The sequence below is a fragment of the Tachypleus tridentatus genome, chromosome 6 (assembly GCF_004210375.1).
Source record: "Tachypleus tridentatus isolate NWPU-2018 chromosome 6, ASM421037v1, whole genome shotgun sequence".
In the NCBI taxonomy this organism is placed as follows: Eukaryota; Metazoa; Arthropoda; class Merostomata; order Xiphosura; family Limulidae; genus Tachypleus; species Tachypleus tridentatus.
This window is the reverse complement of record NC_134830.1, coordinates 56,755,305-56,827,393: the sequence shown is the minus strand read 5'-3', so window position 1 is coordinate 56,827,393 and position 72,089 is coordinate 56,755,305. Positions and strand designations below refer to the sequence as shown.

The 72,089-nt window shown below is 35.6% G+C and overlaps 2 protein-coding genes across 5 annotated transcripts; both read right to left on the bottom strand.

Moving 5' to 3' along the window:
- Positions 1 to 13,037: 13,037 nt before the first annotated feature.
- On the bottom strand, positions 13,038 to 39,144 carry LOC143252577 (zinc finger protein 800-like). Of its 3 annotated transcripts, XR_013029049.1 has the most exons (3): positions 38,532 to 38,989; positions 23,719 to 25,522; positions 13,038 to 13,980 (listed from the first exon to the last, which is right to left on the bottom strand). XR_013029049.1 is itself a non-coding variant. In XM_076504919.1 (2 exons), the coding sequence occupies exon 2, from the start codon at positions 25,504 to 25,506 to the stop codon at positions 23,803 to 23,805; it is 1,704 nt and encodes a 567-aa protein (XP_076361034.1). In that variant the 5' UTR covers positions 25,507 to 25,522; positions 38,532 to 39,144; the 3' UTR covers positions 23,179 to 23,802. The 3 variants fall into 3 exon arrangements, 2 of the variants coding, with proteins under 2 accessions (XP_076361034.1, XP_076361035.1); XM_076504919.1 differs by lacking the exon at positions 13,038 to 13,980 and having other exon boundaries at positions 23,179 to 25,522; positions 38,532 to 39,144; XM_076504920.1 differs by lacking the exons at positions 13,038 to 13,980; positions 38,532 to 38,989 and adding an exon at positions 39,014 to 39,135 and having other exon boundaries at positions 23,179 to 25,522.
- Positions 39,145 to 47,142: 7,998 nt separating this feature from the next.
- Positions 47,143 to 69,575, bottom strand: LOC143252578 (uncharacterized). 2 transcript variants are annotated; one of them, XM_076504922.1, is made up of 2 exons: positions 69,472 to 69,575; positions 47,143 to 54,410 (listed from the first exon to the last, which is right to left on the bottom strand). In XM_076504922.1, exon 2 carries the CDS (start codon positions 54,255 to 54,257, stop codon positions 50,718 to 50,720), a length of 3,540 nt encoding a protein of 1,179 aa, XP_076361037.1. In that variant the 5' UTR covers positions 54,258 to 54,410; positions 69,472 to 69,575; the 3' UTR covers positions 47,143 to 50,717. The 2 variants fall into 2 exon arrangements, with proteins under 2 accessions (XP_076361037.1, XP_076361036.1); XM_076504921.1 differs by having other exon boundaries at positions 69,265 to 69,569.
- Between the last annotated feature and the right edge of the window lie 2,514 nt (positions 69,576 to 72,089).

Here is a 72,089-nt window from a genome sequence, read left to right as displayed (position 1 = left end):
CTTCCCATTCTGAATTGTCTACCAATCAGATATATTAATACATTTGATTGGATAATACCTCAGATCAATAACTGTATCTGTAGCCTTATGCTGTTTTTCTTCTGGCAAATGTATTAGTTGATAGGTTATAAATTTAGACTCAAGTGAAACTCGCAGGCATTCAATATAATATTTTTTACATTGCACATCTGCATGAGTAAACAGTTGCTCTTTCAAGCAAGTTACATCATTGTACATCTATAATAATTACAACAGTGTTTTGAAACAATTATTTTTATGTTACAAATAAGACATGATTTCAACAACAAATATTGCATCAGAACTTGAGGAAAATGCCTTAAGAGAAATGAGTGGCTTAGCAAAAGCAGAATTTATGAAACATTGCTAGAAGCCTTCCTCACATTACAAACTTAACAGTGAAATCTCCAAAACAGGACAAAAACTCAATACGATTGCTTTTCAACTGACATGATTTCATGACTATAAGTGGTTAACTTACAGCACTCACCCTACTTACGAAGGTGGATGGTATCTCCTCTGTGTTCTCTTTTCACAAAAAAATGGAAAAGAAAAACTGAAGTATTTTCATGAAGACACCATTTAAAAAGTTACTGAGCAGTCATGAATGAAAGACCTACCACCAAGAAAGTATTCAACTTACATCCTAAAATACATCTTAAGTGTGTGATCTTGGGCTTCAAATCAATTATTAATTCAGTTATTTCTGACAATGTAAAAATAGTTGTCCAGATGACAAGATTAAGTATACAGAAGTCTTTGATCATAATGAAGGTAATTTTATTGGACTAATTTATCTTATGTCGAAGTAGAACCTAATTTTCAAAAAGTGCCTTCTTTCAGGCCCAAACAGTGCTGTGTAAACCAGTAAGACAATACAAAATAAAACAATACAAATAGCTGCAGATACAGTTCATGACCATTTTTGAATGTGCCTCTTCCAATGGGCTGAAATGCTTTTTTGTCTGGAAAATTTGGATTTAATTGGACAGCAGCCTAAGACAAATATAGTGCTTCACGACTGTAAATGACCTTTAGTAAAAACCAGGATAAAGTATTGCATCAACAGTTTGTGATATTCTACAGAAACAATATGTTAAAACCTAAGACTGAAAAGGCCAAACTTATGACACAACTGCTTCCATGAGTTATGATAAAAAAGGGATGTTCAAGCATATATTAACAACTTTGCATCAATTGCTGATCACCAAGGATGTATGCTTCACTCTCTAAACCTAGTATTATGTTGTGGTTGTGATATACCTTCTATATGGAATATAATGGATTCTTGTTGACAGTTATTTTCGTTCATTGACACTTAATCCAAATGCTAGAAGTTCTTTCAATATGTCATTGTTTTGTTTGCTACTGATATTAAGAAAAAATAGCTTTGAAAAACTTCTACAAAATGTGATGAATAGAGTGGCATACCACTTTTGATACAGTTGAAGAACTTTGACTATTGTCAGAATACTCAATTTGTCAACCCTCTGGAGATCCAAATATTTACACTGAAGTAGAAACAATGTGCCATGTTTTCAAGGAAAACTAACTTGTTTATTTGGTTTTTCTAAATGTAGATCAGATTATTTCATTTTATGCATCTGCTGGTTGTGGTTTTTCCACTGTTGATGCCAAAGCCAAAGAATTAGCATGATCCAGAATTATATGTGGATGTCAGCTACATTACTTCAATAGCCCTGTAACAAGCAACTCCAATTACTACAAACGCAACATGGCAAATCCTTTCCTAGATATGATATCTGGAGAATTGAGGTCACGCTTTGAAGAAGACATATGAATGCAATTTGAGCTATGCTCATTGATGTCAGACGTCTTCATAAAAAGAGACTATGACACATTTAAATCATTGACAGCTCTATTGCTCAAAAATGGCAGTTTGTTTGTTATTCCACGGCCAACTGCCTTCAGCAATGGATCACTTAGGTGGCAGCAGCATGTAAAGACAGTAAAAAATCAATGAATCTGTGGTGAAACTCATTTGGCAATCTGTTGAAGAATTATTCTTCCCAAACGTCAGAGACGTATTTTGTATGTTGGCAATCTTACCAGCTGATAGTTGTGAGAATGAATGTTCATTTTCTTGTGGTTGTCGCATTCGTACATTGCTTCACATCATCATGTCTTCTGAGAGGCTATATGATCTGCATGATATTAATGCACTGTAATACTGTTACTTTGTTAAGAAATAAAATATTACACTTTATTTCACTACATCCTCGTCTAATTCATGCGCAGCCCATTTTTTTTTTTTTAACTGTTAGAATATATACTTCTTTGTTTAGACCTACACACTGGTTTGTTTTGAATTTCGCGCAAAGCTACTCGAGGGCTATCTGAGCTAGCCGTCCCTAATTTAGCAGTGTTAGACTAGAGGGAAGGCAGCTAGTCATCATCACCCATCGCTAACTCTTGGGCTACTTTTTTACCAACGAATAATGAGATTGACTGACACATTATAATGCCCCCACGGCTAAAAGAGCGAGCATGTTTAGTGTGACGGAGATTCGAACCCGCGACTATCACATTACGAGTCAAGTGCCTTAACCACCTAGCCATGTCAGGCCTCCAACGTACTGTCATAAACTATCAGTTATATTTTAATTTCTATTAATGTACTTACTATTACTTGTACATATTGAATAGATTCATATGTATTTATCCAATATTTAATTGCAATGCTTGAATATGTTCAATTTTTATGTATTTTGAATAATTCATTTTCCATATTACTTTAGAATATATATGCTTTATGCAGGTCATATTAATAAAAGTTAAACAATGCGTTGTACATATATTGTCAGAATTCAAAAATATAATTATTCACAACTTGTCAAAATAAAAGGCTTTTACTTATACTTCTTAACAGGATAAATATATACTTTGTTGTTGTTGGATTCTCATACAGCAGGTGTCTGTAACTTGCTGGCAATAAATTGAACGATAAATGGACAGCATGCGCTTGTTTTCAAAATAATATACAACATTCAGAACAAGTTAAACGTATCTACAACAAATTATTGACACTATAGAGATTAGAGGTATATCATAAATACAATATATATACAAATGTATATATAGATAACGTAAATCCAGTAGCATATGTTTTATTGTTGCTTGAAAAAAGGACAAATTTTAAGATATATTAATTTGCTTGAAACTTCGTAAACATTTTCAAATGAAATAGTTGGTCATGAAGTAATTAAACATGTGTAGCTTAAGTGTTATCTTGATGCTTTTGTTGCAAAATCGTTTTAAAATAGGTTTCTAGCTCTAAATTCAAAATGATTTGTTAGTAGGCAAAAATAAAATTTAAAAACGTTTGTGTGTTATAAATTGCTTAGTATTGCAGTTATAACTTTACTTTACTGAGAATGTATTTCTCATAGGTATTTCCCTCCACTCACAAGCTTAGCTATTCTCGTTCAGTGCTGTCCCCTATCTGTGAAGTTTGTTTATGCATGCTACAAGCCTTCCATTCCCCTTATTGGAACTACATGATTCCAACATGTCTCTCATGTAAATTTTATGCATCATATCTCCACCAATAGGAGTGTGACTTACGTGATGCATCCGAGTCCTTATATCTCTCTCTCTACCGGACTAGGTTTGGCAGAAGACTTAGTACCGAAGGAAAGTGGAGAGGAGGGAAGTATCTATCAGAAATACATTTTCAGTACAGGGAATTGTAATTTTCAATAGTGCACTTCCTTCTTTTCACAAACCTAGCTAGAATCTCACATTGAGTAGGTGGTGGGACCAGAATGAGAGAATAATGGAAGTACCCCACAAACGTGTTCACAGGATATCCCTGGAAATAAGAGAGTCTGCTCCAAATATCTGATAAAGGGAATTTCACCACTTCTGGACCAGGTATACTCTTTGCCTGCCTGACCGTGAAATGTGCGAAAGATAGGGCAGAATAATAGAGAAGCACATCCAAGTTGGAAAGAACTGTGGTAGGATGGTGATTCTAACCATAACATAATACGTAATTCAATCCCACAAAGTATAAAAGTGGGTAAAGCAATGGATGTGCTTCTAGGTATAGAATGACTAGGGTACAACGTACTGTACTGGGTGTGTCAACTACATCCAAAACCTATGCTGCTGGGAACTGGTACTCACGTGGGAGTAGGATGAGGATCATATTGTCATTATCTCAAGTTCAAGAGATGGAAAGATCAAGAACCCTCTGATTCCTGAGCATATGTGTTAGCTTTGATCAGTCGATTCGGTGACCCGACGTATAAATTAACTCCCACAACAGCAAAACTGACTGGATCCATTTGAAAAGCAATACCATCCTTGGGATAATATACAATTATGGAGAACAAAGAGGACAAACCAGACCAATCTTTCTCACCTCCACTGTGATTCACAATGCAGAAGTATGATTGAGGAAGAAATATAGACAACTAGAAACATATATGAAGACTCATATTGATTGGTTCTACTTTAAACCAAAATCCAAGAGTAGGATAGTGACTCCAATCCAAAGGGGTGAACTGCATTTTGACATCTCCCTCCTTAGTGAGGGTGTTTAGTATATTGGAGGATAGCACATCATTTACATCCATAAAACACCATTGCCTTACTCTGCACTGAATGGTTAGAGCTATTTTGTGGAAGCCTATTCAGAATGGTGTCTCCATGGTCAATCACCCAAGCAGCTTGAAACTGGAAAGTGGTGAAGACTCCTATCTCCACAAGAAGAACATGCTGAAGAGTCTGAAGGAATGTCATCCCCTGAGCCAGTAGAATGGATGACTTAAAAATCCAATTTTCAAAAGCAGACTACAGATTTAATCAATACAATGCATGCCAGGGGTGGACAGCTACCTCTTTTCCTGCTTTACTCATACAGTCCATGTGCGATACAGTCTGCAATGGACAAGTTTATAAAGGAATTTCATCGTGAGGCTATTCAGTAAAAGGGATTTTGTAGAACATTATCTCAGCAATGAGTACTGTGAAGCCATGGACGATAAAGCACAAGTCAATATGGCTGTACAGTGTGGATTTCAAGTTGAAGAATACTTGGGTTAGACACCACTTGCCACACAGCAGAGTCTATATAATGAGTAAATTGTGCAAGAGGCCCTGAAAGGACAGAATAAATATAAACTTACCCAGTGAAAAACCTAAATAATGGCCACAGATGGAAAACAAAAACTAATGATTAAAAATTGCAATATGTTGTAAATAATGGGAGACGAATATATGAGGTGTAGTCCACATGTCTGTAGGATTTCCTCTAGCGGCTGAAGACATCAACAACCAGAGACCGAGGATGAGGTATAAGGGACTAAAGTAGGAGTAACTTGTGATTGAAGTATGTGGCAGAAGCATCTACGTTGTTAAAATCCTACTGATTGCAAAACCACAAGAAAACAGGTATCTAAAGACCACTCCATTGGATATATTTGGTTGATGCAGGAAATACGATCCACTACTAGATTTAAAGTGCTCAGAATTTGACACACAATGCGATGAATGTGGTGTATCTGCACCCAATATAATAGAACTAATGCTCAAAAACATAAATCTCGACTAAGTGCCCCTTTAGTGCCATGACTGTAGAATTGATGGAATGAATCATCACCAAACAATTTCTAGCAAGAGGAAGCCTGATACACTGTGAAAAGCTCAAGGAAGTTGATGTGCAAGGACCTTGCATCTATACACCAGTGACCGAAAGCCTCCTAAAGGGATGCATTCATGAAAATAGCAAAATGTGGATGACGAGGAAGAAGTGAGACATCTGTCAATGTACAGGCCTTGTTAAACTACCAGTGCAGATTGTCCATCAGTATAGAAGAAAGGGTAATGGAAGCAGACAAGGGATCCTGAAATCGTGAAAAACTCACTGAAGGATTGCATATGTGTTCAATTGAAAGGGACCAGTTGTGTTATTGAAGACCAATCCCAAAAAACAATAGAGTGTCTTGAGAAAAAGTGGGGGACTGAAATGGTGTGGTGGACTAAAAGTCATACAGAAGAATGTTTAGCTCAATCAAGATTAATACAAAAAAGACATCTAAATGAACGAGGTACAGAATAAGCCAGAGGAAAATTTCTTCAATTTTATGAACCAACCCACACAATTAGCCACTAGAAGGAGCTGACAAATATGGCTGGCTTACTACAGTTTGGAATGACCCAGTTACTTATGTAATAATATAATTGCAATCCCAGAGCATGAAGATGGCGAGCAAAAGCTTTGACCATTGACAGAAAAGCCATAAAGGTAGGGCACAAAATTGATGAAGTACCTTCTGCTGATCGAACCAAAGATACAGATGAAACCTTGGTGACATAGGGACATGAAGATAAGCAATGGTGACATCCATCTTAGTCATCCATAAGCCCAGAGAAAATGCCCACCATAGGGCAAGAAATAATTCCAATGTAAAATGGGCCAGTTGAACAAAGAGCTTGAGGTGGGACCAATCTAAAACAGACTCACAGTCTCCAGTGTTCTTGACAACAACAAAGAGTTTGGAATAAACTCCTAGTAAGGATGAAGAACAGGTTCAATGGCCTATTGAGATAGGCGTTGGCTGGTTATGGGATCCTGAGCAAGAGTATATTGAAGGAATAGGAAACATGAGAGGTGGAGAAAAACGGGATCACGAATCTTTCCTATAAAACTTAAAGAAAATTGGAAACCAAGCTCCCACTGGGTAGTCATCAATACTGTTGGTGACATGGCATGCTTTGTTGAAGAAAACAAGATGAGGCACCCTACATAAAAGGGACAGGTAAGGCTTGAGAATGGAGGGACAGGAAATAAGAACAGGTGCCATATTGGGCTCCAACTGAGAAAAAGGGCAATAATGTTGGAAAGAATAAACTATTGTCGTACTAATGTAGCTCGCGATTACGAAGACTCTGAGATCGTGTCAAAGACATATCACTATAGAAATGGGGCCATATGAAATATCAAAAATATGATGACGGTAAACGTATGCGAGTTCAGGTCGCATCACGACAAAGAAGATCCCAACACCAGAGAAACCACGTATGTAAAACCAGAGCTGAAGACCACAAACAAGCCAATGTAAAGGCAAAAGGGGAGAGAATGCCCCCAAACCCCTCAGGATTTTGGTGGAGAACCTCAGAAAGGTTAATGACAGAGATGTACCATAGGGGTGTTAGAATAAGAAAACCGGGCACGAGTCAGACTTACAGGAGATTTGAGGACTGCAAAGCAAATGGGTAAATTGGAGCCCAACAACTGTTTGTTCAGAAAATGAAATATTTACAAGAGCAAATTGATCCAAAGCTCATGAAGGGCGAGGCATGCTAATATCACCACTTAATTATGAGGGAAGCTGGTCAACATTTTCCTGAATATCTACGAAGGATGGGGACAAATAGGGATGGAAAGATTGTTCGTGTAGTAACCAAGAATGCAGTTCATAAAAAAATGTAAGGAAAAGATAAAATATTACATAGCAAGACACAAAATCCAGAAAGACCATATCAGACCTAGTTCGGTGACATCCATATACAAAGGTTAGCCCATGTAACGTCCAATCTTCTGACAAATAAACGTAGATAAATCTTCCGCCTGGTCATTCGCACCCAAGGCCAAAGACATGGTGCTAGTTGTATGTATGACTCCTGAAGTGGCAACATAGGCTTCAGAATTCATGATAAGGAAAGGCCAACCAATAATCGAAAATATGAATAAAAAAGCTACTGTAATAAACTGGGAGTAAAGTTAAGAAACTATTAATAGAAAATAAACGTGGAATAAATAACCATTTCTGGAATATACTAAAGACGAACGTGAAACTTCAAACAAACAAAAGGGAACAAGTCTGAGCATAAATGCTACCAAATAAAAGTGGTAGTTTGATAGAGGTTTATAGGAGTCACACTACTATTGTGGATAAGTTACACATGAAGGTTTATATGAGAGACGCGTCGGAACCATTCGATTCCAGTAGGGAATAGCGGAAGGCTTGTGGCATTTATAAAGAAAAAGTACGCATAGAGGGCAGCACTAAAAGAGAATAACTAACTTTGTGTGAAGAGGCAAATATCGCGTCTGAATATCCAATTTAGTATATTTCTTTATAAATTTATCTTTTATACAGCTGCGTAGTTTTTTACACCTGATGGGTGGATGATTTTTGCAACCATTTATGTGGACTGTTCAATTTGCAAATTGGTGATCTCTTATTATGTGAACCTGAAAGCTGTAAACATACAGTCACAGAGTAATCTTGTTGCCACGATACTTCAAGGTTCCATGTAGGTTTGTATAAGTAAGGTGTTGTGAACAGTTTTCAAAATGTTAATAGAATAAAGACAAATGTGTCACAAATTAACTGCCACATGAATTTATTCCTGCACACTGCACAGTATAAAAGATGACCATTACACTTGACAAGGTTACTAATAACTTTCATTGCATGAATTACGTTTTCAAATGTTAATAAAATTAGTAATTACCCTTGATAAGTTAATATCTACTGAAAAACTATTCATGTTGTTTGATAAAAATTAAAATGTCTTTGTGAACTCTTGAAAATTACACGTTAATACAATGTAGCACAAAATTATTCATACTTTTCATTGAAGTAAGATTCATTTAGTCCTCTAGTCTACATATTCCCAAACGTAGACCTACTTTGTGATGATCTGTTTATGAATTCTTTCACAAGCTCTTCTATATTTATCTTGTCGACCTCATCTTTGTGAGTGTGACAAACAGCCACATGGTTGAGGCGGCACTGAGACATAGTTGACCTTAACCACGTCTTCAACCGTCTTAATGCAGAAAAGCTGTGTTCACATTCACAGCTGGATACTGGACATACAAGCAAAATTTTCATGAAAAGAAACACTTCACTAAACATCTGCTGGCTTGTTTCTTGCATTTTACAGTAAGCATCCTTTGCACCTTTCAGAGATACTGCTTTTGTCGTTCCTTTGAACATGGGCAACTGAAACTCGAGCCGTTGTGCAGAGATTTCTGGATAGAAGTTTATAATCGAGTTGTCAATCTAGCCATACGTGATCATGTTCTCAAGTGCCAGATATTGTCTCAAGTCATTGTTGTCTGTATTGAATCTAGTGGTCAGGTGTTCTATGACTGTGTCCACAAATTCAAAATATTGGCTTCTGTAGTAATCTCTAGCAGTTGCAGAATGGTGTGCTGAGCCATCACCTGTGATCCTTCTGGGGGGTTTGCGAATGCGTGGTAGTTCAATAGGCACCAGATCTAGGGAAGTTACCTTTTTCTCACCTTCATCAAATATCTTGTTGTAATTTTTCTCTGTTCGCAATACCCGCAATTGCTCAACTGTCATTGCAGATGCTTCAATCATGCCAGATACTGTCGTTGATTTTGCTTGGAATGCATGGCTTAGTTCCTCTAATGCAGCTAATGGATGCTGAGCCATCAACAATCCTAAAACTGTCTTTCCTTTGTCAGATCTGTCCAGCAGAACTTGTGCTTTCACTGCTACATCTGATTTTTCATATGCCAATTAAGACAAAGAATCACTGTCGTGATCATTAGCACATATAATTGCAGATAGGCGGCACAACCAGCATGTTAGACACAGTGGGCAGATGTATTTAACTGGACCTTTGTGGCTGTCTGACGATACAATATTTTCAAAGATTGTCTTGTATTTGCCTGACCTCTGAAGCAAGACACCAAGTTTATGTACCCACTGGATAGAATCTGGAACACATTCACAAGCTTCAACTGCATGTTGGCCCAGCATGGCCAAGTGTGTTAAGGCGTGCGACTCGTAATCTGAGGGTCGCGGGTTCGCATCCCTATCGCGCCAAACATGCTCGCCCTTTCAGCCGTGGGGGCGTTATAATGTGCGGTCAATCCCACTATTCGTTGGTAAAAGAGTTGCCCAAGGGTTTGTGGTGATGCCTAGTTGCCTTCCCTCTTGTCTTACACTCCTAAATTAGGGATGGCTAGCACAGATAGCCCTCGAGTAGCTTTCTGCGAAATTGAAAAACAAAACAAATCAACTGCATGTTGCATTATTAAATTAGCCTTGTGTGCTCTGCAGTGAAAAAACAAAGCTGATGGTTGCTTCTCTTTTATTTTTGCCTGGCATCCACTGTATGCACCACTCATGTTAGTGACTCCATCATAAGTTTGTGCTCTTAATCCTGACAGTGGTAAATTGAGTCTAGTCAGTACATCAAGTATAGTCGAGGATATTGTTTCACCAGTTGTATTGGAAACACTGTACAAACCAAGAAATGTGTCATGGACGTCAAGGTTCTCATCTACGTATCGTACATATATTGCTTCCTGTTTGGCACCTGTAACATCTTGAGTGCCATCAACCATTACTGCAAAGATTTTACTTTGCTGCACTTTGTGTGCTGTGTTCCTCAGTATTTGATGGCTGAACATCTCCATTATTTCATTCTGAGCCTGGGGTGATGTGAATGTGCTTTTCTTTAACATATTGGCTGTCAACTCAGGAAGAGGACTTCCAGGAGCTTCATTAACTGCAGGAAGTTTCCCTCCGTATCAGTATGTCCATGTAATGCTAAACCTTGATGCAGTAAGAAACGTAAACTTCTGAATATTTTGGCTAGACTTCTTCTGCATTCTTCCTGCTGATTCTTTTTACCATCATATAGCTGGACAGTCACTGGAGTTGCATTAAGTGAATCTTTTGGAGATATAGCGAATCTGTGCAGAGAAGAGGATTGGTGTTCGTTGAATTTCTGTTTTACCTTTTTCCAGATGCAAAAACCGGTGGATATGAAGGTATACTCCACTGGACTCTCTAATTTCCCTGTAAAAGGTCTCTATTTTCTGCCTTGATACAATGAAAGCATATGACTTTTTGAGTCTGATTGTCGAAGTGCAGCCATGGGAACTCATCAAACCACTTGCTCTGAAAGTTGATATTTTGTTTTCTGTCGTGGTATTAGTTGTGCGTCTGGATGATATGGCTTTCCACACTGTATCTGTGGAGTGTCAGATTTTTCATTACTGCACAAACTTGTTTCACAACTATTTGGTGGTTCATGATGTGCAATAGTTGCACAAGCATTTTCAGACTCATCCTCTGATGAACATGGTATTTCCTCTGTATGGCAAGTTTCTATTCCTTTGCTTGAGGTTGTTGGATTATCTGCATTGTCACTTGTAGTACTAGTAACTGGCTTGCAGAACTGTCTAATATCGGAAAGTTTCAGACGCTTGCTTGTCATAATTGGAATCTGTTTCCCAGATGACTCAAGAGGCTAAAATACAGTCTTTATTGAAAAACTTTAACGTACAACGAACGAAGATAGAACAGAATGGAAGTAGGACTGAATTGTACAATGTATTTAAGTCGAACGCGCGAACCTCACAGTGACTACCGAGCCGACTGACCGCCTGGGCATCGCTGGGACAATAATGTGCACTAGTTTCAACACAAGTAAATGTAAGTTTCTCAAAAAATACTTAAACAATTACAAATATATTATATTCCTGTTAAAGCTCATCAAAAGGCAAACACGTTGTGATATAATGTCTATAAGCACGTCTATTAAATAAAAACAACTAAACAAAAACTAGCAATACAATTCAAGTAGAGGTTTCAGGCCGTTGAAATCGCTCCTCTTGTGTTCTAATAATACAAGAAAATACAATATTTTTACTATCTATGACAAGAGAATATATTGTTCTTTTACCATAAAGCACCAGCTGATAATCTGAAATTTCATGGATTAATGAGGGCCACAAACACAGGTCTAATGAGCCCTGTTGTAAAATCGAGGCTCAGACTAAAAGGAGCGGAGGGGGGGGGGTATTGTAGGACGCCTCTGGATCCGAGCGGCCCGAATCTGTTGTTAACTGTACACTATGGTCAATGTCTTCGGCAGCTGAGGAGAGTAACGCGTTCGACAATAAAACTGGCTAGACATGCATAAGATTAAATGGCGTAGGAAAACCGCACAATATACACATAAGATTGATGCTGCTACAAGCTATAAATGGCCTGCCAGATCTAGATCACAGGAGTTTACGCCTGGGAGTAATATTTTCGAATTTCATGCTCTGCTCAATCTGTTGTGATGAACATTTTACTTAATCTTACACTACGTACAAGACGTAGGTAGATTCTGTGATAGTGCTTGCACGCCTTGCATGTATACTAAGGCCTACTGACTGATACGAACTATCGCTTAGTTCGAAAAGCTTAGAAGCACGTCTATATTAAAAATGTACATTTCGGCTACTGAAAAAGCCTACATCTAGGCCTAATTATGTAATTCGATTGGTAAGAACACGAGATCACAAGAACAAACACACAATTTGTTGGCCTGTGATGCAATAAAACAATTCAACAGACCAAACTATAGGGGGGGGATGATTGTATGAACCATACCCCCCCCTAAAATGAAGGGGGTGTATCTCCCGCAGGATCTACGCCCCTGCTTTTATATATGTGTGTGTGTGATCATTGTTTTCAAAGAAAAACAATAAATAAACAAAAACAAAACATAAGTTCTTTTTTCGCTGCTCCATATTTGAAGAGAAATTAATATATTTAACTTATATTGTAATAAATGTGGTTTTTGTTATGCAAGTGTACCTTGGTGTTTTATTATATAAAATTTGTCGTGTTGTATTCTGTAGTTTAATAACTGATGAGGTATGTTAAGTAAATGTATTATTTAAACCAACTATATTAAAGGTTATACATTGATACTATGCTTGAGTGATCAAGATTATAAATTATAATCCTCCCTAATTTCTTCTGTCTAATACTGTCACATTTAATATTCCATAACAGCATCATTTCTTGGCATCTTAGAATTGAGTATTAGAAGCTAAGAAGCATCTATATATAGTAATCTGATTGTCATAGGTTATTACTTTTTCAATTTGTTTACGTTGGAAACTGCTGTCTTTATTAATGTGATATATCACTAAAACTTAGTTGTAACTGAAATATCATGTTTTGGAATTTTACTGCCATTCCTGTTGTAAAATTTTAGTATGATTATTATTACTAAAAAATATACAAAGTATATATTTAAATGTTAAATTTAACTGTACCTGTAAGTTTATACCTATGCTTATGAAATAAAACCTTTAGTTACATAAAAACAAACTATGACATGCAACCTTTCACAGGCTGACATTTTAGTCTTTTCTCAGCTTTTAATTAGGTTCATGTGCCACTTGTCACATCCAAGTCCTCAGTACAGATGTTATAACACTGGGAGTCACTATACTCACTCCAGGTAGATACAGTATGCACACACAAGAATATGATTTAATGCCATTAGTAGTTGTGCCAAAACTATATTTAAAAACAGTCAGATACCTCAGGAATATAATTTGTGTTATTTCATTTAGTTATCTACAACATTTTGGATTCAACTTAAAATCTTAATTTATAATGACTACATTCATGGGTTACTTTTTGTCAATTAAAGCCATGATAATTTTAATTGTCAGGCAGTACAGTAGAAAGATGAACAAACTAATGTCATCAAGTACTCATGTATAAAAGTAATTAGATATTAAAACTTACAACTTTTTATATTTTAAAAAAATCTTTGAGATGCTGCTAATCTGCCCTCAGATGTTTTAAAAGATATTTTCTTTTTCATTGTACTTAGCTGGTGTGAAAATTTAACATGTCTCTCAGGAGCCAAAGGTGTTTTTACACTACAGTTTGTTTAATATTAAAATTAAAGCATGATATTGTACCTATCTTCCTGCACAATATCTACCAAGGTGGTCTTTAACAGTTCCTGAATACCTCTGGATGTCATTTGAAGACACCCATGTTTCATGTGCTTGGCCATCAAGCACATGGTGCACTGATGGATTTCAGTCACCTTACCCCTACAAATCACTTTTCACAGCCTCGATGCTAGAAAAGTGCAGGAAATGCCTTCTTCTTAGCCAACAAATATATCTAGAAATTTCAACTGAAATTAAGAAAAACCAGATTAGGTAGTTTGTTTTTGTTTTTTTGTCAACAAAATGTGTCTCACTGGGTTGAGAAAGACCTGTTAAAATTATTTTTTACTTACACATTTTCTGTTCAAAGTATGCACAAGTATTTCATGTCACTGTAAAGTTTCCAAAATATATTGCTTGCAATCGAAAAATTAAACTAGATGTATGTTCCAATAAACAAAATTCATAATGTTAATGGTATAAAACATAATGATCATATTTTTTATCATAATTTATCTTTCAAAACTGAAGTGCAGTTTATACAAGTAAGAATAAATAAAGCCTATTATGTAATGTAACACAAAGAAAATGTGTAATAATTAATGTAAATTAACTGCAACTCACTGGAGGATCAGGCTTTATTTAGTAATTAGCATCGCTGGCCTGTGAATGCATGGATTTGTGCTGTGCTTTGTGCTGCTGCAAAGATGCACTTAGTAGTTTTGGCTGTGGATACATTGTAAGTGTGATTGTCAAATCCTTGTATTTAATCAGACAAAAGGTGGTAGTAGTTGCTGTTGAGTAGCTGCTTTTTCTTTATCATTTCAAAATTAGGGATGGTTATGTGCAGGTAGCCCTTTGTGTAACTTTACATGAAAATAGTAATCCAAAATGAAAAGGTTGTTTTTTTTTTTCATCAGTTCATTGCAAGTTTTCCTAGAAAAACAAGTTTAACTTTGGAAAAATGTCCTCTGCAATGATTTTTATAGGAAGTCTGAATTGTATACATTTATATCTACTTGATTTTTCAGCTCTTTCCACAATTACTGACAAGACTTGAAATTTGAGATGTGGGCTACTGACTCTTAAAGAATACAAACAAAAAAATACTCATTACCAGCTCCAAACATGGAGATCCTCAAGTCTGACTGAATGTATCTACTTGAAAATTTGTATTGACAAAAAACACACAACTGAAATTCAGAATTTGGATTTGGTTGGTTGATTTAGTGTTTTATGGCTCAAAGCAGCTAGGCTATCTGTGCCAAACATCCGGTTAAAAGGTAAAAGTAAATGCAATAAAATTCATAAAAGGAAATGAAGGTAAAACAAAACAGCACTGAAAAACATAAATAGCATGAAACCAATGTTTACATCTTATCTACAACGTTAAGAGAGAAACCAGAGTAAAAGTAGTTGTAAAAGACTTTCCGTAGCATAATGGTAATGATCATAACCCGCCAGGAAGACTAACAGGTAAGTACAAGAACCACCGTCAGTCAGCTGAAGTTGGCCTTTCCAGTCCAGGTTCTGGGTTATGTGTCATTACGGCCATTATCAAAAGGTAAAGTAATAAAAGTTCAGAGACATGTAGCAAAATTGTAATAATAACTTGCCAAGCATCCAGTAAAAAAGTAAAAGTAAAGTAAATGTAGTAAAATTCATAAAAGGAAATGAAGGTAAAACAAAACAGCAATTGAAAACATAAATGGCATAAAACCAATGTTGACATCCAGTCCATAATGTTAAGAGAGAAATTACAGAAAGAGAAGTTATAAAGGACTTTCTGTAGCATCATGGTAATTATCTCAACCTGCCAGAAAGACTAACAGGTAAATACAAGAACCACTGTCAGACACCTGAAGTTAGCCTTTCTAGTCCTGGTTCCAGGTTATGTGTCATTATAGCCATTATCAAAGGGTATAGTAATAAAAGTGTTAAAAGACATGCAGTAAAATTGTAATAATAACTCACCAGGACAACTAATGGGTAGTTCAAACAGCAGCATTAGTCACCTAAAGTTGGCCTTTCCGATCCTGGTGTCAAGTTATTTAATGTTACGGCCATTTTCTAATTCAAATTGAACTAAAGAGATTGTGACTCTTAAAAGGGAACCACAATAAAAAAGGTTTAATGAAGAAATATAAAACACTTAAATGACATTGAAAAGATTAATGGCCATTAAAAAACTAAAAACCTTATCAAAGTGGACAGTGTTACCATCACCAATAACACTGTCTAATGTTATGGTCAAACCATGGGACAGAGCATGTTTAAAATAGTGCCGTCATTGAGAGTCATAAGGATGACAAGAAAGTAAAATGTGGCTTATAGTGATCTGAGTATTATACAAACTACACATTGGTGCATCAGTTCCAGATAAAAGAAAATGATGAGTTAAAAAACTGACCAATGCATAGTCTAGTCAGAACAACTTCCTCCTTCAGATCCTCACGGAAGCAAGACAGCCAAAGTCCAATATAAGGTTTTATTTGGAAAAGCTTGTTTTCACGTTCCTCACTCCAAGTTGACTGCCAGCTGGCACAGAGCCAAGCCTTGAATACAGTACCAAAGTCCATGTATGGAATAGGCACAGTGGTGATAGTGCCAGAACAGATAGATTTAGCTGCTGTATCTGCAAGCTCATTCCCGCGAATACCAAAGTGGCCTGGTATCCAGAAAAACTGGATAGAAGTAGATGTTAATGAGAAATGGGCCCGTCGGTTTTGAATATCAGCAAGAACAGGGTGTGAACAAACGTGAAGCGATTCCAAGGCCAATAGAGAACTAAGCGAGTCAGTATAAATAGTGCAGTTGGAGTACTGCTTAGCTTCAATATGATCCAGGGCAAGAGAAATGGCGTACAGTTCAGCAGTGAACGCAGAAGCTGAAGAGGGGATTCTGTGTGCAACCACCAAACCGCAACAAACCATGGCAGAGCCCACAGAGTCACCTGATTTGGAACCACCTGTATAAATTGGAAAAGAAAGATTGTTTAAAAGATGTTCAGTAAATAAAAGACGGTACTTCCAATCGGGAGTATCTGCTTTTCTCAGATGACTTAAAGAAAGGTCACATTTGGGGACTGTAATAAGCCATGGAGGGATGGGCTGACCAGTGGATTCTGCAATGTTATCCAAGGACAGATGCAATTCATCCAATTGTGCCTGGATGCGAAGGCCAAAAGGAGCAATGGCAGATTGTCTGTTCTGAAAAAGTATGGCCCATCGAGAAAGGAAAACACAATCCCAGGTGGGATGCTCTGGTAAGAAATGAAGTTTCAAAGAATATAGTAAAGACAGTTGCAAACGGCAAAGGTGCAAAGAAGGTTCATGAGATTCTACGTATAAGCTCTGAACTGGGGAGGTGCAGAAAGCCCCAGTGCAGAGTCAAAGTCCTTGATGATGAATGGGGTCCAGCATCTTTAAGGCCGAGGGTCTGGCAGAGTCATAGACTATTGATCCATAGTCGAGTTTCGATCGAATAAGAGCACGATATATCTTTAACATAGAACATCGATCCGCTCCCCAACTGGTGGTAGAGAGGACACGGAAGATGTTCAGTGCTCTTGTGCATTTGACCCATAGCTGCTTTAAGTGTGCTATAAAGGTCAGCTTATGGTCTAAGATAAACCCCAAGAACTTGGTCTCAGGGACCACAGGCAGCAAAACTTCACCAATACGGAGTTCAGGATCAGGGTGAGTAACCTGTTGGCAGCAAAAGTGCATGCAAATGGTTTTAGAGAGAGAGAAATTAAAGCCGTTCGCCATGGTCCACTTCAGTACGCGATCGAGGGCAGTGTGTAGTTGCCGCTCAATATATCTCATGTTCAACGACTGACACAAGATGCGAAAGTCGTTAACATAGAGCCCATTTGCAACAGTGAAATGGAGTTGTTCAGTAATGGCATTAATCTTTATATTGAAAAGTGTGACACTCAAAACACAGCCCTGAGGGACCCCAAGTTCCTGTAGAAAAGAATGGGGAAGTGTCGAACCCACACGAACTTGGAATCTCCTGCCCATTAAAATTTTTTTTATAAACATGGGTAAATGGCCACATAACCCATATATATGGAGGTCTTGCAAAATGCCATACCTCCATGTTGTGTCATAAGCCTTCTCAATGTCAAAGAATATTGATACAAGATGTTGTCATTTGAGAAAGGCTTCTCTGATTGGCGTTTCAAGTCAAATTAGGTGGTCCATGGTGGAGTGCTGTCATCAGAACCCACACTGGGTGGGCAAGAGAAGGTTGTTTGATTTGAGGAACCAAACAAGACGAGCATTAGCCTTCCTCTCTAAGGTCTTACAGAGACAGCTCATCAAAGCAGTTGGATGGTAGTTTGAAGGAATCTTGGGATCTTTCCCAGGCTTAGATAAAGGTAAGATAATAGCCTGGCACCAGGTATTAGGAAAAACATTCTCCTGCCAGATACTGTTAAAAACAATTAGAAGAATATCAAGAGAAGCAGGAGATAGATGGCACAGAATGTCATAGTGTACATCATCAGGTCCAACAGATGTACTGCCAGACCGATGAAGGACCAGTTTTAGTTCCACCAGTGTAAAGGGATAATTATAGTCAAAGAGACAGTTTGAAAGGAAAGAGGTGAATGCTCTGCCCGAGTCTTGATGGCCAAGAAGGTGGAGGAACAAGCAGAAGTGCTAGATACCCGGTAAAAGCTTTCACCTAGAGTATCAGCAATGCTCCGGGTGTCAGGTACTTCTTGGCCATCAGAAAGTAAGATCAAGAGGGGGACAGAATTGTTGTGCCCACTGACCTTTCGAACCCTATCTCGTATGACCTTGGAACTGGTGGTAGAAGATATGTTAGTTGCAAACTTAATCCAAGATTCCTTCTGGCTTTGCCATCTTACCCACCTAGTATGTGCACGGGTCTGCTGGAAAGTGATGCGGTTCGAAAGTGTGGGATATCTACAGAAAGTATCCCAGGCCCGTTTTGAGCCTTCCGTGCCATGTGGTAGGCAGGATCCCACCACGGACGAGGGTTTAGTGGAAAATGTGTCAAGGTTTCAGGAATACACTGAGCAGCTGCTTGTATAATACAGTCAGTCACTGCTGTCACACAGTCGTCTACTGATGGCTGACAGACAATGGCAGGATCAAGTTCTGTGAGAGCAGTGAAAGTGAACCAGTCTGCCTGATCCAGCTTCCACTGGGGCACGTGAGTAGGGAAGCATCAACCACGGCCAGTCTCTCTCAAAACTATAGGAAAATGATCACTGCTTAGTGGATTATTGTCAACCTTCCATGCAAAATGGGAGAATAATGAAGGGGAGCAAATTGAGAGACCAATAGCAGTAAAGGACTGACCAGGTGCATGGAAACAAGTAGAAGAACCAGTATTGAAAAGAGAAAGGTTGTGATCAGAGAGCATACGCTCTACAGAACGACTCCTACTATCAATAACAGCACTTCCCCAGAGGAGATGATGCCCATTAAAATTCCCCAAGATGAAAAGGGCGACAGCAACTGTTCAACGAGAGCATCAAGGTCTGATTGAGCATATGTCTCTCCAGGTGACAGGTAGAGAAAGCAAACAGTGATGGTATGACCCAAGGAAACATGGATGGCTACAGCCTCCAAGGCTGTGTTGAGTGACAAAGACAGGGTGGGCACATGCTGATCAACCAAGAGTGTCACCCTTCCATGTACTTGTCCATCACACAGCCTGTCATTTCTGTACAGAGAAAACTGCCAAAAGATGACTGTATCGGCAGGTTTCAGAAATGTTTCTTGTAAGGAAAGACATACAGGATGGTGGGAAGCAATCAGTGTTTTGATGTCATCCAGATTAGAACGTAAACCTCGACAGTTCCATTGTATCAAGGTGGCCATTTTTAATGGTGCATAGGTGAAGTGGCTGGAGAACTCCTCTGTTTATGACCATGTCTTCTTTTTTACTGTCCTTATTCGAGGGAGGTCTATCGACCACCAAGGATCCTGCCCTGGGTCGATTGGGCAGGTCTTTGTTGTTGGAAGGGATTTCCAGTGATTGAGGATGCGAACGAATGATTGTTTTGCATCTTGGGATGGGAGAAAAAGATGTATCTGAAGAAATGCCTGTATTTGGAACCAAAGGATGTGGATTTTTTGGGTTTGTTGGAATGTATTGGAGGAACAGAGATGGGTGTAGAAGTTGATTCATCAACTTTTTTAACAAAGGAGGTCCTAAAGCTTTTTATTTGTTTAGAGAACAATTCTCTTGGAGGCACAGAGAGATCTGTCTGCACTCCCACTGTAGTTGTGGAACGAAGTGCAGCAGTGTATGTTCGAGTTGAAGTGGCAGACAGCAATTTCCAAGCTTCAGGATAACTAGTGTTATGAGTAGTTTTAAAACACTGCACCTCTTTTTCCTCCAACCATTTGGGGCAAGAACGAAAGTAGGAAGGGTGAGAACCATTGCAGTTGACACAATGTGGGTCCATGTCACACTCACATGTCACTCTGGTCCTTGCTACCAGAATGAGCACATGTTAGGGAACTATGACATGACATCTTTGAGTGGCTGAACCTCTGGCATTGGAAATATCAGAGAGGGTTTGGAATGTACAGTCGTACCCTGCAATTTAGATAACCTGCCTTGATGGTGGCAGGAGCATGTGGTGATGTAAATGTCAAAACAAGGATATCTGTTGGCAGTGTAGCTCCATCTTTGGAGTGGAAATGTGCCTCACTGCAGAAACTCCTTGAGTGGAGAAACCAGCAAGAATCTTTGACTTGTGAACGTTCTTCAAATCCCTCTCAACAATAACTCTTTGTGATGAATTCAAGGTAGCATGAGGAGTAACCTCAACAGGTACATCCCCAATTGCCTTTGAATTTGAGAGGAGTTCACTGTGTTGGGATGTGGATGTTTCAACCACATTACTGACTTTGGAAAGCCAGCAAGTCCCTCCAGTCCCTTCTGAATAAAAAAGGGGGGCATTTGCTCTATAGATATTTCTGAAAGAGAATGTAGAATGAGAAAACAAGGTACAACTGGTGGTACAGACGTTGAAGATTGCTGATCAAAGACTTCAAGTCATGCTCGTTTACCTGTTGACTGTTTTTTCACTATTTTATTTAAATTTTTAGTAGGAGGATCCATAGGAAAAAGAGAAAATTTCAGTGCCCACTGATCCCACCCACCATGGAGCCCTATGAGGGGATGCACTACAATGTCAAGCAAGGACACTGCAGCAACGCCAGGGTTTTGTCAGCACTATACCCAAACACCAGCATCAGACACAATGTCCACAACACCCAATGAGAACTTCCAACACTGGTACTTGGTTGACACTAGCCCAAGTGGACCAGCCGATTGACCCAGGGAGGGCCATCCAAAGGCTGCCCGTCTACAGGAATTCAAGACCAAAGTGGTGTGTTAGGGTTGGACCTCTCAACCACCAGGACCCTCTCCTCCCATTCACGGGTCGCCACACGCAGGCAAACATGTGGATGGATGTTTATATCCCAGAGGAGGTAACCTGAAAGAACAGAACCTTCCCTGGGAGGTCTCCTCACCACATACAGGAATCCACACCATGGGGTAGAATTTGGAAATTTTCACACTTTGAACTCCATGTGAATGGTCAAAGAGAATCTGGAAATTCTTTGATCAATGAAAACTGGTTTGGACATGCAAAGGAACATTCAAAATAAGATGTACTTTTAGATTTTAGAAGTCTTCATACCTAGGTTTCTAAATGAAGGATTAAGAATTTTTTGGTGGGGAGGAATACAGGGAGGTATCAAAATTGGCATAGACATGTAAATTATTGTTTAAAGTATTATACTTACAAGTACTCCCCTTTCCCTCTATCTCCTCAAAAATATAAGGATTTAAGAGGGTTTTGGAGGGTTCTCATGATTGATTGCACAAATAATAATTATTAAACATGATATCGCAAACAGCATTTAGTCTTAAGAAAATAACATGAGACTGAAGATAACATAAAAATGAATAAAAACTACTTTCTTCAACTTTGTTCCATTTACTGTGGTGTTTTTCACTGGTTGCACAAATTGTCTTGAAAATTTATAATAAAAGTTCAATGGTACTTTAAAACAAAGTGTGCAATGTTTGTGTCGTTGTCTGCTCTGAATTTTCACTAATAATTTACTTTGTAAAGTACCTGTACTAATTTATCAAGTGTTTTGTTTTACTTGCATATTTAAAAGGTACGCATATTTTGCTTTTAAGAAAACATTCATAAAATGTGTCAATAACACTAACACAAATTAATAAAAGAAATTTAAAAAACGTTTTGTGGAATTAAAAATACTATGCAGATCTTACTGTGGTAATATATAAATGTGTTGAATTTAAGAAATTAGGTTAAAAATACAATACAAAAAGTTTAAGTTTCAAGAGGGAACAAATCTTCAGGATTTAATGATAAGACCCTTTTTACTTTAATGGTTTACTAAATTTTCTTAACTTATTAAAGATTGTCAACTTTATTTACTAACAATGGGGATCATTACTTTGACTTACTGCTAAACCTTCTCAATGTAACATGAGACACTAGCAACTATTTATACAAACACTCGCATATCGTATGCCAAATGGTTGAGCTGTAACATGGAACTCCAGTAACCATTTATAGGAGCACTTGTATATAGTATGCAAAACAATCTAGATGCAACGTGGAATATTTGTAATCATATACAAGAACACTTATATATGGAATGCCAAACAGTCTAGCTGCAACATGGAATGCTTGGAATCATATACTAGAACATTTATATATGGCATGCCAAACAGTCTAGCTGCAACATGGAATATTTGTAATCATATACAAGCATGCCAAACAGTCTAAACAGTAGAACATTTATATAGCTGCCAAACATGCTGCAACATGGAATGCTTGCAATCATATACAAGAACATTTATATATGGCATGCCAAACAGTCTAGCTGCAACATGGAATACTTGCAATCATATGCAAGAACATTTATATATGGTATGCCAAACAGTCTAGCTGCAACATGCAATACTAGTAACCATTTGCAGGAATACATATGTGTTTTTGATATACACATTAAACTTGGCATGCTACTACCAATGAATGAAGTTCCAATGACAGTATGGTTCATAAACTCTGGCAGTCAACAGTGTTAGCTAATGTTCAACAGACTGTCAGGAAAGCAGATATGAAGTTCACAACAAATTAAATAATTAATTTGATGAGATAATGTTCACTGATTTGCATACTGAGTTGCAATTATGTACAGAACTTATATGTAAATTAACACTGAATAATGTATGATTAACACACAGAATACTTAGCAGTCAAACAGTCATAAACCAAATGATTGCCAATTTTATGTAAGATTACTGATAAAGTAGTGAATCCTATACTTTGTTAGATAAATCATAAACAATATCCCTCAGACTCCACATGCACTCTTAGAAGTAAACAAATATTCCAGAAAAAGTTATAGTAAATTATGTCAGCTTGTTTATTTTACTCAGTTTTTTGAAATAGTTGCTAAATGTTACATGTACAAATGATCTTAATTCATAAACATAATTTCACATAAAACTTGACAGATCAGTAGTTTAAGTTATATCACCTATTTTAAAAGGTTATTAGCTTTTCTTTAAAAAAACCAATACCCATGATATTATAAGAGACAACAACAGTATTAGGAACTCCTTTAGTAACAGAATTATTATTAAATTGAGATATTCATTCAGATTCATCCACTGGAGATAAAAACAACAACAACAAAAAACACAGACATTGAATAACAAAAGCTAACAAGGGGATCACTAGCTTTATACAGTAGTTAGACTGATGAAGGAATGAGGATATTCTTTCCATTAGAATAAATTAACTAATAACATTCCTGAATAAGACATAGAACTACTACGTCTTAAGATGAGCTGCATATATCTTTCTCCAGACTGTCCTGGTAGAAGTTTAAGATGGTAAAAATTAGTAGCTAGTACCATAATTATATAGAAAGATCTACCTTTTATGTATCTTCTACATATCTGATATTTTTATCACCTTCTTTTATTGCATTTGTTTGGGTCTAAACAAATAGTATGTAGTTTCAAAGATCAAGAATCTGTTTCTCCACCCACACTGTAGTAGTATTTGGTTTATTATGCATCCGTATGATGTGAGTGCGACAGTCAGACTTGGCGTACGAGAGGTAAGAGCACAGTTTACACTTAAAACGTCGCACACCAGCATGTACTGCTACATGGCGTTTTAAACTTGAGACAGAAGAAAAATACTTATGGCACTTCTTACAAAAAATATTTTTGAAGTCTACTAGCTTTTCTGAATCTTTTACTGAAGATATTTTTGTTGGACTAATTTTATCAATTTTTGAATTTCGACTAAATAAAGTTTGACTGTTTACAAAATCCTTAGGCATTTTCTTTTCTGCTACACGTTTGGGTCGAGATATGACATTTGGAACTTCACTAATTCCATCTGCAGGTTTGATTTTTTTATCTGTTTTACCTGCTGTTGATTCAAGCTGACAGTCAAAATACAGCTGATGAGAGTCTTGTGAAAACTTGCATGTACATTTTGTTTCGTGCTTTGAGCTCGTATGCAACTGCAATTCTTTGTTCTTGTTATTAGTATTACAAAAAGTGCCAAATGTTTTCTCATTTCTTTCATTAACTTTATTGTTTTTTTGGTAGGAAAGGCATTTGATTTGTTTTTTTAGCTCTTTTACCTGTGCTTTGGTTTTTTGATGAGAGTATATTAAATGACGTGTTAAACCCCAAACCTGGACAAAAGTTGAACCACATAACATGCATGGATATACTGTTCGTTTCTCAGCATGAATTCTTGTCATGTGGTAGTAGAGGGTATTTATAGAGGCATAACGTGTCTCGCATCTTAAACATGACAGAGTACGAACATTACAGTCTGTACGGCTTGCCAGTTGCTTGGCTCTGCTGGTTGATGGTCTTTGGCGTACAAAACAGTCAAGCAGTTCTTTCTTTTCTTTTGCAGCGTTTGCACTAGATGACATATCTGTAATAACAGTTATATCCTGTTTTGTTACAGATAAATCTCTCTCATCTGGAATCTTCTGAAGCTCTTCAGAAAGCTGATTATCCATTGTCTCATCTGTTCTGCTGGTGTGCAACACAACATCAGAATTTTCAAAAACTGGCTGAATAGAAGAATCTGTTGTTAGTGAATGTTGCTCTTTATCATCTTTCAGGAGGGTGTTGTTTTGATCCTGATGAGATTTATTGGGCAGTGATTTACTAATGTCTTTGGTCTCTATAGTTGGTGTATGCATTTTTGGAACAGAAATTTGAATTACTGGTTCCTCAGATGCATTTTTAATATGATCAGCAAAATTTATATTATGAGATGTACAATCTACATCTGGATGGTTGCAATTTTCCTCTCTAGGACTTTCTGGTTCAACTGTTACTGTTTCCTTTGGAGAATTCTCTAACAGAAAAAACACTGAATCACACATGTGTATCTTGCAGTAAAACCGTTTGTGAGCCAAAAGGTTTTCCAGGCTTCTGAACATGTTTTGGCAAACTTTACATTCATAAATAATGGTGCATTCATTTAAGATGATATCTTTTACTTCTTTAGTACCACTCTCTAAACATTTTAGAACCTGTTGGATATTTCTGATCCCAAGATTTAAGGGAGTTTGAAGTACAGAATGGTCCAGTTCTTCACAGTTTACTGGAACCTTTTCATTTTCAATTTTCATGGTAACACCAGAATACCTTGAGAAGTTTTCATCTTGCTTTTTATTTTCCATCAGTAATCTTGAATGTCTGGAAAAGTAACATACAGAAAAAAAATGTTACATTAATTTTGCTACACTTTTATACAGCTTTATTATTAACACTAATAAGAACACATTCTAGTTATCTATATTATACAAAAACAATGATTCAATTTATGTCGTAACTGATACACTTAAAACTGGGTCACAATTTTCATATGTAATCATATCTGAAAGATCCAAATATTGTGATGAATTTAAAACATTCCAAGTTTCAAAGTATCTCAGATCTGTTATTAAGCATTTTTTTTACATAATATAATCACTTTACTGGCTGCAGCATGAATATAAGTTTTGGTTGTAGGTGCAGAAATACCCTAAGTAAAATATGTAAAGAATGCTTTCCATGTTCATTGTTGTTGCCTACAATTTTAAAATGTTTCATTGTTCCCATATTTTGCAAAACCCACATACAAATGTGTATGCATGTATATGTAGTTTTATTATTTATCATAATAAATATCCCACAGACTGAACTTTTATCATTCTAATCATTCATTAAGTCACAGATTTTAAGTTTCCCCTTCATGACAAATTTAGGGCCTGAGGAACAATAGTTAAATGCATTCTTCTCCCACTGGATTCTTAGTTAAAACAAAAAAGAGTTAGTGCAACAAGTCATTCATTTCTTTTGGCTTTCTTTTTCCTTGATTTCTTTACCTGTTAACTGTGAAATTATATACTGCCAATGTCAAATTATTCTTAATAAAGTTTCATACTATTCTTTGGTAAATATAAAGTGCTAAACCATCTGGATTTTTAGCAAAAAAAACTTGTGCCTATACTATTCCTGTTATCACATTTTTCAACTTAGGTTTATAAAAACTGGCATATTTAACTTGCATTTTGGTTACTGAACATTATTTTCCAGAATAATAATTAAACATGAGTTTACTTAAAACAACTTAAATGGTAACAATAAAGCCATGATAATACTACCTAAGTTCAATAAGTTTCCCAGTGTGGTTACTACTGGTCAACAGCTGTATTGTTACTTGAACAAAACTGATAAACGTGATAGTAAGAGAATATCTAGAACACATTAAAGGAATATACTAATATCTTGATGACTTACCATACAATTATAGACTTAGGTGAATGCTTAATAAGAACTAACAATTGTCATATGGTTTGTGGCTAATTATTCAAACCTCAGAAGGGTGGAATAGATGGCCATAATGTGCAAAAACAAATTGATATAAAAATATGGGGATTTCTATTCATTCTTACTTTTGTTTTTAATCAAATATATATATATGCTAAGGTTCCACAATACAACTAAAGTATTATATATCAATTAATATTTTAAAACTCTACACTTAGTGTTATATAAGGTTGCGTATGTTACATTAAAATGATTTTGGAGCCTCACCATGTCCTTAAAGTCTATGTCATCTCACTTGTGTAAACCACACTCCATCTGGCACCCATGCATGTTGACAGTAGTTACTATTGCAAAAAACCTCAACTCTAAAGCTGTCAAGTTCAAAACATACCCCTTCTCCCAGCAGCTTTGCATAATTAATGCAATGTACAAGGACAGTAGTTTCTCATTGTTCTTTAAATAGTTTGATCACACACAAAACCACAGGCATGCACTGGGATGTTTTAAAAACATCTTGAATATATGCAGCTTGCATCACTTTTCCAAATGGAAATTCTTCTTAATTATGTTGTGTACTTTTGCCTAGGGTATGTGAATGGCTTTTGCCACTGAACTTTATGCCCATGAATTTTCATCTTTTATAAGTAGGGGTGAAATTCTCAAAAAAAACAAAAAAGAAAGAAGAAGAAGATATACTCAGCTGGGTGAAATGGACCTGTTTGTGAAAAAGAAAGTTTACAAGTAAACATAAAATAAAACAAAGTAGTACAAATAAGTCCTGATACTAGTACTTCCTTAATACTCAGAACTGGTGAGTACTAGCAGAATTTTACCCATTGGTTACAAGACACTGCACTTTCCTTACTACATCAGGATATAACAAACGTTCACTCACATTCCTTTGTTTTCCAATGCCATTATAATAATACAAGGGATATCTCCATATTGGAAATTTTAAGTCTCCACTCTGAACACAAATTTATGATCAGAGTGTATACTTTGCATCAGAAAGGGCCGTTACCTGTCCCTCCCAAAAAACAATCAGTTTTCAGTGGCATCAACTGTACTTACAAGACACCAAGTTCTTCAAAATGTAGTTCTTGTATATTCTACTCTTTTGCAACTTTACATCGTCTATGGTTGTTGCATAACTTGAAGATTTAGATATGTTTTAATGTAACATGCTCAATCCTTTGTGTATCAATTAAGGTTTTAAAACAACATGTACAGTGTCTGTATAAGGTTTTTCAGAGCTTTACATTGAGAATGTTGTGTTGAAGATTCAGAAATAAATGTCCAATTTAGTTGCAAGTTAGGTTCAAAACCTTAAGTTTCCCTCTGCAGGAAAACAGTAAAGTTTTAGTTAACAACAAATAAGAACTTAATGTAAGAAATTATTAAAAGGAGATTTTTTTATAACTTTTGATAAATTAAATAAGCTACTAATACTTGTATTTTATGATACGACATGTGAGAAAGTGGATAAAATATATATCATGTTAACTAAAGTAACTAATTCCCATATTCTTGGGCACACCTACATAACAACTGGTGCTGGGAAAGATTACCAAAACATGTAATACCTATACCAGTAACTTTGTCTGTTCCATATTTAGAAAGGTGCATTAATTTACAGGAAGATTATAACCACAGATAACATTTGTTCAGTCAACTGACCAATCATGAGAAATATCAAGACACTCCCTTACTATTTTTCACTTCTTTTTTGGTAACTAACCATTTCATGTATGCATCTGGTGCAGAATACTGAAGACATTAATAACAAATTTTAGCCTGTAGGTTTGTAACTTAATATAAAAATCAACCTTTACATAGCAATATCATTGCATCAAGAGACTTTGTTGATGAAATTGTTGGAAATTTTTTTTGAAAAATACGAATTCAGAGCCAGACATATAGGAAAATATAGAAGGTACATCTATATGCATTTTAAATAAGATTTTGAAAAATGAAAATGGTTTCTACTTTACTTGTATTTCTTACTTTAAATTTTAATTTACAAAATTAACACTTTTATCTTTAACATCTCATACAATGACTAGATGTATGATGTATTCATGACATAAAAAATTTACACTAAAAATACAAAGGGGGAGTATTGAAAAAGGAAGTCCTTTTTTTTTAACTTTAAGACTTGATACACTAAATTTAGATAATAGATGGTTATATGATAATCATCTTAACAAATAACTGAATGCGATAAAACCTTTAAGAGAAATAAAGTGAATGTTTCATTTAAAAGATAAAAAATAATTTATCTCCACCATTTTGAATAATGCTTAGTTGTGCAAGACCGTTTCAGTAGACAAAGATGTCACAATTGAAACAAAATGATAGTGGCACTGAAAACAGTCCTTTAGCAGATTTGACATAAAAAATTTATATAATGAGTATTCATATAATCAGTGGCCGTTATATTAATGACTAAACATTTCTGTGACTGGAATAAAAATAAATATGATTTTTCTTTCTTGAAATTGGATAATTAATTCAATAAGTTTCTTTTCAAAGATGAATTAGACTAGGTTTAGATATCCATGGTGAGCAGAGCACAGATATCCCATTGTGTACCTTTGTGCCTAATTTCAAACAAACACTATCGTCCTTCCTTCCTAAAGAATGACATTGGTGATACCAGGGATGTGGGATTGTCCTATGAGTAGAAACTATGAAAAACTTAAGATTACTAAGGGTATTGATATATAGATCCATCAAACTTTTTTGTATTTAGCAATGAAAACAGTAGGACAAAGGGTTATAAGTTCAAATTTTGATGATGTAGGAGTCGTCTGCAATTTAGACAGTATTACTTTTAAAACAGGATGGTTCTGAAGTGAGCTGTCTTCAAGGGTGATAGAGGCTTAAAACAGGGTGGTTCTGATGTGAGCTGTCTTCAAGGGTGGTAGAGGCAGAAAATTTAACCGAGTTCAAGAAAATACTGGAGGAATACATGAGCAGTAAGGAATGGTTATAGTTGGGAGCTGGAAGGGACAACCTTGACATGCTAATAAGCTCCTTTTTGTCCCTTTAAAAATTTTATGAAAATTAAACTTTGCATTTCCTCCATTCTTTCCAGGTGAATATCAATGTTTATTTTCACGTTTCTTTCCTACAAACAATGATTTATTACCAATGGCTGTTTTATCCAGCTTCTTCTCCAGACACTGTTCTTTTTGATTTTCAACACTCCTTTGACTTTCACATATTTTGATCATTTCTTAAACTGTCTGTCCTTACTGTTGCAGGTAGTATCATCATCTGCTTCCTTCATATATAATTTTTTTCTACTGCCTTTTTTAGTTTGTTGTTTCCACTTTTAAGAAATTTTTCTGTGTTTCAGTTTCCTTCATCAACAGTTCTTTCTCTCAAGAATGGAATGTTTATTCCTAGTTTCCCTCTCTTTAGTTTGTAACCTATTAGTTTTAAGATTAACCTCTTCTATTTTCTGCCTTTCTTTTTCAGAAGTTTTTTCCTCCAGTCTTTATTTACAGCTGCTATAAGCCATTTCAACATATCTTAAAACTTCCCTATTGAGAAGGATGTTATGGGGCTCAGATTGACAAGATTTGAATACTTCACCATGTCTTTGACAGTTCTTACAGCATTCATAGTTTTCTCCCCAAATATTTGTTAACTGACAAACTTCTTTTTATGTCTGCATTTCTTGGGGCAAGACTAGTGCTTTCTTGAAGAGAAGAGGCAGAAATCTGTATTTTGAGTTTCCACTGTCAAGCTTATTCAAGAAGAATTGTCTCCATAAATAATTCACTCTTTCTCTATTTTCTAAATAATCTTTTGATACACCTTCCACTCATCTATAACATGTTATTCTCATCAAATGTCACAATTGTCCAGATAAAACTGTAATTCTGTGACAGAACCTTCATCAAATTGTCTCACTGAAGACAAACAAGCTTCTGATCTTATTAACTTGTTTCCAAAAGGAAGCTAAGTGATCAGGTACTTTGATAAAGCAGTGTAAAATTACCATGTTCAAAAAACTTGTTTTGTACTGAATCTCTATTTTTATCTTGGAAAGCTCCTGTCTTGCTTCTCACATACAGTTTCCTCATCACCTAACTGGGTTTTAATGCCAATATGTGGATTTTTTTTAGATCATCTAATGTTATGCTATTATCAGTATCTGCTTTGACAAACTGTCTCAAGATGGTGCAAACCAACACTATCATTCAACTGTATAGTGAGTGAATTATAGGCTGATCAGTTTGGGATTTTTTTGAGAAACTCTTCAAACAGAAGGATAACTGACAGCAGAAAAAACAATTTGATGTTCATGTTGGGATGCTTTCTTGCTTCCCTTATCCATTTGAAGTTGATACTCTTTGGCATTGTCTTTGGATCCCTCTTTAATTTTGACACTTTTCCTCTTATCCCTAACCATTCCTCAGTGTGCACCTTAAGGCTGGTCTGATGCTCAGCCAATGAATTTTATGTGTGTATTACAGACTTCCTTTGGGAAGTCAAGATCTATTTGTATGTTTTTGTAATCCTTCCTTCTTCTAGTGAGATCTTGAATAATTCAAATAACTCTTAATTTTTCTGTTTCCTGATTATATTCTGTTAGGTCCTTGTTGAACAGATTGTGTATTGTATGAAAATTACACATGTACATCAACAAGACTATTCCATTCTAAATCAGCAGCTTTGACTAGCTTGGAGACTTCTCTAAAGACTGGGTTGTTAAAATGTAGTCCATTATTACCCAATGTAACTAGGGATTCCAGTTGCATGTAATCTTTCTGTGATGTTTCCACCACATGACTTTCAATTTTCATGAGAGAAGAACAATGACTTATGATATCTGCACAAGACTTGAGTTAGGGACCAGTAACTTATCAAGAGATCCATTTGCTTCTTTACCCTTGCTTAAGTTGTTTTAATATACTGCAATGGAAAAAAAAAAAGGTTATTTGAATTTTGTGCATCATACATCAAAGAGGTGAAAGCTGAATCCAAACCACCTGATAGTAGCTAAGATATCTTTGTTCTACTTGTACTGAAACTGTCTGCTATTGGGAATTTGAAGATTGCTTCGAAAGTTTCATAATGCCAACACTAGCTCTGAAACTTATGTTGGACAATGCATGTTATAATTGTAAATTTATCTTTTCCAGTCAATGTCCCAGATATCTAACTAGAAAGTCCTGCTTTTACACCTGCAAACTCTGTATCTCTACTTTCTTTTGAGGTACCAGTGACTGGTTGATTTTTGAATGTAAGTTTTGTCTGATTTAGTGGTAAAACATATTTACTCAGTTTTTTGTGATGAGATCTTGATGCATGTTAAAGAATTTAAGTTTGCTATTGTTACATTTTATTTCAGTTTTACAGGTGACACATTTTTCTTGATTCAAAGTACTTCCTTTAACACACCACAACTTTAACTTTAACCATCAACTTCAGACAACCACCTTTCATTAAACTTAGTTTTGGCTTTTCATATAAATAACAACAGGCAAACTCTTAGCTGAAATAAATATTGATATGTTTGTTAGATTTCCATGAAAAATTAACAAAACAGCTCCAGTTGTTGGATAGTAACACATTTTCAATATTTTTTTTTTGAAAGACATTTAGATTAATTAATATTTACTCAGCTTAAATATTGTGAGCTTTCCTTCTTCTTAAACTGACAGATGTTTCTGTTATTAAACCATTCACTGCACCTGGGACTTACATTCCACAGTTCTTCATCTTGAATATCCTCACTGGATGGAGAGCTAGCATCCTTGTCTCATTGCCTCTTCATCGTCACTCAATTGAACATCACACTTTATTATTTTCTAAAATGTCCAAACCAAGCACACCAAGCATATTTACGTAGTAATTAAAGTTACTACTCACAGCTCCAGCCATGATGGCACAGTCAGCACACAGTTGTTGTACATTCCACTTTTGCACAATGTTGATTATTGATGGGCTGAGTGGAAAACACCAAGGAAAACCATGTGTCAACATTGGATGGAATGACAATAAATACCTTCCAACTCATTTTACTCCCATATGTCATGCATGTCAATTTTGAATGCCAACAGGAAACATTTCTTCCAGTCACAATGTGAAGTGGCGGGAGCACTGGGAAATATACATTCTAGTCAAAGTAAAAGGGTTAGCAGAACACTGCTTAATACTGCATTTCCCCAGGATGATGAATTTATTAAAATAATTATGTTTTTAGTTTTTTTCTGCCAAAGAAACACCCCAGTCTACTAAAAGATAAAAACAATAATTTCCAATAACCAAGGCTGGGCTAGACTAAGCAATGTATAGTGTCTTAAAAGACATAATTTCTTAACAATTTCTCTGCACATTGTTTACATTAGGTTTGTCACTTTTCTTTGAATGTTTGCATTTCTTCTTTCTTCTGTAAAATATAGGGTAAAAAGTATTTCTATGAAATATAAGACTATAAGATTATTTGATGCTCTGCAATGTATTAATACATGGCTATTTCCCTTCAACTGGCCTTTTCAGCAAAATGGTTCTTGATTTTCAATTAATGCTTTTACCTTAAATTATGTACCTTTGTTAGGTCTTTGTATATAACTTTTGTCTTCAGTATACCAAAGTTTTGCAATAAAAGCTTTGGCATGCATGTGTTCATTTAGACTAACACAATAATCAAGCATTATTCCAAGTACCTGTGGCAACATATGTTTGTTTTTCATATCTTATCTAAACATCCACCAAATACATGTAAAACTAAGTTTTAAATTTCTCAATTAAACCATTTCACTTTGTTCCTCGACACGCATGTTGTTATAACGTTTTATTGTTGAGCTAATTCTTTTGGACTATTCAGTAAATATAATGTGAAGTTCAGCCCACTTAATGATTGTAAATAAATTAATTTCCTCAATAAAATGCTATAAAGGCTGCATTCACTAACATACCTAAGTTCATAAACAAGGTTTCACACACACAACAGAAATTCCAAAACTAATGTATGCCTAACTCACAATTAAAACTCACTGTTTTAAATTTGTTGTACACTCCTTAAAGCTATACTTGATTGATCAGAACTATGATTGTTGTATGTATGTATGTATGTATGTATGTATGTATGTGTGTGTGTGTGTGTGTGTGTGTGTGTGTGTGTGTGTGTGTGTGTGTGCGAGACTTTAAGCACTAACATGCTAATACAGGAGCCATGAATAATGTTTTGCTAGTAAATTGAAAAATCTAGTTAATAGCAGCATCTATAATGAATTAGGTTTAAAATGTTTGCTACTGAAATATGTACTGCATTGAAACATTCCACAATTATAATATGTTAAAAGGTGACAACAAAGGCCTAAAATAGCCCAAAGATATGCAATATATTGCTCATCTTGTAACATTTCATACATCCTAAAATGGCAGCCTCTAGTTTATGTGGACTTAAAACTGGTGCATCCAGAGTGTGTGTATGACAAAGAGGGTCCTCTAAACAAAACTTTTTAAAAAATGTCGTCAATTTTTAGCCCACAAAGAGGTGGTTTGTTAGTATGATTTCTTGCAATGTGAAGTATATTTTTAAACACCATTCTTGAAACTTTAGCACTGAAAGATGATTTTTCAGTCACTTCCAGCCACATTTCTTTATTCTAGATGACACAAAAGCACACAGCTTCCAGGAGAATTACTCCTGAACCCCCACTACAATTCTGACCTTGGATGTCAGTGGAAGTCCTAAAGCAGGCCTGTGGACCCCACATCATAAATACTCACACTAGTATTGGCCCCCTCAGTGCCACCTCTTCAAAATTTCCCCCTCACACTAACCTTGGTTCTATCACTGCAAATTAAATAGAGGTAGTATATTTTTTGCATTAATTATTTCTAAAAACTATGGAAAAGTTAAGTTTTTAAAATAATGATAGCATATGTCAGGTCATATCTGTTATACATAAAGGCACTGCATAATGGTAGTTCCCTTTATATATATATATATTAGTGAAATTAAATAAATACATTTAACTGAAATTAAATAAGTAAACAAAATCATGAGGAAGGACTCATTTAGAAACAGCAAATCCCAATCTCTGACTAATTATATTATAACCATAATTTTTAAGCCAAAACAAAAACACATTAAAATTAAACAAAATACACTGCATTTAAAAAAAAAAAAAGATCTTAGGGTACAAGCTACAACATGGGATTATAAAATGTATCCTAGGTTTTAGAGGTGACTGCAGAAGTTTAAGGAGAAAAATGATTTTGTCCATCTAGTCCATCTAGACTATCCTATCCACTGAACTTTAAAATACAAATAAAACACTCAAAGCCTTCCAATAATCTCCTTAAAATTAACTGCATCCATCTCATCTGCAGGTAACCCATTCCAAAGGCTAGCCATTCTGTTATTAAAATAAAACTGTCTAAGCTACAGATGTCTCCTACCCTATTTGTGTACCCTAGTTGTACCATTCTCACTATTAAATATGTAAAAGATAATGCATTAACATCATCAATTCCATTAAGAATCTTATATGTCTCATCCAACCACATACCCTCTAACCTTTTTTTGTCAGGAGAAAACAAGTTCAAATATTTTAACCTTTCCTTGTATGACAACTATCCCATCGCAGTCACCATTATAGTAGCCATCCTCTAAATCCTTTCCAACAATTCAATGTCCTTCCTGAGGTAAGGAGCCCAGGACTGAACACAATACTCCAAATATGGCCTAACCAAATGACTTGCACAATGAAATTATAACTTCTTTAGACTTATATTCAATATTCTGTACATACCAAAAATCCTGTTTTCCCTACACTAACTTAGATGACTTAAGAGACTGATAAACCATTACATTAGGATCCCTTTCTTTCATGGCACTGTTAAGATTATTCCCATAAAAATTATACTTATAGCTCAAGATAATCCACATGCATTATCTTGGGTTTATTATATTTAAAATCCATCTGCCATTTAGTTGCTCAACTTAATAAATAATCTAAACCCTTTTGTAAATCAGCAGCATCCTCTACATAGCCAGCAACACCCAACACCTTAATATTATTAGCACATTTAAAGTTTATTGACTTCCTTCATCTGTGTTATTGATGTAAATAAAAATGAGCAAAGGTAATAAAAAGTATCCAACTTGCGATATTAATCCAATTTATCTGAACTCCAGTTACCTGTACATAACTCCACATAAATTAATAAAAACATAAAATCATAAAGAATTTCACACACTTTTAAAAATCATAAAGGTAGGGCAAGCCATTAAACCTATTCTGTTTTATCCTATAATTATTAATGAAAAATGCATACACAATTACAAGTAAAAACTTGATATAAAACTTGCATAAAACAAAAATATTTCCACAAAGTTATAAGAGAGTTTCTACAGGTTAGATGTAGAAAACTCTGAGTTATCAGGGCTGAAAGAAGATACTGATAAAATAAAAAAGTTAATACTGTAAAGTTTGTAGATCTAGATTTTTCCCCTCCTTTCACACTATGATCTAATACATTTTGACAAACATTATTTCACATGGCAGTGTGAAAAGCAAATAGCTAGAAAGCTCTGATAGTATATGTTTGAATAGTATTAAGAATATTTTATTAATTATTCTTTTATAGTAATTACTTAACTAAGCAGGCACTGTATGTGCTGTATAACATTACACAAAGATGATTATAAGATCTGAATATCACCTAGTTGGTTCTTATGATTTATATAATAATTTTACCATTTAAGTTCTTAATAGTTCTTATTTATATGATTTTTTTATTATTTTAAACGACAGGGAAAAAAATTCCTTCAAGCCAAAACTAGTATAAATAAAAATGAATGCAGATAGCTATATATTCCCTCCCTTCACAATACAATAAAAAATTACATAATTACCACACTTTAGAGAATACGATTTATGAAACTTATCATTATGAAACAAATAAATACAAAAAAAACATTAACACTTGAAAGTGTAAATAATTTAATGAGTAAAACACCCAAAGAAAGTCCAAATCAGATAAGTGAAAATGTGTCAAAGCCAGAACAAAACTGGAATGTTTTAAAACAAAGTGAACAACTGTAACTGTACTCCTGCAGTAAAAGTTAGGTGTCATGACTGGTTGCCATCTTTTCTTGGTGATATTACTTTATTTTAAAAATACTGGCATTGACACTAGTTGCTATATAACCAAATAACACCCATATTAAAGTCTCATAAATCCCTTCTATAGGCTCCGTGATAAGCCTTATTCACGAGAGTGTGTGTGGTGACTAAAAGTAATTTCTTAACAATCTTCATACTGGAAGTTGTGCATTAACTTTACAGCTCAGTAGAATGACTGCATTGTTTACTCACCATACATACTTCAGGTTTGAGTCTATTAAGGTAGTGGCATGCATCTCTTTAGATACATAATTACTGAAAAAAGGAAGTTATAAATGTGACCAGCTCGAACTCATTAGTTTGTAGTTTTCAGCACTGAAGATTCTGCTACACTATGTAACTAAAAAGTTAAACATATTGTTAGTAAACACAAACTATCTTCATTATTACTTTATATTAATGGCTTCATATCACTCTCTTTCATCCCAGATACGTGATAAAAAAAAAGCTCAGATTCCAGGTTGACTGTGACCCTATAGGTGACAAACATAATAGTGTTGGAACATATAGTATGTTAGTATATAGCCTATATTTAAATAAAACTTTCTAAATTTAGTTTTTGTCTGTAGTTTTCAAGCCACATTGACATTTGTGTATACATCTAGAGTGAATATACTGTACTACATCCTAGTTTTTACTTTAATCAAAAATCTACTTTTGGTGTAGCTGCCAAGCACCCTAAACTCTGTTAGGTCAGTTCTTAAAGGCATACCTCTTTTGAAATTGGGATATATCTTAAGTAATAGCTCCTCAATTAGTCTTCTGGTTGAAGACCAGTGGGAGTAGATGAAATGGGAATGAACATAAGAAATACAATCACCAAGTTGTCAAATATAGAATAAAGTTTAGGTACAAAAAAATCAGTTTTACAAACATGTATTTTCATATTTATACTGGTTACAACACAATGCAATAGACTTTTAAAATATTCACATATCAATACTTTTTTTTATGTACTTGCAAATATATCACATCAAAAAATCCTAGCTTGTTCTCAAGAAATTACAATACTGATTTCAAGTTTTTCATTCACATACCAAGCTTACAGAAAAAATTGAAACAATTTATTTTGGTACACAATTAAATTGGAACAGACCAAGTTAGTAAATGGGAATAAGCCAAAAGTCATCTAACAAACCAGTTTTTACGGAATATTTTTAAGTATATGAAATATAAATAGCTTCTTAAACTTTCCCAGTACTGCTTTGGAAATCGAGAATGTGCTCACAAATATTTTGGTGATTTTTTTTTCCAAACCCTCTTCTTTATGTAATCAATTGTTAACCATGACTTAATTCAGAACAAAAATGTTAAGGCCACTAACAATAGAACTTAAAATTCTTTAGGCATAAAATAAGTAAAGTATATTTAAATTGCTTCTACTTTAAAAAGAAAAAGCTTCAATTATAATGAAATTATATTCAACAAATTATATTGTGTAACTCAATCCTTCAAGAAAAAGAAAAGCATACAAACTGTTTAATTTTTAAAGAAAATATAAACTCTAAGTTACATTATAATTTTCGGTAAGAAATCTCATCTTTTGGATTCAAAACAAAACATAAGTATCATTAAATACTGACAGATAGGGTTGAAATAAATATTCATCCGTTTTATTTTCCAGTGAAACATGAAAGTATTAAACTTCGGTTTTAAAACACAAACAAAACAAAATTTTAACTAAACATAAAATATTCTCTATAATAATAACATTATTCATAATAATAATATTTTACCTATAAGAATTGACAAACGTAATTTACGGGAACGTAAAGTTGAAGGAACCACTAAACATCAAATACGCATTAGTCGTTCTACTTTCGCCTACCGGTTTTATATTATAGCACGGGCCATGGTCTTACACGATGATGGTCGTGGTTCGACCCATCCGGAGCGATGTGGAACACCCACAAATAAGTAATTAAAACGATAAGAAAAAACCCAAGTGAAAACTTACAAATTTCTGACAAGACAAAATATTTGTCTTCTCATTGTGTAAAAATAGGAAGGAAAGAGTTTAATAATTTTACTGTTCATTATTAAAGCTAAGTTCGGTTATCAACCATAGCATACTTGTGAGGTGTAACGTATATTATCATAAGATTTTTTAAACTCGTGTTATCCATGTTCTCTGACAGTGAAATGCAATGTAGTTTATTCAAATTTCTAGTAAAAATTAGGGTTATATCATAAATTTATGTTGCTTTTATCTACTTACATGTCGGTATTTTGCTGCTTATAACAAACTAAAATATAAACTATGCCACCCCTAGCGAAACGGTAAGTGGAATAACATTTGAACTGTTAGGTATAATTTGTAATACCACTTTGCCTTTTGACGACAAGCGTAGATGTTATATAAGTTTCACAAGTACAACAACAGATGGCAATAGTAACCTATATAAGAGATATTACATATGCTTAGTTCAGATAACATTTTATAATTTTGTCGTTGACTGTAACCCCCCGCCCATGGCCCAGTGGTATGTCTGTGAACTTATACTGCTAAAATCTTGGTTTAGTTACCTGTAGTGGGCAAAGCACAGATAGCCCTGTGTGTGACTTTGTGTTTAACAACATCGCCCACTGTACAATTTTATTTATGCCCAGTAGCTATCCAACAAAGTTGTATATCCTAACAAAATCTTTAAACTCATGTCGATGGAAGATAAATTAAACATAGAAAATTATGTTACTGTTCAGTATTATAACACAAGACAAGAAAATAGCTCCTATAATGACTTTCGAAGAAGTGATAACTGGTGATAACATATGAAACCATCGATTTTTTGTCACATTTATCTCTGGATCAGCAGCTGAGACACGTTTTTATCTTTACGTGTTTTTTTTTGTAATTTTCATTATTATTATTATTATTATTATTATTATACGCTACAGGAAGTGCGTTACTGAAAATAAATCATTACTTATAAGTGTATGTTTTATGTGTTGGTAAGCTGTGAGGGCCCACAGTGGTTTGTCTGCGGACTTATATCCCTACAGACCGTATTAGATACCCATGGTAGGCAGAGTATAATTAATCCATTGTGTAACTTTTTGCTTAGCTTCAAATAAATCTGTGATGTCTCAGGAGCATCTTTTTTCATAACTATTGTCTTTTTCCAACTTTTATTATAGTTAGTTCCATTAACTCTTATGGGTCAAATTGCTTATAATCGGTTTTACACTCATTAAGAGTTTTAGTATCTTTAGCATGATGTATAGATTTCTGAATAACTTATCCTTCAAGCTGGTTCAACTTTGTACGATATTTTTATTTAGTTAAAATTGCAAATAGCATTAACATCAAGAATATCAAACTGACTTATTCTGATTATTGTCTTAATCTATTGTGTACTAACTTACGACACTTAAATACTTTTTGCCCTTCTGTAAGACAGGATACGTCTCCCACTGGTACAGTGGTAAGTTCACGGATTTTAATGTGCTAACATCAGCGGCTCGATTCTCCTCGGTGGACTCAGCAGATAGCCCCAGGTGGCCTTGCTTTAAGAAAACACATAATATACTTAACTAATTTGCAACCTCTTTATTTGTCAGCGAATTCAGTTATATTTTTTCGAACAGAAATTACTTGGCGAATTACGATACGTAATTTTTCTTATAAGTGGTTTTCATGCAGTTATTGCCTTTATTTTAGCAAAATATTTCTTTGAACAAGGCCATGGAAAGATATAAAATGGGGTTTACTCTTTTATAAATTTTACCATCACAAGAATAAATATTGAAATATAGAATTCTTTTATTATAAAGCATTAATTCACCATCATCTTTTGGTTTTGTTTCAGATCAAAATAATGAACAATGAGGTGTGTAGGTACAAAAAAAATACCTCCATATATTGCGAAACCAATTTAGAACATTTATTAAACTGTCAGAACTTATTTTTGGGTTACAGCAAAATAAGTATATATATGTATGGTGTATTTGTCAATTGTCAATTAAATGTAAAGGCTTTTACGTATACTTTTAGTATAAATATATAATGCGTTGTTGATGGGCTTAAGGTTATTCTACAGTGAGTGTCTGTAATTTATTGGCGATAGATGCAAAGATAAACGTACAGCACATTTTCCACTTGTTTTCAAAATAAGTTATATATATATATATATTTACGCTATAAATATCATAGGCATATCATAACTACTATATACAGTCCTATTCTTGTTATCAGAAGTCCACTTAGGCCTATTCAATTGCTTTTGAATTTCTGTTGACAAGCCGAACTATTTTTTATTCTGTCGCACTAACATTCCGTGTATAATTCACTTACAAAAGTCGCGCGAATTACTTCAGTCGTATACTGCTCTTCCAGTAATCGTTTAGTCTTTGCTCTAAATATCCTCTTTTCCTTTTGTCAAAGTGCTCTCAGGCAGGTTCAATTGCTTTAGAAAAAAACATGTTTTGATGGAAAAAAATTCTTATCTCCTTTTCTATTGTTATTCTTACTCTAACATATTAAACGTTAGCCCTATTACTTAACGTGAAGTTAACTTCACGCCGGCCCTTTCATGGCCGTGACTTTACTCTCTTGGACTATTGTCTTTATGTCTTTATCTGTTGTTTCCCGCTCATCAGGGGCGTAGATCCTGGGGGCGGGGGGGGGTATACATCCTTCCCGTCATTTTAGGGGGGGTATGGTGCATACAATCATCCCCCCTATAGTTTGGTCTGTTGAATTGTTTTATTGCATCACAGGCCTACAAATTGTGTGTTTGTTCTTGTGATTCTCGTGTTCTTACCAATCGAATTACATAATTAGGCCTAGATGTAGGCTTTTTCAGTAGCCGAAATGTACACATTTTATATAGGCGTGCTTCTAAGCTTTTCGATCTGAGCGATAGTTCGTAATTATCAATCAGTAGGCCTAAGTATACATGCAAGTATCGTGGCAAAAAAGATTACTCTGTGACTGCATGTTTACAGCTTTCAGGTTCACGTAATCAGAGGTTACCAATTTGCAAACTGAACAGTCCATGTAAAAAATCTACACCTCTGCCGCTCATCCCCGTGTATTACTTAATCGTGTGCTCGCTATATTTCTCTACATCAATGAGTTACAAACACAATTTCAAATAATCGTCTGCTTTTAACTCTCTTATAATATTCATTCACAAAATAAACTAATTAATGATATCTAAACTAAACAGTCTTTTATATTATAACAACGGCAAATATTGATCAGCTTGCACAGTCAACACCATAACAAAGATTTAATCTTGATTTCAAGATCTTGCTGTAATTATATCGAAAACTCGACATATAATGAATGTAAAATTGAATAGCAATCAAATTACTTGGTTTTGTACTTTTTGAAATTTTGATGTTTATCAGCGGTTTGAAGTATATGTTTTAAGAATATTATTTAGGGCAAATTTTGTCTGTTTATGTTAGTCTTTATGTACGGGTTGGATTCTTTACAGTAGATGCCTGTGACTTGTTGACGATAAATTTCAACAATGAACAAACAGCACACAGTCTACAAATGTATATATAAATGTTCGTTACACTGTTTGGTATCACAGTTGTATTCAGATTTAAATACCTATCTATTTTTCGTCAAAGTTTATGCAACCTGATTCAGTTATTTTAGAACACACTTTGACAAGACAAATTATTTTTCCTATTCTGTAATTACAATACGATTTGTGATAATTTCACTTCAAAAATCGCTACTATACGCTCTTTATGGCTAATCCCACAATCACGCAATCTAAATATACCTATCCATAGAACTCAAACTATATTTTGGACCCGTATTTATAGCCCAATCGAGGTATAGAATGTTCCAAACAATGCTCGCCGTTACGATGTGATAATACTCAATTTGAAACTTAAAAGATTGTAGTAACATAACCCAATAGCACAATAACCACCATTTCACAACAGTTAAACCATGAAACCAATGGTTACTACAAAGTAACGTAAACAAACCTGCAATAAACTGTCACTTCTAAAAATAACTAAACTTAGCACTCGTGCTATATTATTACCTAAAGTATAACTCTCACATTAAACTTAAATTAAAACAGTATATTTAATAGTAACTCTTATAATCTAATACTTCCTTTATTTTCTTTGGGTTCCTACTGATGTCCACTCATCACTCTTTGCGCTGTCCAGGTCTTTAAGTATTGTTCTGTAATCTTCGTAGTTTTCATGGTTAACCTATTTGCTTTTCTGCAATGCATTATACTTTCTTTACCTTTATCAATTAATATTTTTGCTAACATTACTTCCTAAAATTTCAGCTTTAACATTATTTAACTGACCACATTTCAATTTATATTTCCTCTGAATTAGTGTTAAATTTATTACAAGAATTTGGAACCGTCCAAACCAATTCTACTTCTTGAAAGTTCGAAACTTTGCCTCTTCCACAATTTTTGACAATGAACATTCCGGGTTTTTAAAATTCTTCACCAAACATTATCCACTTACATCTTCTTCCATGATAGAAAAAAAGCAGTAAAATATGCTAATGTTTTCTGTAAAGATGCTGCCTGTAAATGTCCCAAAAATTTCTTTTTCAGCTCAGAATTTGTACTTCTCAAGTGTCTTAATATGGATTTTAACTTTATCTAGTGTATCAGAAGAAAGTCACAAATAAACTGAAATCTTATTCTGAAACTTAAACTACGTCCACGTTCACATCTCTCAGTACATCCCAGGAATTCATGTCAACTACGTCAAGATTAGTCTAATCAGGAAGGGGGAAGTAGCTTCCCGTATGTTTATTTCTGCATATCTTCAGTGTTTTAGACGTCCATAAAAAATAGTTCACAGTACATCTAATGCACGGACTACACACGGGAGCAGATATATCTATATTAGCACAGATCACCTGATTACTGGCCATCCGAGGATCGTATGTATTTTTTTATAGCACAGCCACATAGAGCCCACCGAGGGGAGTCAAACCTGTGATTTTAGCGTTGTAAGTTTGTAGACATACCGCTGTACTAGCGAGGGGCCCCCAAGGGACGTCATTCATAATTGTCTGTATGTTGTCCGTAATTTGATACATTCTGTTCATTTAGAGTTTTAGACCTTTGGATAAATGCAGATAACCTGTAATAAAATTTTGAAAAATTCTCTTCTTTAAAGACGTATCATTTTAACTCGTTGTAAAAAACTTACATTCACATTACCCGCGTGCTTGTTTTAGTGTTTGCTAATTTTATCCATTTAAATAGTTTTATTCATTTTCTTCTCTTTGTTATCGTCACTGTTATACCTTCCTTATCGCTGATTATTTTGTGTTTGTTCAGCATTGATTCACTTTTTTCTTGTTTTATCTCTTTCTTTTAACATATAAATTCAAATGTATGTAATGGTAAAGGTGTTACAAACACTATACTTTGTTCGAAGATATCTGCATCCTTTTCTATACGCAGGAATCTCGGGTTCGATTCCCGCCATGGTAATTGACATTTTGGTGCAGATAGCCTAGTTGCTTTGTGCCATAAAACATCAAACCAACCAACTAACCTTTTCTATACCTTCTCGATACTTGGCTATTGTGACCATGTTCTTTACCCTGTGTGATCTGGGTAAGGTAAAATTACATGTTTACCACGACTGATTATATTTAGGGGTAAGGTAGCAAATCGCTACGAATGGATTGAAAGAAAGAAAAATCGATCGATTTTATATCTATTTTCCCCTTAAATTTTACAGTCACGTCTATTATACTTTTTCATCGTGTTTTATATCATTTCTACAATGAGAGTTTTTAAACGTATCAAATAAACGTCATTACTTCAAGATTTAAGAATTGGTTTTAATATTAAAAGTAAGTTATTGTTTGTTATTAAACACAAAGCTATACAAAGGGTTATTTGTGCTTTGCCTACCGCGGGTATGGAAACCCAGTTTATAGAAGAATAAATCCGCAGACATACCGAGATACCACTGGGAGGAAATAGAAATAAGTATTCTATATGATCCATTCTTTTCTCTATACATTTGAGATCAGTAGATTATATTATATATTGAAAAAAAGATAAAGAACAAATATTATTTAACCTGTTCCAACGTATAACTACACAACGGGCTATCTGCGCTGATTCTTCAAGGACTCATTCCGAATTCTAGTATTATATACACTCATAGGTGGCGTAGAGAATCGAGCTCTGAATTTTAACAATGAAGTCTGTAAATTTGCCCCTAACCCTCTGGAGAATCTTATTTCAAGAAATAGCCAATACATACCATCAGATGTGTAACTCCAAAAATGCAAGATTAGCCAACTCAAGTTTTTTTTTTAAAATAGATATATTTAATTCACTGATAACTAACTCATTAAATGTTCGTTGTAATAACTTATTATTCTCCGGTTTTCTTTACTGGCTTACAGACTTGTTTACTTCTCTATCTGTGTTTTGCTCATCAAAGAGACACGGCCTGAAATTTGGCGTTGTTAGGTTTTCAAGCTTATCTCTTGGTCACCAGAGGCTGGACTTGTTCATGTAACCTTTAAATTTTTTGTTGGTAAGCGCAAGCTTACACAAAGGACCTTCTGTGTTCTACCCACCATGAGTATCAAAACTAGATTTTAAGCGTAATAATACCTTAGGCTTACCATTGAACTAAACCTTTAAGTACAGCACTTTGTAGACCAATTTAACGCAGTATATTAATTAAAGTTGATAAGACTATTTTCTAGAGACAATACGTGTTATTATGCGTGTGTTTCCTCATAACAAAGCCACATCAGACTATCTAGTGTGTCCAACGATGGGTATCAAACCCCTGATTTCAGGCATTGTAAATCTAAAAACTTACAACTGTCCCACCATAAAACGTATGCATTATTAAAAATAATGTTTTTGTTTTTTAATATTGCGCCAAGATATACGATGGCTATCTGCACTAGCTGTCCCTAATTTAGCAGTGAAAAACTAAGGGGAAGATAGCTAGTCATCACCATCCACCGCCAACTCTTGAGTTACTAATATATATTTATTGAAGAATCCTTTCGCATAATTATTTTTGTGTCGTTCTTTGTGGTTGTTATACAATTATTGTTTTGTTGGAATTAAACACTTTAGTCCTACTGAACAATTTTTGCTACGGAAAATTTCAAATTCTTTTTTACATTTCTTATAAAGTTGCGAGAAAAATAAAAATGTAGTTATGAGATGCGATTTGACAGACATTTCGATGTTGATGGTCAAGTAGGATTTTGAAAGATTTATATATAGGTGATTAGTGTCTCACAAAATCGATTTTTCTGGACACTCATTTAAAATCAAACTATTGTTTGGGGAGAATGTTTATACCTTGCTATCTTACATACACCAGCAGATAGCCCGATGTGGTTTTGCAATAAGAAAACACATGCTTACATACAGATGGCCGCGCCCTCGTTTGGTGAAAATCTAAGCACAGTAAATATATGTCTTTTAACACATATTTAATATAAAAATTCATACCTTATCCTATGTGGGTACGATGTAGCGACACAGAATATTTCACCATGTTAAATAAATTATCATTATTTGAAATGTTTTGTTTTCAGGAGGTTACAGAAGAAAATAAACATTTTACCATGACAACTACTAAAACATAACTTCGTGTCATTTATTTTCTATTTGTTAAATTGGGATTTGGAAAGAAATGGAATTTTCTTTTTTTAATCCAGTGTGATTCAATCAGAAGACCAGGAACACTAATGTTTTTAATCCTCCAAGAGAATAAACATAGTTTTAGACCATTACACTCTGATTTAACTCCTACTGACTATATATTCAAATATTTTACGAAAAACAAAAATCGGCTGAAATAAAATTGTAGAAACCATGTTTTGTGTTTATCTCCACGTTGAAAAAGTTTGCTAGTATTACAATCTAGAAAGTGAACACTGTTATAAAAAAACAAAAAACAAAGTTGTGAAGTCCTGTTTTTGGTTTGAATTTCGCCCAAGGCTACACGAGGGCTATCTGCACTAGCCGTTTCTAATTTAGCAATGTAAGACTGGAGGGAAGGCAGCTAGTCATCACTACTCACCACCAACTGTTGTGTTACTCTTTTACCAACGAATAGTGAGATTGACCGTTACGTTATAACGCCCCCACGGCTGAAAGAGCGAGCGTGTTTGGTGTAACAGGAATGCGAACCCGCGACCCTCAGATTACGAGTCGAGTGCATTAACCACCGGGTCATGCTGGGCCAAGCCCTGTTTTTAAGCAGCTAATAAGTTCACATCTTAAAAGACTAGACTTTAACGTGACTTGTTCTCTTCAGTGTGACGTTCTAATAAACAGTCTGCAAAAATAAGTTTTACAGCTGTAATAAAGTACACAAACTACAGTTGTGGTTACATTTTATTCACAGGTGACAATACAAAGAAATATCTGTTGACACACCAATATAATATTTTGTTATTTGAGCTGAAATGATACTTCATACCGACAAAAAATATGGCATTTATATCAACGGTGCTTTATTATTAGATCAATTATACAGTAACTAACATAGCTCCAAATTTTCATATACAATTGCTCTCCCAAGTTTTTTTAAATATCACAAAACAGGATAAAATAACTAGTAAATAGTTTATATCTGGAACGAAGGCGACACCTATCCATATAGTTACGAAACTTAATTTTTTCGCCTTGTCAGTGTTCATAAATATATTTTAATTTACACTTGAGATCAGATTGTTTGATTTTTCTGCAATATATGTATTTATATTACTAATCAGTCATTCCTAAAATAAATATTTTATGTTTTAGCCAAATGTTTTCTGTAAGAAAAACATGAAGGGAGTTATATCATCCCACAGTTGACCGAGAATTACAACCTTAATGCAAAGTTGGTTCGATGGACAAAGGAAAGGGGCCGTCAACCTCTGTCTCCAATAATCCATTTATCAGCACAAATCCCATTTTTTGAGGACGCTTTCGGCAAGTTTTTATACGTCTTTTGGAGGCGTGGGGGATCTTGGAAGAATAACAATATTTTGTAGAATTGAATTTTCTGTAAAACGACTAAAATGTTGAAAAAAATTCGACAGAAGTGATAAAATTTATAACTGTATTATTTAAAAGTTATATTCAAATAATTCAAACAGAGAAACATAACACGTTTTGACCACTGTTCACATTCCCGCAACTTTCATTTTCTCGTCTAAATTCAGTCATGCCTCCCCAAAAAAAAAGTGACTTCGCATTGTCCGTTCAGTAGATGATAGGTAGAGCGGAGATAAAATTATATAATTTTAATTTTCAAACTGTGTGAGCAATATATTACTTTAAAAAAACGAAGTTTGACAAACAACTTTATATGTACAGAAATATATAAGTATATTGTTTGTTCGTTTGTTGTTTAGCACAAAATTACACATTGGACCATTTGTGGAGTGCCCACCACCGCTTTCGAAATCCGATTTTTAGTGCATAAGTTCATAGACTTGTCACAGGGGGACTAGAAACTCAGGTGACTTGTTCAGAAAGTTTTTATTTTGTAAAATGTAAAGTACTAACTACCTAAGTGAACAAACTATTTCAATTCAGTTTTAATTCCGTGGTATAAAAACGTCATTTCCAACTACATTATACCACGAACTCAAAAGACAAAATAAAAATAAACAAACAACAACAAAAACACCCTCACAATTCTAGCTACACTACAATTTCTCGACAAATCCCGTGTTAAATAAAATCGTAAAAAGATAAAGGGATATGTAAGATTTAAAATGAGTGCCCAAGTTGTATCATGAAAGAGAGTAAAGGTTTTACAGAAGTATATACCACATAATCATTCCGAGAAAACCCACCTTTCCTTTATTTTTTATTATAGTTATTTTAACAGTATTTAACAGTGGTATTTGATATGTCAAGTAAACTCAGTTTAAAAGAGATTATTCTACTAAAAGTAATAAATAATTAAGTAACATATTTCTTGATGACGAGAAACCCACTTGAAATAAAAATATATCTCAGAACGGCTCGTATGGGTATCAATACTTAACCTCAAGATGACCTAGGAAGATCGAAAACGATAACATTGTTCTGTCCTTATCAATAAAAGTGTTAATATTCATACCAGCCATTCTGAGATACAAGGAACGTATTTATTTCCAGTTTGTGGTGATTCTTGTCCACGTGGGAAGGATAATGATAAGTATTAGTTTTTCATCACTTTATTTTCACGTGAATTCCACGTGCAATACTCTTAGTTTCTGTTAAACACTAAACTCGTATGGCGGACATCAGATCATGGAAACAATTACATCTTCTAAAGAATTAGATAATTTCCTCTAGGTTCATTCCTTTACTTATTTTGAATGAAACATCTGTGACATCATTTCATGAGATAATTATTAGAACAAATTTTGGAAAACAACAGCTAAACGCACTGAACATAGTTACAACACTATCTTCAAAATACTGGGGAAACATTTTATTGTTTTGAACATTTCCATTTCGTGCACCAAAATCAGTTTGTTCTTTAGAATTTGATAAATGTCAGTGTATTGTAAATAAAAGAAACTGTGCTTCAGGGAAGAGAAAGGAAATATCTGCTGACGTTTAACTAATCATTAGCAACGTTATGTATATTAAAGACCAGGAAGAAAACAAAACATAAGCCTGTCATTTTCGAAACAACCCTGTCAGAACTTGTAGTAACTAAGTTCACCAGCAGATGACAGGACAAACAACCACCTAACCCAAAACAGCTCTCATGTTCGTACAAAACTACACAGTTAGTTATTGGTGCTCAGTCCACTGCGGGGAATCGAGCCTTTGATGTTAGCATTGTAAATCTGGGAACTTACCGTTGATCCAGCAGGAGATCTTTGATTATGAAATATATAAAACAGACGTGATAAAACTGCAATGGAACTTTATGCCTGTGTAAACACTGACAGTATCAAAGCTGTTTTTTGTTTTAATTTCGTTACTTGCTTCTGTGGACATTAAAAAACGTGTTTTACATCAGGAAGGCAAGAAGTTACTAGCAGCGACAGCACCCCTAAATTGCACCCTTATATGTTTAAAACATATTTAAAAGGTGCAAAAAGAGCCTCAGATGCCATAAAAATGCACCATTTTAGGAAACCAAATTTTAAAAATATTCTGAGGTGGAATATTTTTCTTCAAAAATCTATCTATCTCTTCATAGATTTTTGCATATACCCATTCTGTATTCTTCATAGATTTTTGTCTGTATCCAAACTCTCTCTTTCGTAGATGTTTGCCTACTCTTCTGGGTTTCGCTTAAAAGTTACACTTAGGCCTGTTTGACAGTGAAAAGTATAATTAAATGTTTTTGTTACAAATACATATATATTAATAATTTACTCAATCTAATTTCATACCTTTACGCACCACGAAAATAGTTCTTAAAAAGCCAGAATTTGACACTTTATTTTACTGTTCTGTAAAATGATTATAGAAAAAATAAAACATTACGCCAAGTAAGTTCTATTAGGGCTAAGATAAAAACCCTAAAAAACAAAACTTAGAATTTGATTATGTTATTTTCATTACCAGCTTTTTGTGCTTTAAACCAGTGAACACGACCATCACAGTTCAATAAATGCTTGTAAAAAAATCGGACACGCAAAGAACAATCTAAATAAAAAACAACCAAGGAACTTAAATAAAAGTGAAATATTTCTTTAACCCGTGAACTGTATCATAGAAACACGAAAGCTTAGATGTGTCAAATCAATGACCTTTAAACAAAGAAAGGTTCCAAGTTCTCGAATAAAAACTGTTTCAACTCAAGAAAAAACAAAATATTACAACAAACCATGTTTTTATACTCATCAAGCAGTAACAACATTGTAAATCTTGGTTCGTCAGAAAACATCATAAAAATATGAGGTAGTTTGAAAGTGAAGTTTCCATGTTACGTCTGTACACAACATAAACTCAAATCCTATAAGATCATTGGTGAGCAACTCGCGCAATGTGTAAGAAAAATGAAACTTTATCTTTGTTGTGCTGGCCGCACATGTTACACGTGAATGGATCTTGGTAACCATGGTAACCCATGTGCATAGTGTACATAACACAGTCTTTGAAAGCCAAATCACAGTATCTGCACGCGTAGGAGTCTTGCCATTTTGAATCTTCTTCACTTTCTGAAGAGGGCGTTTTCTTGGTTTCGGTCCCGTTTTGTTTAAAGAGCAAGGAATGAGGAGATGAGGAGTAAATCTCTCGTAATGCAACAGGTACGACCGTATCATGATATGGAAAACTTGGGTAATGCCCGTTTGATGCTGTCACACTTTCTTTGCATCTTTTGTTCAACCCGTTATTTCCAAAAAACAGCGACGACACCTGATATGGAAACGACAAGGGCTGTTCTGGCATTTCTATATATTTGGCTAGGACGGGCTCAGAAACAGGTCTGGTCATGTTAGGAGCTTTTGCTGGAATGTCAAAGTTACAAACAGATGTAAATGTCTTTACATGGGATGAACATTTCTCCTCTGACGCATTTGTAGTACTTGGGACTACAAAGTTAGTAGAATTAATGTCAACAGAAGATGTGCAAGTGGGCGCCAATGAAAAGTTCATACACTGTGGTGATTTTTTTGAAAGTGATTCATTATGCTCCTTTGTGTTAAGAATTTTATTTTTCATTTCCTTATGAAATTTTACGAAATCTTCAGAAGAACAGCTTTGATTGGTGGACAGTTGAAATGTATGACCTTCTAGTTTCGTAGCTTTTCTCTTCCTAGGATTTCGGAAGTTAGAAGACAAGAATTGAGTACCTTCAGGAGTGCTAACATAATTTCTACAAGGAACTTGGGATGGGTCTTCTTGTGGAGAAGAATGAGATGTGTGATCAACTGTAGAATGTTTGGAAAACTGAAGGGACACGGGCCGTGAAGTGGATAAAGTTGGAGAAATTGTCTGTGAATGAGCAGATTTAAAAACATCTAAAGAAATTTGCTTTGACTGGGCAAATTCTTGGAATTGCGAAGAGGTTAAATGTGAACAAATAGACTTAGAGGTAGATTGCGACACTAGTTGTGAACTAGTGGGGGACTGTAGAGAGATACTGTTTGAAGAAGTAAACTTCAAAGAGTGAAGGGGAATTTCTGGTTTTAATAAACGTGACTTTGAAGTAATAGGTTTATTGGAGTGTAAAGAGACAATTTCTGAAGAAGTATGATGGCAAACGTCTGGATGGACTGTCTGTAAAATGGTTGAATTTGAAGAAACTGACTGCGAAATTGTTGACGATGGAGAATGCGGAGACAGTGACTTTGAAGTAGTGAGCTTAGGGAAGTGTAAAGAGGTAACTTTTGAAGAATCATGGTTGGAAATGTCGAGATGGAGTGTTTGTGAAATGTTTGACACTGGGGATCGTGGAGAAACTGACTTTGAGGTAATAGACTTAGAAGAATGTAAAGAAACAATGTTTGAAGGAATAGAATTGGAAACGTCTAGATGGGCCGGCTGTGTCAGGGTTGAGTTTAGAGAAACTGGCTGTGAAGGTGTAGACCTGGAGATGATTAAGTGCGTTGTAACGGAACAGGTTGAGCGAACTGGTTCAGAAACTGAACATAAAGTAAATAATTTAGATGGGGTGTTTTGTTTTGGTTTTGAATTAACGCGATAACTGGTAAGGTCTAGAGGAAAATGTGTGTCTGGTTTGATTTCGGGAGATTCTTTCCTGAGAGGTAAGGACATAGAGGTCAGAAGAATCTGATGAGTGGGCACTGAATGGTTAGTAAGAGCAGTGGCCAACATAGGAGGGGTGTGAACGCAATCCAGCTTCTGGGAATGAAGTGAAGGCACAACGAATTTCTGTGATTCTGCGAGTCTTAAAGAGAAATCGGATAATGGGATATTTTTGGCTAGATTTTCGGTCATCTGTGTGTGACATTTAAGTGTTAAACTGTGGTCATTTCGAAGAATTGCATCTTCCTCTAACTTTTGGTTTTCGTTCATTTGTGGCTGACCCTGAATTTGTGGTAGGTCGTTTGAAGTATTGCCATAATTCTTGTAAATATATTGATTATTTGAGGCGACGTGTTGCTTAATCAGATGTTTACTAAACAAGTCTCGGATTTCTGTAGTGAAATCACTAAGGTTACAATTCAGTGGCTGTAGGTTAGTTTTTGAGAGAAGTGGTTCTTCAATGTCTGGCGTTTTCTCTGGAGCTGAACCTGAGGATAATTCATTGGAAGACTTTATTGCTTTCAACAGTAGGGATGGACATAAAGACATGCTACCGTGAATGGCATTTATGGTATGAGAGTTCTTTAATATCGAAAGTCCATGACTAGGAGCAACGACTGGAGACTTAGAAGAGAAGATGACAGGTGAATGTTCTATTGGAGAAATATGAAGAACGGGGGTTTTTGGACTCTGACTTGATGATGAACAGTGTTGAATTTCTGTATTTTGTTTCTTAGACCTTGGACCACGCTTTTTTCCGTAGACATCAATTACTGAGTTAGTGTTAAGCGTTCCGTCGACGTTTAGAACTAAGGAAGGTTTGTGCGCATATTTTCGCAAATGTAGTTTTAAACTGTGACAGTACTTAGTGACATAGGAACAGTCAGCGCATCTATACTGATAAATATTGGAGTGGGACTTCATGTGGCTGTTCAGCATGGACTTATTCACGCAACTATAACTGCACTTTGGGCACTTAAAGGGTTTAGAACCGAAGTGGTTTCGCAGATGGTACTCCAAATGATGCTTGTACTCAGTTGCAAAAGGGCACTTGGGACAAGTTAAGAGTTTCTCCGTTTTGATGTGTGTCTTGATATGTTCCCAGAAGTCAGTTTTGATAACCGAAATGTATTCGCACTGTTTGCATCGGTAGCAGCGTCTCTTTCCACTCGGTAATCCCGAGGACGTTTCTGGGACGTTATCACTACGGATTTCTTTCATCCTGGGTCCTTGCTGTTCAGCCCAACTATCAGGTGAAAGTTTTGAGTTAAAATCTCTCGTATGTGGCTTGAGCGGCCCATCTGTCCTTGTTCGATCCTTGTTGATGGCCAAAGATTTACCACGAGCGATTGACACTGGATTAATTTCTGAACTGTTAGACTTCAAACTAAGGTTTCCATTTGTGTCTAGTATTTTTTGTAACTGAGTCAGCTGATCTGTAAACTCGCCTTTGTCAGCTTTCAATTCATCTGAGTCGTTGCTGATGGAATTTCCTTCTGTGTTTTCGTTACAAGACAACTTATCGGCATCATGCGTGTTGTGTCCATCATGTCGGATGATCACATCTGTTATGGTTGTAGATTCATTAGGTACATCAGGCGAAGAAGTCATAGAGTCGTCTTCTAGCATGGCGACTGAAGAGGTGTTTTCTTGCTTCTCCGGCTCTGAATAATAACCTTCTTCTTGAAATCTTCTATAACACACTGTCTCGGTTTTCAGAGGCTCATCTTGTTGAGATGTCGCTGTTATCGCTGTATCGAAAGAAATCGGCATGGTTAACCCTAGTTTCATCAACTGCACCTGAGACAGAGTTCCTGACAAACTCGTGCCTTCTTATCATTTAAACTGTAGATTGGATTGGTAAATTCAGAAACATCTTACTGCATTTGCCAGATTCCAAAAATCGTTAGTATGTTGGATCTGTTTATCTTCAAGTCCCAAATTCTGAAAATTAAACATAATTTAATTTTGTTAAAAGCTGTGAAAGGGGTTCTTAGACATTTCAACCAGTAAATAAGTAACATTAACACCGCATTTCATATAATAGTTTTACATACACAATAGAGCTATTCAAATTATTTTTGATTTATATTAAATCATTTATCAACAACACTTTCACTTCCTGTTTCGTAAACGTTGTTAAGAACAAATACAACGAGCTAACAAGATAAACTTTATAGATGTTGCCACTGGAGGGGATTCCCCATTCCTCATTAGTTTTATTAGGAAGGATTACTTTATCTAAGGCCTCCCAATTTTTAACTAATACGGCTAAGTTACTTAAATGCGTGGAAATATTCCTGCTAATCAATATGTCCCCCGCTAGTACAGCGGTAAGTCTACAGATTTACTACGCTAAAATCATGGGCTCGATGGACTCAGCAGATGGCTCAATGTGGCTTTGCTATAAGAAAACACACACAATCTAATCAATATAGAGGGCATGATGATAGAAAACTGACAATCGTGGTCTACTACTAATGCTGCTAATATCCAAACAACAAAATTAATCTGTAATCGTAGTGTTCAGAAACAAACAGGACTGGAGGTAAGTGTGAACGTTTATAATGCTAACAATCGGATTTTATACGACAACTATTTACTTAATTACAATAGGCCTACCACATGTGATAAAAGCTGCATAACCTATACAGTTTGCCAGGTTACACGATGTTTCTACCTCAAAAAATAGGCCTATTGGTTTCCACTACTTCTCCAACGTTAGGCGTTTAAACCCTGTACACTTACCTCTACTCGCACATAATCATAAGTTCATAACACATTCACACACACACACCAACAAGTTTTACAAAACGAAAATTGCCTTTCGGGATCCTGCCGTATTTTTTTTTCTTTCTTCGTTTTGTAAAGCGACCCACGTTATCACTGCTGTTATGAATCAGAGCTGACCTTTTGTATTTTGGCTAGATGACAAATCACAGAAGCGTTAAATTTTTGTTTACCTTAGCCATGACAAATATCTACATCTGGACAAAGAATATGCGACGTATGTTAGTTTGGTGTTTGCTTACATTATGAACATGTACGAAAAACGGCAAACGGCAGTCACCCCACGAATCGCTCGGAAGAGGGGGTCATGAGATGTGGAAGACTCGAAAAAATGTTGTTTTTTTTCATTTCTTAGCTTTTGTTTTTAATACAAACGCTTCATTTCAAACCCTCAGGCTCAGGATGATCAGGTGGGTTAAGGCGTTCGACTCGTAATCTGAGAGTCGCCGGTTCGAATCCCCGTCGCGCCAAACATGCTCGCCCTTTCAGCCGTGGGGGCGTTATAATGTGACAGTCAATCCCACTATTCGTTGGTGAAAGAGTAGCCCAAGAGTTGGCGGTTGGTGGTAATGAATAGCTGCCTTCTCTCTAGTCTTACACTGCTAAATTAGGGACGGCTAGCACAGATTGCCCTCGTGTTGCTTTGTGCGAAATTCCAAAACAAACTTTTAATTTCTAAGAATCGAACAACTAAACAATAATTGGCGTTGCGAAAAGCTCTTGTATGAAGTCAACATAAAAACAAAATCGACACACTAGCTGCTATTACTCCACCAAACGATGTAGTAAGATCACTCTTTTATAAATTTTAAACGATAAGATAATAACAAAAGAAACTACATAAATTCTGTAGGAATCAAAGATGTAACTTAAGACATGTAAAACATCGAATATTTTCACTTATTTCTTGTCAGCAGTTTATACCCAAACGTTTGTTTCTGAATTTTGCGCAAAGCTACATGAGGAGTATCTGCGCTTGGTGTCCCTAATTTAGCAGTGTGAAACTAGAAGGAAGACAGCTAGTCATCACCACCCGCTTTCAACTCTTGGGCTACTCTTTTATCTACGAATAGTGGGATTAACATTGTAATGCCCCCACGGCTGAAAGGGTGAGCATGTTTGGTGTGACGAGGATTCGAACTCGCAACTCTCAGATTACGAGTCGAGCGCCTTAACCACCTTGCCATGCTGGGTTTCTACCCAAAAGTTAGGCATGAGTTGGCACTTATGGAAAAACTTTGGAATTTAGATATGGCAAACTGGATTCGAATTCTTTCGATACAACAAAATATAGTCGCATCTTAAGCTGAAGATGTGTCATAAGTGTGACAGTTAACCCCTTAACGTGGATGGTGAATAATAGAATGGAGCTGATCGGGTAATTACCTTTATGTCAGTAGCTCCAAATTAGGGACAGCAGTTAGTAGCTTTACCACATATACAACCTATAAATACTACCCTAAAGTTAAGTCATCTCTTATACCTTCCAAGTAAATAAACCAAACATTCAGCTCTAACTACACCACGCTATTAGTCCTAACTGCGTAATTCCAACAGTATCTCCTAAATAAATAACAAAACATCAAGTGTAAGTTCAACTATTACGAAACGATGAAATCAAATTTATAAACAAAAGTACCAACCTCATCTTTACGTTTAAAACAGTTTGAGAATTATAGTGTTAGGTTTTCTTATGTACTGTCTCCCCCTGGAAAAGCGCTTAGTTTAATGACTTACAAAGCTAGAATCCGAGGTTTGATTCCCAACGGTGGACATGGCAAATAATCCAATATGGTTTGGCTCCAAAACAAACAAACAAACAAACAAATTCTCTTAAATTTATGCAAAATAACAATATACTTAATATGTTAAATATTTATAGAAGTTTCTAAGACAATATTGTTAATTTGTCAAACGCATACCAAAAGACGTGACACAAGGAGAATTATCTTCTATCCCAATTATCTTGCACAAAAGTGTATTTAATCATAATGAAAGCATTCTGATGAATCTTAAGAAATGAGTGGAGGATATTTAATCTAGGAGTAACGGTATCCAAATAACAAATAAATTCATTCTAATCGGTAGAAGTTTTTGTTTCTATGATTCTGTAAGTCCCTAGTTAGATTGACATGTTAAATTTGTTATATTAATTAAAATTGCTTTTAGATCTAACATATATTGATAGCTTGCTTTAAACAGAGGTTATTAATAATAGTAATAACCCTGTTTCTACAAGTCACCACCCTCAGAAAACCCCGAACCTTACGAAAACCTGTTTTTGTAGTAGAAGCATAATCTTGTCGTCTCACACGTAATCTTTTACGTAGTGGGTCTCGTGCTGGTGTGAAGACCACCATTCATTCACTAGAAGACTTACAGATGAGTAAACACGTTGAAGGGAATCAATCACAGTCGATCTTCTGGTAATACCGCTTCGTCGAGTGGACAAAACTGTATTTATATTTATCATTACATTCGCAGGAATTCTAGATAGCTATTGCCCAACTAATCATGTCACCACCTTTTAAAATATCAACAATAGTTTAACAAATATTGATGAAGAGGAGATTCAGTGGAACAATACTTACCATGATTCAATTAAAATATGGCACGAGCCCAAGAAGGAATGAATAAAAGCCACTTGAAGAAAACATCTTTCCTCTCTGACAAGGAATGTAAATTTTCCCCCTAGGTTTTACTGACCATTGTGTAGTAATATAGCGATAATTCTATTGTTTCGATCTAAAACAATTGACCACATACTAACTGAAAACTAGAAGTTTTTTGCTGGACTGGGGTGCAGAAAGAGGTCATCGTGCTGGGGACCAGGAGCTTTTAAATATCTGATGACCCAGCACTTGAACTGTCTCTAGTGGACCTAGAGAAACCGTGACGACAAAACTCCTTTTGAAATTTTAGCACTATAATTTTATGGTCCTATTGACCCGTTAATACACAATATAATAAGAAAACGACATTCAACATGCAGATAGTGTTCGTTTTATAGCAAAGCCACACTGGGTTTTCTGCTGCATTCAATAAGCAAGAATCTTAAGTTTATAAGTGATGCTGAATGAGTCTAAGAGAAATATCTTAACAACCCACAATGAATAACCCCAAATCACCTAATAACACAAAATTAGATTTCAGCATAAGAAAAACAACCGTTTCTTCAATACTCGTGTAAGGATATAAACAAGGATATTGGAGGTCTTCTAAAATCAGTCACGCTACTTAGATTATTAACTATTATTTGATATTATATGTTTTTATCGACGAAAAGTGAGATTGACTGTATCATTTTAACAACCTCTCGCCAGAAAGGGTATGTTCTGAGACGGGATTGAAACTCGTGACCTGCTAATTGCGAGTCGAACACCTTCACTACCAGGCCTTGCCAGGCGAAACCTCATGTATTGACCGACTGGTAAACGTAAAATGAAATCAGACAATTTATCTAATAGTTATGGATTCAATTAATTTTGTTCATAACCATAACCCTTCTACCGTAGATACGTAAATAAGCGTAGATTAGCAAAATCTTCAGAGATGCTTTTCAAATTATTTTTAAATGCATACATTTAACGCTGCTTTATGATCAAATATGATGATAAATAGCAATTAAACATAACAGCTAAGCTTTTATTATACCATTGTCAACGGTATAATTATGACTTATAAAAACTGCCCACATATTAACATACCTTTATGTTAGAACTAGAATGCAACGTCTTTGTAGTAGCGCACGTACATAGATTAAAACAGTGGTTCCCAAATTGAAGGTCGTATCACATACACAAAATACACAGTACCAAAACAGTCAAGACTGTTAACACTGGCAACACACACACATATATAAGCAAAACAAGAGAGAAAACATTGTCATAATCTAAACACATTCGTATATTGTACTAACAATACCTACATTTTGATACACGATTTGAGGTACAAAAACGCTGATAAAGCAAGAAATGGATATAAGAAGCAGGTTTAATTAAACCAACACGATTATAGGCCGAGGTAAGAACTGAACACAGTAATACTTTGATATAACAATCATGGATGTACGTTGAACCCGTAGAATTCTCGCTTTACCAGCGGGAGACGTCTGTGTGTGTTTTTGTGTTTTCTTACAGTAAAATCACCTCGGGCTATCTGCTGAGCCCACCGAGAGGAATCGAACCGCTGATTTTAGCGTTGTAAATCCGTAGTCTTACGGCTGTACCAGCGAGGGACGTATGTGTGTGTGTGTGTGTTTATAGTAAAACCACATCGGGTCATCTGCTGAGTACTCCGAGGAGAATCGAGCCCTTGATTTTAGCGTTGTAAATCAGTTGGCTTACTGCTGTACTAACTATGTTTATTTTGTTACGACGCAGCTTCTTAAGGCATTTTACCTGCTATCGTTTAAAATATATTTCATGCATAATTGATTCCAGATTTAATCTCATAGCACTTATATGTTTACAAACAATCGCGCAATACATCTTGGCTTTTGATCTCGTAGTAATGCAGTAAAGTAATTTCACGTGAACCAAAACATTTTTTTTTATTTGTTAAGACACTTTGAGATGACGATATAAACATGTTTATTTCATTTTTGGATGTGATTCTACAATTGCAGAAAATAACCTGTGAAAAATTATCTTATTTCTGTGTAAATCGATTGGGAAAGCGTTGATGTTAAAACAGTATAACTAAAGTACCCGAGAGCCATCTATCTTAATTCACCTTATTTACCGACGTACCAAAAGTATGCTGTAATAATAAGAAATATTTGAAGGCAGAGCTTATGCTTAGAAAGATGAACAGTTCCCTGTGTAATCCGTGTTAGTAAACATACGACTATTTTCTTATTTAAATTTAGCCTAAAAAAGTTGCTCTCTACGTCCTTTCAATGTATTTTCAACGCTCGTTGAGCTTACCAATGGATGTCACTTTTCTACAAATTTTTCTTTATTGCTCGAATGAAGATAAACAGAGGCAGATGGCAGTGCATGTCACAAAGCTCATAATGCGAGATATTTAGAACGTGCAACTCCGGTTTTAAGTCTTGCTTGAAAGAAGGGCAGAATCGTGAATTGGTTTACTGTGATTTATTTGGTAATAAAACTAACTAAACGACAGCTGCCCCCACCGATGGACAAAATCGGACTGACCGTGTATTTTCCACCAGAGCTTTAAATGACCAGTCTATTGTTAATGACCACCCAGCACCTACACTGCAGGCTATAGCTACGTTGACGGCGTGTTTGGTGATTAAAGCGTGAAAATGACTCTTAAGGCCATTACGTCATGGAATTAAAACACAAGAGAAAATTCTTTGATACAAAGAGAAACCGAACAGAAAATCGATATAGTGCAGGTTTGTTTTTAAACAGTCGAAACTTACTCTGGTCATTACATTTGTAAAGACTGTAATCTAATATTGTATTAAACTATTATTTGTTTCTAACTTTTAGCGCAGAGCTACACAATGGGCTATTTGCACACTATTCAGTGCGAGGAATCGAATCCACGAGTTGTAAGTCATTTGAAATGTTGTAAAGATAAGGAATTTGCTTCTTTAACGATACATCACGACTAAATGCTTGAGAATCACCTTGGAATGACTTTTTTTATTTCTTTGTAATGAAATGCAAAGCTATAAGATGGACTATCTGTGCTGTATCTAACACATGTATCGAAACCCGGATTTTAGTGTGAAAAGCTTTCAAATTTACCGCGGAGTCATGGTAATGAAGTTCTGTAAAGATATAAATTTTGTGTAAATCAAATGCTGTTTTACGTGTTTCCGTATTTGATATAAGGGTATATCTTCTCCTATGAGAGTTTCTGTTATAACATGTCGGAGATACTAAACTGTTCTGAATTGAACTTCAACTTTGTGTGTGTGGGGAAGTGGGGTAGCAGAAAAATACTCGTTTTGAATTTATGACAATAGACTTTTCTAGAGCAGAAGATAGGTTTGTTTGGACTCGATGGCAGGCTTAATTCGAGCATTGAAACTCACTTTTTTTGTTAGAATTTCGTCGTGTATTTGAAGTAACGAAATATCTATATTCTAACTTACACCTTTTTTACAACATTAAATTATCGTGCGCTGTGTTGGAGTGGAAGTAATATGAATTAATAAATACAGGTTTTCTACAAATAAAGGGAATAGTTGATAATTTATTGATTCTCGTCATAAACTTTAATCTGTCAGTGGCTATGAGATATTTCTGTTAATTTACAACATTAAAAATCAGGTTTCGATACCCGTAGTGAGCAGAACACAGATAGATCACTGTGTAGTACTTAATTACAGCTACACAAAACCTTTCGTAAACTCAACAAATAGTCACGTCAGCCTTGGTATGCCTAAACCTACACGAGGTCTGTCTGCGCTAGTTCTTCCGGTTCCTATATTAGCACCGAAAGATTAGAGGGAAGACAGCTAGTCGTCGCCACCCGCCGCCAATTCTAGGACTACTATTTTACTAACGAATAGTAATATTATAACGCTCTCACCGCCGAAAGGGAGAGCATATTTTATGAAACGTGAATTCAAACCCGCGACCCACAGATTGCAAGTCGAGCGCTCTAACCACCAGGTCATGCCAGGACTCAAATCGTTGACCAAAATAACTTTGACAATTGTTAGATAAACACGTTTTTTACAACACTTTAATTGAAAAAGTTTTCATTTGTTAGTTGACCAGGAATGTTGATCAATGGTCGAAATTGAAACACCTTGCTTGACGCTAGGTTTGGAAATCACTACTAATAAAGAGGAACGAATGTGATCTAATGATTAGCATGCCAGATAATGGATCAGAAAGTTTGCGGTTCGCGTCCTTTCGCAGCCAAATCGTGCACTTTGGGGCCTTGGGTGAATTATAAGAGTGACAGTCAAATCTCACTATTTGATTACAGCAGCTCAAAAGTTTCTTTTTGTTGTTTTTTTTCTCAAGTCTATCAGTTCAAAATCAAGGACGGCATAGCAGATAATCATTATGGAGCCCTAACAAACTCAACAATGAAAAATAAACCGTCTAGATTTGAACAGTGGTAAAATTTAGTCTGACAATTCTCTGTGAAATATTTAACCAGATATCTTGCACTTGTATTATTTTATATATATATATATTACTAATATTAACTAACCATACTATAACCTAGCCCTAGTCTGTGGGTCAATAATAGTTTAGGAACGTACATCACAAACATGTGTAGTTCAATTCCCACCAGTGGAAAGAGTAAATATAGTCCATGCAGTGAGAAAACAACAATAACCTAACTGCACGATAAACCTTACCAGATAAAATCTACTTACACAACCTACATATAACAATATTTAATTAATTTTCATGAGTTTTGAATATTTTCAAATCTAGTAAAAACGTATCGTGTATATTGTGAATACTGTCATAGTAAAACAATAAATTAAAACAACACAAAGTTTTACATTAATCTGACTAAGAAACGAACGGACCAATTAATGGCAGTTATTCATTCTGGCTTGGCAGGTTCTTAAGCCTAACCTTTTACATTTGTTTAGTAAAATTATGAACCAACGTATAAACATCATTTTTTTTTTTAAATCGTGGCAAATTAAACTTGAAAATAAGAAATACACTAGTCAACCACAAAATAGTGCTACGACTTTAAAGAAATAACATATTAAAAAGTTAAAAAGGGAGAAACTAGTGTCTATATATATTTTGTTTGTTTTAGAGCAAAGCCACACGGGGCTCTCTGCTGTGTCCAGTGGGGAATTAAATTCCGGATTTTGGCTTTGTAAGTGTGTAAACTTACCTCTGTCCCAACGGGGGAACCAGCTTGTTGGAAAGTAAAGATAAAACCCATTTTTTGTAAGTAACTTAACAAACTTACTCATGAACAAGGCCTTCTCTGTATCTTAACACACAACCAGTTTTTAATGAGATCAAGATGATGTTTAACGGCTAAATTATCCAGTGAAACTGACAATCATTGGGCTATCGGCTGTATTCACCGGAGAAATCGAACCCCGAATTTTGGTGTTGTAAGTCCATGGATTTAACACTTAAATTTGTTTTCTTTGTTGCACACACCAAACGTCAAACAGTTGTTATATATAAAGGTTAACATGCTGAAATGGTTAGTGTTTTAGAAGTGCCCCTCCCCCATAAAATTCTTACCGTTGTTTCTGTATATGTGTGATCTGCAATGTTTTACGTTAATGGCATTTCATCATCAAATTATAATGTGTGATCTGCAATGTTTTAGGCTTAAGGCATTTTATCATTAAGTTATAATGTGTGTGTGTGATTATATATATATATATATATATACACACCAACAAGACACCAGCTTTCAAACCAACAGTAATCTAACCAATCTTCGTCACGTGTTGTTCTCTGTAGCCAAGTTTACAAAATGGACTTTTCCATTTTGACTACATGATATTTCTCTTCGATTTTATTCGTATTTAACTACCAATAGTAAAATATTAAACAAACTATTAGAAATTGACAGCTCATAAAATAACATTCTCAATCAGTTTTCGATAGCGTGCTGGTACAGATAGTGTCATCCGTTGAAACTTCGTGTTTTCACGAACTCACGTTTTCCAAACAGTTTTTAATTATCAGCCGTGTGAGACTGTTGTTACATGTAAAAATGATCCCTTGAAATGCCTTGTTCTGTGTGGCAGACTACACACAAGTCTTAGTGAGCGAGCACTGTCTATGTTTATAGTTAGTACAGAAAGTACAACCGCATTTGTGTACGCTTCTTTGTACAATTACATTAAGGGTTAAATAATATATCGGTATAAAATGTATAAAATCCCAAGGTTTAAAATTTCTGAGCAGAAGGTAGCTTGGTGATACCCGCCTTCATACAAACACACACGCATATATGTGTACAGAAAGAATGTACGAGTGTGTTCATGTGAGCTATTGAAATAAAATGAAATGTTTTGTTTTCCATGTGTCAAAATGAGAGCATTTGTTAAACGAATCTTTAGAATTATATCTCGTGTTTGTTTACTTGAACGACACCGTTTCTAACACTAAACTGTTACAATCAGACAGCAGCACCGGCCGCCGGAAACGTTTTGTTTTTTGTTTGATATTTCGCACAAAGCAACTCGAGGGCTATCTGTGCTAGCCGTCCCTAATTTAGCAGTGTAAGAATAGAGGGAAGGCAGCTAGTCATCACCACCCACCGCCAACTCTTGGGCTACTCTTTTACCAACGAATAGTGAGATTGACCGTCACATTATAACGCCTCCACGGCTGGGAGGGCGAGCATATTTGGCGCGACTCGGGCGCGAACCCGCGACCCTCAGGTTACGAAGCACACGCCTTAACGCCTAACGACAACCCTTAACTGAATAGCAGTATTGACTGTCAAACGACAACTCTTAACTGAATAGCAGCATTGACTGTCACTATTATGGCGCACTCGCGGCTGCTGATGAGTAGTATTGACTGTCACTCTTTTGACTCACTCACGACTGATAATTAGCAGTATTAACTCTCATTCCTATGACGCATACAGAGCTAAAAGTGTGAAGTGTATTTGGTAGCACCACAACTCGAATCCGAGACCCTCGGATCTCAGTTTGTCATGTTAACCACCAGATCATTCTCGGAAGTGTGGTATTAGAATAGGTTTGTGGTAAAAATAGCGTCAGCGTAGGTCCAATTTATTTAGTTTGAAAAAAGAAAGACTCGCTTTAAGCCTAAATATGATCATATTGTAAATTTTGAAGTTTTATAATATATATGTTATTTATCACTGAAGCAGGCTAAAACAGCATGACCCTGGAGATGCGCCTCCTCATAATGTTTAGTTTAATTTCATCAGTTGGAAATACACTGAATTCGTCGTGTTCATGAAGAAGTAATAAGTTGACAAATCTTTCAGTAAGTGAAAGCAAAAAGAAAAAAGTACTCCCTTCTCTGAGAAGACATACAAGTTAGACCATTAAAGTTCTCACCATACGCTGCTAGTGACCAATTTCCTGGAAAAACAGGAGGACAAGATAAAGAATTCGATCCCACCCTATGTCAGAGCTTTAGACAGCCAGTAAATTAATAAGTCAAGCCAAGGAATGAGGATTTTTACTGTTACGTAAAAAAAACAACATAAACACTGTACAATCACGTACAATTTTGAATTTACTCGAAACTTCCGTTGTGCCCCGTCCTGCTATCTGGTGGTGGCGGCTGTTTCCTAATCCCTTGCCACAAGAGTCGTAAATTCACTCCTGTGTCACTTTGAAATGAATACAGACGCTTTGGCTAAAATCCTGGGATAAGTGTTTTATCTAGCGCTTTGAAAACACGTGTTCCAACTTCTTCAAACTTAAGTGTTATTTTTTTTAGGTATCTCTCCTGATCGTCGCCATTTTGTCTGTGTTTAAAACCATCTCAGTAGCCAGGCAGGCAAACAAAGGTTTTAAAATAGTTCATACTGCCTTCGCTACACCATAAGTACTGAAGTATGTGATTCATTACAATAATTTTATACATTTTTTTATTTTGTTTTTACTAAAATCAAAAAAATAATAATAACGCCATCTTATACGCATGTGGACTAAACGGTTCTTGTACAGCTGTTTATTTTTGTGAAGCAGTGATCAAAGGGAAGGTAGCCAGCAGCAATTGCTGTTAAGAAAGCGTTGAATAACGGGTTGAATGTAACTTTATCGTGTGCTGATAGTTTTAAAGGGAGGAACATGTTCAGCGCATCATGTCACGAACCCTATACCCTACGATACGTAGCCCGACACGTTGACCACTAAGTTTTCGTATTTTAAGTTTAAAAGGTAGAGACGAAGAAACTGATTGCATTTTACTTAAGTAAGCCTAATCATTGCCCGAAAAGGTTTATTCTCTTGTAACCAAAAAGTAATCAAAGTAACCAAACATTGCCAGTGACTATTAATTACCAGGTGCATGAGGTAAGGATAAAACAAAACAACCAGAACTAATACGTTGCTGAAAACGTTGCTTCTTTACTACCAAAAGCGTATGGACATATATTTTGTGTAATTTCAAATGACTTAAAAAACACACTTAGCAAGTCATCTGCCTGAAAACGTTACATCCTCTTAACATGAGAATTTGAAGCCTGCAGCATTGACTTACTGTAGTTTTAATTCTTATTTATTTATTATGCACTAGGCTTTCAACTCAGTTATTATTGGGTTGACACACTGATCACACTTAGCAAGAAATAAAATTTAACAATCTCACTTGACAATATATTGTAATCCGATATAGAAGAACTCGTGCGGAGTTTTTAACAGAGCCAAAGTTCGCTTACTGGATTTCGCGCAAAGCTGCTACATGCACGAGGACTGTCTAGTGATCTATAGGGAAAGCAGGCTCGTTCATATCAACCACCGCCAACACTTTGACAATTCTTCTTGGACCTAATAGTGAGATTTGACAGTCGTGCTTATAACACACCCATGGTCACAAAGTGCGGGGTGAGGGTTTTTCCTTTTTTTTATGGTGGTAACGGCACGTGAATCACGGAAACTATGCTCCACGGTCCAGTACTTTAATCACTGGGCCACGCATGGTTCCAGCTGTTAAACCAGTATAATATTTATCAAACGTTTCCAACTGAGCTCACCTTATTTTCATCTAAAGCTGTGCTCGCCAGCAGTGAACAATAGCCAACAAGCGATCAGTTCGCCGAGTTTCTGTCAAGTATTTATATAGTCTTCCATTTCTTTGATGTCTATCCAACTTCAGGCAGTTTCATATTCCTTTCTGTCTTATAGTTAATTTTGTTTTCTATATAATTATTGCCTAGGTTTGAACAAACCTCAAACGTTATAGATATGTTATATAAGAAGGTTACCATGCTGAAAGAATTAGTGTTTTAGAAGTTCCATTCCCTTCCTATAAAACACACTAAATATTTTTACGGTTGTTTTCGTACAAGTGTAATCTGCAATCTTTTAGGTTCATGACATTTCATCATCAAGTTATAATATATATACATAAACCAACCAGACGCCATGTTTCCAGCCAACAGCTACCTAACTAATCTCCATCATCTATTTGTCTCTATAGCCAAGTTTACGAAATGAACTCGTCCATTTTTCTTGCAAGTTAACTCGATTCCAGTTTGTGCTTACCACTGTTTTTCTCGAATTTGGCTTTAACATAGTCTGTCTAGTTATTTCTTTTAATGCCTACGTCTTAACAGCCATCATCAGACACTTTAAATTCACCAGATAAATCTATAACCTGATTGCAAGGCTGGATTAAGGGTTATATTGACCCTAGGCTGTTCAAGTTATAGAGGCCCCCTGGAGACAAAATCTCCACATGCAAAACATTTATAATCATAGCTTGAGGCTCCCTAATTAGTGTGAGGCCCTTGGCTTCAGCCCGGTAAGCCCATGCCTTACTCCGTGATAGTTTGTTTTGAGTTTCCTGCAAAGCTACTCGAGGGCTATCTGTGCTAGCCGTCCCTAATTTAGCAATGTAAGACTAGAGGGAAGGCAGCTAGTCGTCACCACCCACCGCCAGCTCTTGGGCTATTCTTTTATCAACGAATAGTAGGATTGACCGTCACATTATAACGTCCCCACGGTTGAAAGGGCGAGCATGTTTGTTGCGCCCAGGATTCAATCCGGGGTTGTCTGATACAGTATATCGCATTATGAAATAAAAATAAAATAAAATAAAATAAAACCTGGCAACTGTACGATATAATTCATATGGGTATCGTACATACAAAATAATAAAAAAAGTGCCTTGTCATAAGAGAGACTTTTTGTTATTACTACATTTGCTAGTCTGCAATAAAAGGGCGACTTAGGAAGATCGTCATGACATTTCGTGGTATTCAAATTTATATAATCAGAATCTTTCAGGGAAGATTGTTGAAAAACTTGGTAAATAGACATTTTTTCAATAATATATTAGGCTGCATGTTTCTAATGGGAAATCAGTAAGCTTTTGGATTGACTTTTTTAGTGATTGGTTTGATTTCTTTTAAACAATTCAACGAAATATAATACATGTGAATTAAGCCGTTTTAAATATTAGGCCTACTATGTAGAAAAGTTGACAGGACTTGGAATATGGTTTATATTAGCAGTAACATACTTTGGTTTGTGGCTAACAGAAAGACTTAGGAAAAAAACGTAACACTTCGCAGGTAAATAAATTATCCTGTTAAATACTGAAATATTTCACCGAAGAATCGACCTTAATGAGGATTAGTAAATTAAAATATATATATATATATGTTGTAATACACAAAAAAACTGTTTTAAGACTCAATGATAAATATTTCTATGACGAAGCCTCTAACAAAAGGCTTCCCTAATTTCTTGTTCTGGCACAAAGATAAACAATAGAATATTTGTCCTATGTCCATAGCGGGTATTGCACCTTGAATTTGAGTATCATAGGTCCTCGAGCTTACAGCTTAGCTATTCGTTTTAGCGCAAAACTACACAAAATGAAATATCCTGTTTCTACCTTTGGGATTGCACCCTGAACTTTAACGTTTTAAAACTTCGAGCTCACCACTGAGCCACAGGGGACACTTCTGTAACGTGACACCCATTAGAAAACTAGGTTAATAAAAACTAAGCTATTTAAAACCGGCAGTGTCACCCAGCTCTGTTTTCTAGCGTGGTCAGAGGTGTCATAAGTGAATTCAATTGTTTGTCTTAGCAGTATTAACGCCACCTATAAGCCATTATTTTAGAAAACATATGAATGTAATAATTACTTATTGGTAACTTCAAGATATTAATACACACTTTAGTAGAAACGAAAAATAAAAGACGTTGCGCCAAGATTCAACCAAAAGCAATTTATAGTGTATGAGAGACTTGTAATTTTCGAGAAAAAATATTTATAGTATATTTTTGTCAGTAAGTTTGCAGGCTGCTGAAAAAAAATATTAAAAAGTGCAAATAATTTTTAATCAAAAATTACAAATATTGCTTTATTTCATTTTAGTATAAGAGACGGTTCTATTGAATTCTTACCTTTAACGAAGATACCAGTAGTACTTAATATATTCGGTTTGAAATAAAAAACAACAACAAAGATCAAACCGTTCGTAAAATAAATATTATTCACTGCTCAGGCAAAGTTACGGTCATCAAATATATGGCAGGGTTTCCTCCTTTCATTGCTATTATTCTCGCAACATAAACCGAATTGCAACAAAACAAATGCTGAGATCTAATTACCCGAAACTAGTGGATTTCAGTCGCCTTTGTGACCAAGAGCCCACGTAACCACGTCCACACTAAGCTACTCCGACGGTATTAATAGCAAATACATCGCCGACAACTGCACTACTGAAGGAGTACTTTTTTTTCCTTCCACGATGTGGCGCCATCCGAGAAAATTGGCGTGGTGTTATGCGCATGCGTTGAATCTCGTAACATAAGCCTAGTGAAACAGCTGATTGGTAAATGGCATCCACTCTTATTCTTATTGGATAAGGGTGATAAGTTCTTGGAATGTTTGACGTTAGCATTCACAGAAAATTGTTTTTGACCTAATTTCTACACTCGTGCAGTAATTTTGTTTATTTGTTTTGTTTACGCTGCTGTTCCTAATTTCAACTGCTGACCACAGGGAAGGCAACCGGGTAGTAGCACCCAACGCCAACTCTTGGGTTTATCTTTTTGATAAAGACGAACAAGAATAGTTGTATACTTATTAAGCCCCTACTGCCGAAAGGGTGTGTTGGTGCGTTTTTTCGTATAGCAAAACCACTTCGGGCTATCTGCTGTGTCCCCTCATTTTAGCGTTGTAAATATGGAGACTTACCGCTGTACCAGCGGGGGACCTGTTGAAAGGGCGAGCACGTTCTTCGACGGGTTTCAACCCTGCGATCCACAGGAAGGTTCGTCCTTCTGATATAGGTGGGTAAATCGCAAACCCTGTTCAAGAAAGGTTCACTCTTCAGACAGAATTTGGGTCATCTGATTTTTCCCGTCAAACAATTTTATTCTAACTCATTTATGGTAATTTTGTGATCCTTGCTTCTGACGACAGATGTCACTACTTTTAAAGACTAGAAGAATGAGTGAATGAATGAAGTTGCTTCTACGAAAAAGAAAACACGCTAGTTTTAGCTCGAGAAAGGGCGAGTATCCTTAAGTGCTGGCACGCGCATCACGTGCACTTTTGAAGAGTATGTGGCCCAGTGCAGAAGTCAGAAAAAGGGACTTGAATCTTTTTTTTTTATCAATTTCGCGCAAAGCTACACAAGGGCTATCTGCGCTAGCTATCCCTAATTTTGCAGTGTAAGACTAGAGAGAAGGCAGCTAGTCATCACCACCCATCATTTGGGCTATTCTTTTACCAACGAATAGTGGAATTGACCGTAAGATTATAACGCCCCCACAGCTAAAAGGACGAGCATATTTGGTGCGAGCGGGATTCGAACCAGTGACCCTCACATTACTAGTCTGATGCCTTAACCCACCTGGCATACCGGGCCTTAGAGGACTTGAAAAAGGAATAGAGACATTTTAGGATAAGAGTCAGCTATTTATTGAACTTCTAAAATTTGAATGTACTGAAACTGAAAATATAGATTATTTTATTTTCCCTCTAGGGACCTCTAGTTTTCATTTACAGTCAGAATCCGTAATTTATAAGCATATTTTCCAAATTAGATGCTGACATAATAACCAAACAAGTTCCATTAATGTGCCAAATGCATGTACAAAAAATTACTTATTTTGGGAATTTGTTGCCTAAGTTATGTTAATATACGTGTTATGATGCGTGGAGAATTTTGGAATTAGGTGCTTTAGCATGTACTTTAATTATGTAATTTTCTCGTATTGATACAAGTTGGAAGTAACAGTGCTTAAATATGTTGTGAGTGCTAACTTGTGATTGTCCACATGGTTGCATAAAGAGCAACTAGCAACCAGCGACAGGGTTTAGTTGCTATATGAGAGAGGTTTAATTATATTGAACACGAGTACATGAGTACTATTACAGGCAGCTAACTATAAAGTAAAAGTTATAGCTGAATAGATAAACTAGATACTCTAGTCTTATTGTTCATAGAATGACAAGCTATATAAACCCTATGTTTGTTTGGACAACAACGTCGCTGCCAGCGCAATAAACATTGTGGAACACTACACTGTAAACGTAATAAATGCTGCCATCTTTGTTCTATTGAAGCATTTGTACATAAAAAGCGTGAGAATGACTGTTTTACAGCAAAGCCACATGGGCCCATCTGCTGTGTCCACCGCGGAGAATCGAACCCTGGATATTAGTTTTATAAGTTCGTAAACTGGGAGACGCATGAAAATGAAGTTAACTATAAGTTTGTTTGCTTTAGAATTTTGCGAAAAGCAAGACGAGGACTATCTGCGCTAGCTATCCTTAATTTAGCAGTGTAAGACTAGAAGAAAAGCAACTAGTCATCATCACCCGCCGCCAACTCTTGAGCTACTCTTTTACCGACGAATAGTAGTATTAACCGTCACATTATGACGCCACCCACGGCTGAAAGGGCGAGCATGTTTGGTGTGACGGGGATTCGAACCCGCAGCCCCCAGGTTATCACTAGAGCGTTCTAACCACTTGGTCATGCTGGATCGTTATCAATTTTAGAAAGCAAAATATTGAAACTTCATGTAAAGAAGTGCTATGATTTAAAAAAAACGTAACATATTTAGTGTTTGTTTGTTTGTTTGTTTTAATTTTGCGCAAAGCTACTCAAATAAGGGACGAATATACAAACAGTATTAACGTCTTATAATTTTATTCACGGTTGCCAGTAAGGTAGTTATAAATTACGGTTTAAGCTTTGCCTAATTGTTCAGTA

Coding starts and splice junctions, on each gene's coding strand:
- LOC143252578 (XM_076504922.1), bottom strand. CDS start 54,257: ATGAAACTAGGGTTAACCATGCCGATTTCTTTCGATACAGCGATAACA.
- LOC143252577 (XM_076504919.1), bottom strand. CDS start 25,506: ATGGAAAATAAAAAGCAAGATGAAAACTTCTCAAGGTATTCTGGTGTT.